Source organism: Salvia miltiorrhiza, chromosome 2 (genome assembly GCF_028751815.1).
Source record: "Salvia miltiorrhiza cultivar Shanhuang (shh) chromosome 2, IMPLAD_Smil_shh, whole genome shotgun sequence".
Taxonomy (NCBI): domain Eukaryota; kingdom Viridiplantae; phylum Streptophyta; class Magnoliopsida; order Lamiales; family Lamiaceae; genus Salvia; species Salvia miltiorrhiza.
The window spans coordinates 13,594,246-13,651,494 of NC_080388.1; the positions used below are offsets into that span (position 1 = coordinate 13,594,246).

Consider the following 57,249-nt stretch of genomic DNA (forward strand, 5'->3'; position numbering starts at 1 on the left):
CCATAGATTTAGCATTTGGACTGTAGTCTACATATTTATTAGTACTACTTTCTCAAAAAATAAAATATAATATCAATTTTTTATTTTGGTTAGATACCTAACAACTAAGTTCATCGTTTCTGCTTTCACAGAATAAAATATGAGTAGCCGTATGGTTTGAGGTTTGCACCCATAGATTTAGCATGTGCTCTGTATTCTAAATATCTATTAAACTACTTTGGTGCTTAATTTGTGCAGTATAGTCAATAAATATGATTCAATTATCATATACCAACATTCTTGCACCGGCTACTGCCATAAACACTTGTTATTAAACTATAGTCCGAATTTTGGGTAGTTTTAGAGAGTGTCTTTCAGCTTTCTCCGATTTGATAAAGAGATTTCCCGTGGGATTCGACCTCACTCAGTCCAGCACGGATTGAAATAGGAGTCAGTTCAATAGAAAAAACAGTGCACCCAGGTAAATAAGGAACACAATGAATACATATGTTAAACGAGTATGTTCATTAGCGATTGGCTTCAGACCCAAATAACAGAGTAATCCGTTGATCTTGGATCGGAGATGCAAAGATCATAAATAATAGCAACCATTCCAACCATCCAATCATCCAACCTCCTCAATATTTAATTAATTTCTCTCTCTTTCACATCATCAATTTTCATCCAACCCAACCATATCAATTTTGAATGATTTATCCATGACCATCCAACCACCCTACCACAATGTTATTTATAATTATTTTTATTATAATTTTTAACTATTAATAATTATTTTTGTTAAAAATAATTATTAAAATTATGATTAAATAAAGAAATTGTAAAAATTTTAAAACTAAAAATTGAGCAATAACTATGAAATTAAAAGGCACTATTCAATTCGTGGTCCTAAGTTCGAATCTCAAAGGTAGCAAAAATTTATTTTTCACAATTCGTAACTATGTTGGATGAATTCATACGTGTTCTATATAAAATTCGTACATTGAAAAACGTTTTTATTTTTATTTTTATTTTAAGAAGTGTTTTCACAGTAGCCCTTCCCTATATACATATATGTATATATTTATATATGTATATAAATATCATACTCCTCTATTTAAATTAAAATTTATCACCAATAAAATGGTGACATGTGGACAAAAAAGTAAAGAGACCACAAGGTCTCCTCTCCATCTCCTACAGACCTGGGTCGGTCTCTTTCAAAAAGTAAACAAGATTTGTTCTTTTTTTTTAATTGCCAAAAGTCTAGTTGGCGGTCGACCACTACCCCTCCCGGTCACCGTTATTTGTGGTCTAAGAGTATCTCGAATACATTGGCTCTAAGACCAGCAACCACCCAAACACCCAACCATCCAATCATCTTCAATATTTAATTAATTTCTCTCTCTTCCACATCACTAATATTCATTTCAACCCAATCACCTCTATTTTTGTTGATTTATCAATGACCACCCCAACCATCCAACCACTCAACCACAACATAATTTTATAATTATTTTATTATTATTATTTTTAATCATAATAATTTTAGTAATATTAAATATAAATTAAAATATTGCAAAAAAAGTTAAAATGAAAAAAAATAACAAAATAATAAAAATTTAAATTACAAGATGTTTTATGTAGAGAGGGGAAATGGAAGAATTTGAAGGTGTGTTGAAATATAGCAAGAATGGTGTCTATTTATAGAGAATGAAAAAATATAAATTTTGATATTTTTAATATTTTATACTATAAAAGATATAATAATTTTATCTATTTATCTAAATAAAATCTTTCACACCAATACAATACAAACAAGTGTCAAAATATGATTGGTGCTAGAGTGGAAGAAAGAGAGAGACCATGCTGGTCTCTTTTTCTCGCTGGTCAACCAGGCTGATTCCAAGCCTTTTCATTTTTTTTAAGCCTATTAATCTACATGGCGGTCAACCACTTCATATATTTCCCACAGATAAAGATGGTATAAGAGAGGCTCTAAGAAGTTGGTCCCCAACTTATAGCCTCCACTTAGGGCTGTAAATATGAACAGAGCTATTCGCAAGCTATTCAAGATTCGGCTCGAAAAAAGCTCGTTCGGAGCTCGATTCGATAATAAACGAGCCAAGCTCGAGACTAATTTCGAGCTCGAAAATTTTATTGAGCCGAGCTCGAGCCTGACAGTGCTAGGCTCGTTGAGTTCGCGAACATGTTTGAATTTGATTGTTCGCGAGCCTGTTCATGAACCTCCAGTCGAGCCTTCAATCGAGTTAGTACACGAGCCTTAAACGAGTCAAACTCGAACTCGAGTAACATATTAATTAAGAAGATTTTCTTAAATTTATAACAAATTCGAGCTTGAACATCATATATACGAACATCTAACGAGCCGAGCTCGAGCTCGATTTCGAATTCGACATTATCGAGCATCGCCTGAGCCGAACTCGAACCGAGCTCGAACACCCGAATATTTAAACGAGCCGAGCTCGAGCCTGCTAATATTCGGCTCGGCTCGGCTCGTTTACAGCCCTACCTCCACTCATTAATGCAAAAGCTCTAAAAAAGGTTTTAATTTCTCCATTTCCCTTTATTCTATTTTAACTCTTCAATTTTCAAATCTAACATTTCATTAAAATTAAATTTGAACGTTACATTCATTAAGATAAAATAAAATACTTAAAATAAAATACAATAATTAAAATTAAAATTACAATAATTAAAATCGAGATTACATCAATCATCTACGCTTCTTCGAGCATATTGTTGTGGACTGCCAATTGTGCTTCTGACATCTTTGAAGTGTCCGCATTAGGAATTTTGGTGTATTTTTTTTTTTATTATTCAGAAATTTAGGTGTATTTATAGAGGGGGTATTGAATACAAAAATAATGAAAAGTGACAATTGGCTATGGACAGTTTTTTTTTTATTATTATTATTACTTTGAAAAATACTAATTAAAATTTGAAAATTTGGATAAACGCCAATTTTTGTTTGTTTTTTTTTTTTTTTTGTTTTTTATGTGGACACATGTATAACACGCGCTTCGTATATGACCCTCGCACCCAGCGCATTTCTTCACGCTCGCTTTGAACCGAGGGGGTGCGCCAACCTGGTGCGCCGACTCTAACCGTCCATTGCACCCCTCACTGGAGGTGCTCTAAGAGGACGAGAATCGAACTACGGGACCTCTTTACCGCCTCCTGTCAAGTATGCTTGAAAGAGTTCTTCTTTTCTTGCAGGAATAAAGGGTAGAGTGTGTCATGATATTTTTTAGCTCGGAGTTAAAATAATTATAAATATAATTTGTGCTTATATTCATTATTCACTTAATAATTTAAGTTAAAATTTTTGTTATAATATCAACTAATGCGTTGTGCCCAAAAATATTGGATCTAACAGAATATTAAAAGAACGAGAAGATAGTGCCAAAAAAAACGGGAATTTTGTAGTATTGACTTTCGGAAATTGGCTTTTGCGAGTAGAAAGTATGATAAGCGATGATCTTTAATTACAATGAGATTTTACATGTATTTACAGGTTAAAATACTAAGAATTCTAGTATGAATAAGACCCATTTGTACATATAATAGAGCTATAATTCTTCATGTTTATCTAAGCACTACAAGAATCTGGCCGATTACCGACGGAATTTTCCATCGCTAAATCCATAAATTCTGTCGATAAAGTCAGATACCGACGGATCACCGACGGTTGCCGTGTGTCACCGTAAAAGTGGTCGGTAAAAAATTTACCGATGGAATTTTTTTTCGTTGCTAAATACCGACGGAAAGGACGACGGACCATCCGTAGGCGAGCACGCGACGACGCCGACGTCGTCTGGAATCAGCGACAGAAATAGCGACAGAAATGGCCGTCGGTATTAGCGACGGAAAAAAATTTCGTCGCTAATTTCTTTTTTTTTACAAATATATATATATATATATATATATATATATATATATATATTATCAATCTAGCTTTATTTCCCACAAGTATTTTGGTATTTATAATGTATTTTGAACTTAATTGCATATGTTAAGACGAACTTCCTAGTGGGTCATGACTCAACCTAGAACACCTCTAGTTTGAGTCAAATTTTGGCGCCGTTGCCGGGGAAGGTTTTAGGCTTTTTAGTTGTGTCACTTTTCTTTCCGTTTTTACTTGCTTTATTTTTCTTTTTCTTGTTTTTGGTTACTGTCTCCCTCCGGTGCGTTTAATCCGTGTGTTAAGTGTTGTGTATGGCTCAGAACATGGAGTACATGGGAGATTTCACCCGGCCCGTCATCGGAGACACCAACACTTCGGCTATTGTGCTTCCACCCACCGTCAGAGATTACAATTTAAAGCCGAATGATTCAAGTCTTCTACCTCTGTTCCATGGGATGCCGAGTGAAGATGCCCTACAATTCATCCGTGAGTTTTGCACACAAGTTCAAACCATTCCATTGCTGAAGCTCACGGAGGACCAACTTAAGCTCAAGTGCTTCCCCTATGCACTTAAAGATCGGGCGAGAACATGGATGCTAACTCTGCCGCCCAACTCTATCACCACTTGGGGAGAAGCTTGTGAGAAATTCATGCTAAAATACTATCCCAGCCACAAGACTCAGGAGCTAAGGACGCAAATCATGGAATTCACCCAAGGAGTGGACAAGCCCCTACATGAAGCATGGGATAGATTCCAAGAACTCCTCCGCCAGTGCCCACAACATCAATTTCCCAACGTGATGTTGATGCAATTTTTCTACGATGGGTTAGTGCAAACTGCCCAATTTATGGTGGACAGCACTGCAGGAGGTAACATAGCTCGGAAAACTGCAGCAGAGCTAAAGGAGATATTCAAAACCTTAGCCGAGAGCTCCCAGCAGAAATCAGTCCGTGGAAAGAGAGTTGAGGCCAGCGCTGTGACGAACCAGTACGAGCTGCAAAAGCAATTAGCGTCAATCATGCGCGAAGTACAGCAGCTCAAGATGAGCCATATGGAAGCTGCACCTGTCCCTGCGCAGAGCATAAATTGTAATCAAAGCAATGGTGGATGGAGAGGTGTTTCTAGTTGAGTCAAATTTTGGCGCCGTTGCCGGGGAATTTCCAAAGGAGAGGTCAACACCAAAGGAATTTCCAGCCTGCTCAACAATTCCAGAATGCTCCACAACCGCCAATACCTCCGCAAAAACAGTCCCTGGAGGAGACTATGCAGGCTTTTATGGAGGTTAGTAAGCAAAACTTTGAGATGACCAAGCAAAGTATGGAGTCTCAAGCTGCCACTATCAAACGCCTCGAGACAACCGTAGGGCAACTGTCGGGTGCGCTGGACCAGCTACAGCAGCAGCAGAGCCAAACTCATCAAGCGCTAGCTCTGGCAAGGATGCCAGAACAGACTAGGCTGCCAGCTCTGGCTCGACAGCCAGAGCAGAGGAGAAGGATGACAGAGCAGAGGAGAGCGCCGGAGTTGGTAAGGCCAGAGCAGAAACTTCACAAATCAAGTACGCCATATCAACCACCGAAGCCCAGCCCGCCTCTGCCACCATCAATTGTTGATCCAACCCAACTATTGCCAAAGAAAGAAGATCCAGGGAGTTTCATTATTGGTATTGGTTTGGGTCGAGCTGGAGAATTCACAGGCATGTTAGACTTGGGGGCGGCAGTCAATTTGATGCCGTATGCTATTTTTCAGAAATTGGGCAGGAAGGATGAGGAGCTTAAAAGCACGAAAATAAGACTTCAACTAGCTGATGGGGCATATTGTAGCACTCGTGGTATTTTAAAAGATGTTGAAGTCATGGTGAGAGGAATCACGGTGCTAGCCGATTTCGTGGTGCTTGAGGCAGGGCATGGCATTATAGGAAAGAATGGGCAACTTGTTCTACTTGGTCGGCCTTTTATGGCTACTACCCAGACGCGCATTGATGTGGGTTCTGGAACTTTGAGCATGGCCGGGTCTGGTAGATCGGTAACATTCTCCGTTTTTAATAAAAAACCTATTATTTCTAACTCTTCAATGCATATTTGTTCTCTTGTGGAGATTGCTGACCAGGAGGAAGAAGTAGAAATTTTCAGAGCTAACTGTCTTTCGCCAGCTCTGCCAAGCGCTCCAGCCCTGACTCTTTTGCCAGCTCTGAAGTTGGATGCCAGAGTAGAAATTCTTCCGCCAGCTCTGAAGTCGGACGCCAGAGTAGAAATTCCTCCGCCAGCGCTGACTACTCCAGCTATGACTATTCCGCCAGCTCTGCAGAGTACTTGCCAGAATGTTGCTAAGGAGAAACTGATGTGCACCAGCCCGGAAGAAGACAAAATTATACAAAATTTTCTTGATAATTTGCAGGATGAGGAGGCCATTGAAGATCAATTTTTGGCCAAGCTTCCACTCGACGTCAATGCCGTTCATAAGGTACCAACTACCGTGAAAGAGGATGCAACCGTTGAGGAAGAACGGGCTGATGTGCTGCCGTGCAAGGATGATAACGTGCTACGAGTGCAGAGTGCACCACTCTTGGAGGAGAAGAAAGAGGAGAGATCTCGACATAGCTCTTGGTTCGAGAGAATGATGAATGCAATGAGCTCTGCTTGCTCATTAAGAGGACCCACAGCTGAACTGAAGGATGATGTGCTTTCACAAGGACTAATTCAGCTGACGTTTCATAGCGATTTTGGTTAAGGGATCCTCTACGTCGGGTTGGCGACTTTAAAACTAGCACTTGGTGGGAGGCAACCCACCGTGGTTGGGTTTTTGTTTTCGTTTTTCTTGTTCTTTGTTTTCCGTTTTTGTTTTTGTGTTTTCCTAAGCTTTTGGTTGCTTTGCGGATACTATGATGCTTGGTGTGCATGTCTTGTTTTCAGCGCTGCAATTCTCAATATGCCGCCAGTGCTGCTGCCACCACCGCTGCTACTCTGCCAGCGCTATACTTCTCCGCGCTGCACTTCTCCGCGCTGCTCCGCCAGCGCTGACCGGATTCAGCGTAGCCACTCTTCAGTCTGCCACAGACAGCGAATTCCCCTCTTCACCACCTCGCACGATGCTTCAATTTCTCCATGCCGATAATCAGGGACGTTTTTCTCAACTCTTCTTATTTCTTTTATACCCTGAGGGCATGGCATGCTTTAAGTGTGGGGGGTGTCTTATTGTGCTTATGCTTTCAAATTGGGCGAGATTAATCTTTCTATGCTTAGTTTTTAGTCTCGAATCTTGCGAGTTCTTATGAATTTGTGGAAGAGTACATGGTTTTCGATGCGAATTTCGGGTTTGTGAATGAATGATGGTTATTCTTGTTTTATTCTTGATATATGTTTCTTGTTTATGCAAAGAATTTGAGTTTTGTTGCAACATGATTGTAAGTTAGTAAAACGTGATTTGTCCGGTAGATGCTAGAAGGAGTGTTGTCAGTGTGATTGCCTACGATCGTATCTTATCTGTGAAAAAAAAAATGCTGAAAATCAGCTCTAAAATTGCCAGCTCTGAAACATCTGGCCTGTTCTGAAACGTGACAGCTCTGAGTCTCTGCTCCTCTAGTCTAACTATGAGCATGGGAAACCACGTGAAAAGACTTTGGATTACATCCAAATGGTTTTATTTCATGAATTATGGCCCAACTATCGAAAATCTTAAGCACAAAAAGTGTGGAAAAATGGTGATATTGATTATAAAGGCGATCACATTAGGGAATTCACTTCTAGCGGAGAATTGGGTCTGATCGAATTACTTGCATTACTCTTTTGTTGCTTCTCAAACTTTGAGTTACTTGCATGATCGAGAGATGTGTGTTGATTGTAAAATTTTGAATTGACTTTGTGAATGTTTAGATGGAAATTAGCATTGTTGAAATCAATCTCTTCCTAGGATTCATATGGATTTTGCTTGAGGACAAGCAAAAGGCTAAGTGTGGGGGGGGTTGATTTATGCCTAATTGTTCTAATTTTAGGGGTTTGCATGTGCTTAGTTTAAGTTAAATCTTCTGGAAATTGGTGCGTTTTATGGTCTATTTTATGCTTTGCAGAAGATTTAGGTTTTCGAGATGAAGAGTGCAAATCTTGGAGAATTTGGGCTAAGAATCGTGTGTTTGTGCACACTCTAGCATGGAAGAGAGGCAAAGCCCCGTGCCAGAACCGAGAAGGCCGCGCCAGAGCTAAAACCCCGCGCGGAAGTCAGGCCAGAGGAAAAGAAATGCCAGAGGAGTCACCAGCCAGAGGAGTCACCATCCAGAGGAGTCACCAGCCAGAGGAGTCACTAGTCAGAGAAGTCACTAGTCAGAGAAGTCACTAGTCAGAGAAGTCAAAAGTCAGAGGAATCGAGAAGCCAGAGCAGAAGAACCACCTATTCCTCTGCCGAGAAGCGCCAGCATCAGAGAAGTTAAGTCCAGCGCTCGATAGCAGAGAACTCACCGTTCCTCTGGCGAATGCCAGAGCGGAAGCCATTCCGCTGGCGAGAGCCCCGAATTCGGCCGGAGTAGGAGTGTTCCCAGAGCGCGCATTGCAGCTGGAAGTTGCCTTATTTTGCATGATTCTATTGCCTTTAGAATTCTTCTTTGCATGGCAACTTCCATGGTGATCCATAAGAATTTGAAGTCTATAAATAGGGCCATACTTTTCATTGTAATAATCAATCCCTTGCCCTAGTTTTAGACGCCACCTTGCGATTTGTTGGCATCCGAAGCTTAGGAATTTACTTGCTTTCATAGTTTTTCTTAGATCGAGTTTTTATTGCTTTAAGTTAGATTTCAATTTAGTTCTTAGTTTAGTTTCTTGGATTGTGATTGAGTGACACAATTACACGTTCAAGACATTTACGGTATTTCGTATTTTAATTCAATTTACTTTCGTTTAATCATGTTTATGCTTTTCGTTTATGTTTATGCTTTCTTTTCCATTATGCAATTTAAATTATGCACTTTAATTTACGCCTAGATTAGAAGTCTTTAAATTTACAAGTATTTAATTTCATAAGTAGGTTTAATTTAAGTTCTTTAAAATCTTGCCTAGGGTTTAATAGTTCAATTCGCCTAGCTTAGTTTTACAATTCAGTTTTTAATTAAGTTTTTAATTTCAAGTTTTAGTTTAATAATCAAAACCTTTACTGCTTTCTTTTACTGTTTTTCCTGCGATACAATTAAAAGCCCTTTAAGACTTTCCTTGAGAGATGACACTGGGTCAACTTACCATCACTAGGATGTCCTTGTCCTATTGCAAGTCAATCTAGAGGTGTTTCTAGTTGAGTCAAATTTTAGACGCCACCTTGCGATTTGTTGCATGTGATCGGTGCCAGAGAGTAGGGAATATTGGCCGCAGGAATGAGTCAAATTTTGGCGCCCTTGCCGGGGAAAGTTTTAGGCGTTTTAGTTGTGTCGTTTTTACTTGCTTTATTTAAATTTCTGTTTTTCTCGTTTTTGTTACCTTTCTCTCCCTCCGGTGCGTTTACTCCGTGTGTTAAGTGTTGTGTATGCAGGGACGCCGTAGTCTGAAAAGAAAACTTACTCCCCCGCTAGATAACACTCGCACACATACCAGAGTAGCCGTGTTATACTCTGACTCTGATTCTGAGGCACACTCTGAAGCCAGCTCTGAATCTGACCAGCCAGAGCAAACTACAGCCACGGCAGAACACACTAAGGAGGAAGAGGCCAGCTCCGCCAATTTCATTCCTAAGCAGAATTTCAACGAGGAAGAGAAGGAGATGGCCCAAAACGTGGAATACATGGGAGACTTCACCAGGCCGGTGATTGGCGATACCAACACGTCGGCAATTGTGCTCCCCACTGCTGTGAGAAACTACAATCTCAAGCCGAATGACTCGAATTTACTGCCGGTGTTCCACGGGATGCAAGGTGAAGATGCCCTGCAATTCATTAGGGATTTCTGCACCCAAGTGCAAACGATTCCTCTGCTTACTCTCATGGAGGACCAACTCAAGCTCAAGTGCTTCCCCTACGCACTTAAGGATCGGGCGAGGACGTGGATGCTCTCTCTGCCGCCCAACTCTATCACTACATGGGGAGATGCTTGTGAAAAATTCATGCTGAAGTACTACCCAAGTCACAAGACACAGGAGCTGAGAACAAAAATAATGGAGTTCACCCAATGAGCGGATGAGCCTTTGCATGAAGCTTGGGAGAGATATGAAGAACTCCTCCGTCAATGTCCACAACATCAATTTCCCAACGTGATGTTAATGCAGTTTTTCTACGATGGGTTAGTAGAAACTGCCCAATTCATGGTGGACAGCACTGCAGGAGGTAACATAGCTAGGAAGACTGCAGCAGAGCTGAAGGAGATATTCAAGACCTTAGCCAAGAGCTCACAACAGAAATCGGTCCGTGGGAAAAGAGTTGAGGCCAGCTCTGTGACGCAACAGTTTGAGCTGCAGAAGCAAGTAGCTGATCTTGTGAGACAAGTGGAGCATCTTAAGATGGGTAAGATGGACACACCTCCCGTCCCGGTGCAGAATTCAGCTATGCAGCATGCAGCGCTGCCAAATGTTGAGCCTTGTGGAATATGTGGAGATTTCAGCCATGGAGCTAATGAGTGTCACAGAATGGGCGAGTTCACTCCGGAGGGTCAAGCTGAAGTCTATGCGGCACAAGGATTTCAAGGCTACAATCAAGGGCCAAGCAGACCTGGCTTCGTGCAAAACTACAATCAAGGGCAGAGCAGACCACAGAATTATAATCAAGGGCAGAACGGCAATAATGGATGGAGAGGACAGCAGCCCTATGCACCGCAGCAAAATTTTTCCCAACAATATCCACCGAGGTATCAACAGCAAGGGAATTTTCAGCCTGCGCAGCAACACGCTCAGCCCCAGAAGTCATCACTTGAAGATACGTTGCAAGCTTTCATGGAGATTAGCAAGCAAAATATGGAGATGACTAAGCAGACTATGGAGTCTCAAGCTTCCACCATAAAAAGACTTGAGACCACCGTAGGGCAACTGTCGGGCACCCTGAACCAATTGCAGCAGCAGCAGCAGCCGGGAAAATTTCATGGTCAACCTCTGCAAACTCACCAAGCTTTAGCTATCACTGCTCTCGAAGAGCAGACTTGGATACCGGAACAAGCATGGATTCCAGAGAAGACCAGGATACCAGAGCTGACGTGGATGCCTGAACCAACCACGGTACTAGAGCAGAAGAAGGTAACCGCGCTGCCCAGCCCAGCCTTACCGAGTGCCGCGCTGCCCAGCCCAGCTTTGTCGAATGCAGCACTGCAGAGTCCAATGCAGCCGAGCTCTCCTCTGCCAGAGTCAGAGCAGCCGAGATCCCCTCTGCCAGAGTCAGAGCAGCCGAGCTCTCCTCTGCCAGAGTCAGAGCAACCTTCAGCACTGCAGAATCTAACACTTCAGAATCCAGCTATGCAGGAGCCAGCTATACCAAGTCTAGCTCTGCAGCATCCTGCCATGCGTAGTTCAGCTATGCAAAATCCGGCCCCGCAGAGTGCAGCCTTGCCAAGGGCAGCATTGCAATGGTCAGTCATGCCAAATCCAGTTCTGCAAAACTATGGCATGAGAAAGGCACCTAAGCTGATAAGGACGCCAGAGCTAAGCAGAGCACAGGAGCTGAGACGAGCGCCAGAGTTGATAAGGCGGCCAGAGCTAACTCTCCACAAGTCCACTACGCCGTATCGACCACCGAAAGTTGTCCAACGTTCCAGCCCACCTCTGCCACCACCAATTGTTGATCCAACCCAACCATTACCGAAGCAAGGAGATCCTGGCAGCTTTATTCTTAGTATTGGTTTGGGTAGAGCTGGAGAGTTCTCGGGAATGTTAGACTTAGGTGCAGCAATCAATGTCCTGCCGTTTGCTATTTTTCAGAAATTGGGCAGGAAGGAAGATGAGATTAAAAGCACGAGAACAAGACTTCAACTAGCTGATGGAGCATATTGTAGCACTCGTGATCTTTTAAAAGATGTTGAGGTCAAGGTGAGAGGAATCACGGTGCTAGCCGATTTCGTGGTGCTTGATGAAGGGCAGGGCGTTATAGGAAAGAATGGACACCTTGTTCTACTCGGACGGCCTTTTATGGCTACTACCCAGACTCGCATTGATGTGGGATCTGGAACTGTGAGTATGGCGGGATCCGGTAGATCGGTAACGTTCTCGGTTTTCGATAAGAAGCCTGTTATTCATACCTCTTTAATGTATTTCTGTTCTTTTGTTGAGATTTCTGACCATGTGGAAGAAGTGGGAAATTTCAGCGCTAACAGTCTTCTGCCAGCTCTATCCAGCACTCCAGCTCTGACGAGCCCAGCTCTGACTACTCCGCCAACTATGACGAAGGACACTAGCGCTGCACATCTTTTGCCAGTTCTGACGAGCCCAGCGCTGCCCATCCAGCCTGCTGTGATGAGCACTGGTCCGGACGAAGAAAAGGAGACGCCGATTCTCAGATCGGTAGCGCTGTCCCAGAATAAAGAAGGTGTGTTGCCAAAGGACGTGTTTGACCCTGGTGTCGCCAGTCTAAGGAGAATTTCAGAGGAGAGGGTCATCGCATGAAACCCGATTATGGGCAGTTGAGTACTCCGATGGTGGTGGAGTCTCACACTCTGCATGATCCTCACTAAGGGTCAGATCTGAAGTCGGGCTGGCGACTCTAACTCTAGCGCTTGGTGGGAGGCAACCCACCGTTGGTTTGTTTTTGTTTTTCTTGTTCTTTTCTTGTTTTTCGTTGTTTGTTTTGTGTTTTTCTTAAGCTTCGGTTGCTTTGCGGATCCTATGATGCTTGGTGTGCATGCCCTTTTCCGAGCTGCACTTCTCCCAACGTGGCAACTCTCTGCTCTGCACAGACCGTAAATCCCCCTATTCACCACCTCGCACGATGCTTCAGTTTCTCAATGCCGATAATCAGGGACGTTTTCTCAACTCTATTCTTATTTCTTTTGTGCCCTGAGGACATGGCATGCTTTAAGTGTGGGGGGGTGTTTTATTGTGTTTATATTGTCAATTGGGCAAAATTGATTTTTCTATGCTTAGTTTTTGGTCTCGAATCTTGCTAATTTATATGAATTTGTGGAAGAGTAGATGGTTTTCGATGCGAGTTTCGGGTTTGTGAATGAATGGTGGTTATTCTTGTTTTACTCTTGATATATGTTTCTTGATTGTGCAAAGAATTTGAGTTTTGTTGCAACATGATTGTAAGTAAGTAAAACGTGATTTGTCCGGTAGATGCTAGAAGGAGTGTTGTCATTGTGATTGCCTACGATCGTATCTTATCTGTGAAATGTGAAAAATGTTGGACGAATTGCCAACCTCAAAATTGCCAGCTCTGAAACATCTGGCCTGTTCTAAAACGTGACAGCTCTGAGTCTCTGCTCCTCTAGTCTAACTATGAGCATGGGAAACCACGTGAAAAGATTTTGGATTACATCCAAATGGTTTTTATTTCGCGAATTATGGCTCAACTGTCGAAAATCTCAAGCACACAAAGTGTGAAAAATGGTGATATTGATTATAAAGGCGATCACATTAGGGAATTCACTTCTAGCGGAGAATTGGGTCTGATCGAATTGCTTACATTACTGTTTTGTTGCTTCTTAAACTTTGAGTTAATTGCATGATCGAGAGAGGTGTATTGATTGTAAAATTTTGAATTGACTTTGAGAATGATTGGATGGAAATTAGCATTGTTGAAATCAATCTCTTCCTAGGATTCATATGGATTTTGCTTGAGGACAAGCAAAAGGCTAAGTGTGGGGGGGTTGATTTATGCTTAATTGTTCTAATTTTAGGGGTTTGAATGTGCTCATTGTAAGTTAAATCTTCTGGAAATTGGTGCGTTTTATGGTGTATTTGATGCTTTTCAGGAGATTTAGGTTTTAATGGTGGAAGAGTATAATTTTGGGGATTTTTGGCTAAAAATGGCGTTTTTACGCCAGACCAGACCAGAGCAGAGAAATCACTGGCCAGAGCAGAGAAATCGCTGGCCAGAGCAGAGAAATGCACCAAGTCAGAGAAGTGGTCTAGGCCAGAGGAATCATAGGCCAGAGAAATCAACCGCCAGAGAAATCACCCGTCAGAGAACTCGCTAAGCCAAAAAAGTCACGCCAGAGAACTCGCTAAGCCAAAGAAGTCGCGACAGAGAAGTCGCGCCAGAGAACTCGCTAAGTCAGAGAACTCGCTAAGCCAGAGAAGATAGCCAGAGCAGATAAATCAACCATTCCTCTGCAGAGAAGCGCCAGCATCAGAGAAGTCAGCACCAGAGAAATCATCCATTTCTCTGGCGTGACCCATTCCCCTGGCGATAGCCATTTCTCTGGCGAGAGCCGCGATTTCCGCCAGAGTGGAGATTACTTGCTGCGCGCGTCACAGCTGGAAGTTACCTTTTCATACACGATTCTATTTCCTTTTAGAGTCCGGTTTTGCATGGCAACTTCCATGGTGATCCTGGAGGATTTGAAGTCTATAAATAGGGCCTTACTTTTCATTGTAAGATATCATCATCATCATCATTCTTGTCCTAGTTTTAGATGCCATCTTTGCGATCTGTTGGCATCCGAAGCTTAGGATTTACTTGCTTTCATAGTTTTTCATAGTTTTCGAATTCATTGTTTTAAGTTAGATTTCAATTCAGTTTTTTAGTTTATTCTTGGATTGTGATTGAGTGACACAATTACACGTTCAAGACGTTTATGGTATTTCGTATTTCAATTCAATTTATTTTGTTTAATCATGTTTACGTTTTTCGTTTATGATCATGCTTTCATTTTAATTATGCAATTTAAATTATGCACTTTAGTTTCATGCTTAGATTAGAAGTCTTTAAATTTACAAGTATTTAATTTCATAAGTAGGTTTAATTTAAGTTCTTTAAAATCTTGCCTAGGGTTTAATAGTTCAATTTGCCTAGTTAATTTTAAGTTCAGTTTTTAATTAAGTTTTTAATTTCAAGTTTTAGTTTAATAATCAAAACCTTTACTGCTTTCTTTTACTGTTTTTCCTGCGATACAATTAAAAGCCCTTTAAGACTTTCCTTGAGAGATGACACTGGGTCAACTTACCATCACTAGGATGTCCTTGTCCTATTGCAAGTCAATCTAGAGGTGTTTCTAGTTGAGTCAAATTTCTACTCTTTGGTCGTTGTAGTATAGTGGTAAGTATTCCCGCCTGTCACGCGGGTGACCCGGGTTCGATCCCCGGCAACGGCGCCAAAATTTGACTCAACTAGAAACACCTCTAGATTGACTTGCAATAGGACAAGGACATCCTAGTGATGGTAAGTTGACCCAGTGTCATCTCTCAAGGAAAGTCTTAAAGGGCTTTTAATTGTATCGCAGGAAAAACAGTAAAAGAAAGCAGTAAAGGTTTTGATTATTAAACTAAAACTTGAAATTAAAAACTTAATTAAAAACTGAATTGTAAAACTAAGCTAGGCGAATTGAACTATTAAACCCTAGGCAAGATTTTAAAGAACTTAAATTAAACCTACTTATGAAATTAAATACTTGTAAATTTAAAGACTTCTAATCTAGGCGTAAATTAAAGTGCATAATTTAAATTGCATAATGGAAAAGAAAGCATAAACATAAACGAAAAGCATAAACATGATTAAACGAAAGTAAATTGAATTAAAATATGAAATACCGTAAATGTCTTGAACGTGTAATTGTGTCACTCAATCACAATCCAAGAAACTAAACTAAGAACTAAATTGAAATCTAACTTAAAGCAATAAAAACTCGATCTAAGAAAAACTATGAAAGCAAGTAAATTCCTAAGCTTCGGATGCCAACAAATCGCAAGGTGGCGTCTAAAACTAGGGCAAGGGATTGATTATTACAATGAAAAGTATGGCCCTATTTATAGACTTCAAATTCTTATGGATCACCATGGAAGTTGCCATGCAAAGAAGAATTCTAAAGGCAATAGAATCATGCAAAATAAGGCAACTTCCAGCTGCAATGCGCGCTCTGGGAACACTCCTACTCCGGCCGAATTCGGGGCTCTCGCCAGCGGAATGGCTTCCGCTCTGGCATTCGCCAGAGGAACGGTGAGTTCTCTGCTATCGAGCGCTGGACTTAACTTCTCTGATGCTGGCGCTTCTCGGCAGAGGAATAGGTGGTTCTTCTGCTCTGGCTTCTCGATTCCTCTGACTTTTGACTTCTCTGACTAGTGACTTCTCTGACTAGTGACTTCTCTGACTAGTGACTCCTCTGGCTGGTGACTCCTCTGGATGGTGACTCCTCTGGCTGGTGACTCCTCTGGCATTTCTTTTCCTCTGGCCTGACTTCCGCGCGGGGTTTTAGCTCTGGCGCGGCCTTCTCGGTTCTGGCACGGGGCTTTGCCTCTCTTCCATGCTAGAGTGTGCACAAACACACGATTCTTAGCCCAAATTCTCCAAGATTTGCACTCTTCATCTCGAAAACCTAAATCTTCTGCAAAGCATAAAATAGACCATAAAACGCACCAATTTCCAGAAGATTTAACTTAAACTAAGCACATGCAAACCCCTAAAATTAGAACAATTAGGCATAAATCAGGTCACTCATCTTAGTCGCGCTCTAGGTCAAGCACGCTTAACCTTGAAGTTCCTTTCGAGTGGTCACCAGTACAGAACACGCGTATTATTGATATAACTAGCACTTAGAGCATCCGCATTGGGGTTACATAATAGCTTACTTTATGAGGGGGGGACCACATGGTGTAAAGATGCTGCATTGGGGTTACATGATAGCTTACATGATAGCATTAGTTTTGATTTTTTCCATTTTTCATTTAAGTTTAATTTCATAAATTTAAATTACACAATTTACTTCAAATTTAAATTGCATTAATTTTGAAATCCTAAAAATTACATAAAATTTAATAAAATAAAAACAAATCCTACAAATAACTATTCCGGCCCTATAGGTCCGAAACGTGCCCAAACATGCTCCATCAAATCATATTGGAGCGCGGCGTGCAACTGCCTATCTCGAAGAAGGGCATCTCTTTAGACATATTCCTCGAATGAAACTGGGGTTGCTCGACCACTCTCCGTCGAGTCACTGCTAGACGCCCCATGTCCCGCGTCGTCATCTCTCCAATTGGTTGCTCCTTCACCTTCGTGTTCCACAATCATGTTGTGGAGAATGATGCAACACAGCATGATGTTCTTGAGGTGCTCCAAGTACCAATTCCGCGCGGGACTGCGAATGATTCCCCACCGAGCTTGAATGACTCCAAAGGCACGTTCGACATCCTTTCATGCCGATTCTTGCATCTTCTTGAACCTCGCCTCCTTCTGATTTGTCGCCATCGGTGGAATCTTGACGAAGCAACGCCACTCCGGATATATGTCATCGCACAAGTAGTAGCCCATCTGGTAGTAGCGATGGTTCGCCTGAAAGAGCACAAGCGGGGCAGTTCCATCCAACACGTCGGCGAAGAGAGGCGACTGGTTGAGAACGTTGATGTCGTTGTTCAAACCAGCGACACCGAAAAAGGCATGCCAAATCCACAGATCGTGGGATGCAACGGCCTCTAAGATCAAGGTTGGCTTCCCTTGATCACCGCGTGTATATGCGCCGTGCCACGCCTTAGGGCAATTCTTCCACCCCCAATGCATACAATCAAGACTCCCGAGAAATCCGTGTCGCGCCTCGTGCATCTGGGTAAGGCGTGTGATGTCCTCCGGCGTTGGACGGCGCAGATAATGGGCTCCAAAAGCCCGAATGACCGCCTTGCAGAACTTCTTGAGTCATACACGCCCGGTGGAGTTGGCGACTTTGAGATACTCATCAAAAGTATCTGCACTTACGCCGGTGGCTAACTGGCGGATAGCTGACGTGCATTTCTGCAACGGGGAAAGAGAGTCCCGACCTATTGCATCAGTGGTCATCTGGAAGTAAGTATCTTCACCTTGAACAGCCTCGACGATGCGCAAGAATAGCTCCTTCTGCATTCAAAAACGCCGTCGGAAAAATGTAGGTCCGTACGTCGGATTGTCGCTGAAGTAGTCTTGCATAAGACGTAGATGGGCTTCCTCTCTATCACCGTGGACGTAAGACCGGGGACATTTCGCACGTCCCGCCTCCGGCGCCGGCTGGGCGTAGATGTGAGCAAGCAGTTGTTTCTGCAACTATATCTCCTCCATGATCGCATGAGTTACACCGTCGGATGAATCAGACGAAGAACCATGGTCGGATTCCGCCATTGTCGGAAGAAAGAAGATGAAAACGCTTGAAGGAGGAAAAAGAATGAATGAAAGTGAAAGAAGAAGGAGAATTGTGGAGTGAAAGTGAGGAACAAGAAGGAGGAAGATGAATTTATAAAGAGAAGAAAAATTTAAAAAAATAAATAAAATTCGAATGGTCAAATGTGGCACGGAAACCGAGGAGTCAAAGCTGCCAATATAATTCAAAATTCGAATTTTTTTTTATAGAACACGCGCCTTAATTCAACCGTTGTGAGGGCTCGTGTAAATGTTTGCTGCATCGGTTACACGATAGCAGCCTTACACGAGTAGGCTGCTATCGTGTAAGCGTTGCAGATGCTTTTATTAATTCATTTAAACTCTATTTCAATATACAATATCATTTATTCATAACCTTAGAATATGTCGAGATGATATCTAAGACTTGTGGTGCCGACGAAAAAATGATGGAAAATATACGATCGAATTTAAAATAAAAAAAAATATTATCATTAATTAAAAAAAGAAAATATTATTGTTAAAAATAACAATAAATTTTACAATATTCTCAATAATTTAAAAATAAGAATAAAATAGAATATTAATTAAAAAATAAAATAAATATTTTTTAAATAAAAATAACAAAAAAATTAATAATATTTACCGACGGATTACCGACGGATTAATTAACAAAATTAAAAAAATTAAAAAATAAAAAATAATATTTAACGACGGATTATGTTCTGTCGCTATTCGGTCGGTAAGACTAAAAAAATAAAATAAAATAATTTTTTTTAACGACGGATTATTGTCCGTTGCTAATAATACAGTCGCTATTCGGTCGGTAAAATTAAAAAATAAACTAAAAATAAAAAATAATATTTAACGACGGAATATTTTCCGTCGCTAATAATTATGTCGGTAAACTTTTAAAAACATTTTCGTCGGAATTTCGCCATTGTTCCGTCAGTAATCACCGAAGGATTATTTTCCGTCGGTAATTCCGTAGGTGTCCGGTAAGTTTTTTTGTAGTGATATCTTCGAGATAACTTTGTCTTTGTGAAATGAATTTTGGTGTTTAGGAACAAATCCCGTAAAAACAGGGTTGCAGGCTTATTGACACCGCTGTTACTGGTGAATTAGGACTAATCTTTCTTTGATCTTCCGATCTTTAAAAGATGCATATTTTTATCCTCGTCATAACGTGCCTTCAAAACTATGAATCAAAATTAATAATATGCTTACAAATAATCAGAAATACTTTTTTTAAATATAAAAAAAATGAACAAAAATTGTCTCTAATTGCATGAAAATTATGACTCGTACCATTAAGTGAAGTGAATAATAGAGACAAATACAAATAATATTTATGATACTTTTAATATCAAGCTAAAAAAAGTTACCGTAACAGTAGAGTTGAAGCCATTTGTCACAGCCCGGTTGAGCAAATTATAATTAGCTTGATCGATTTGGACCGTGAACTATGATTAGGATCGACGAGGAATAACAATTAACTATTTTTACTACAAGATACAAATGATTTACAAACTAGAATAGAAATGAAGATGGATATTCTCAAGAACTCGAGCTAAGGTAACATGGGAATATATTACAACATCGATGAGGGATTAAGCTTGAAGATAGATATCACACAATTTAAGTAGATTAATTTACATCTCATGGGCACTAGCGGAAACAAGACTAAAAATACAACTATTCTCCCAAAATATATTTGGGTTTAATTGCTAAGCAAAACATAATAAGTTTATAGCCCAAAGAACGTGCGACGGACATGTTCAACAAAAGAGGTACATATATGAGGCCTTTTACATATTTTATAGCATTTGTAGAATCTGGCAAAAAGAAAACTCCGCTGCACAACACACCTGCTTTCCATTCCCTCTCAACCTGCACATTTAGAAATATATGCAGGGCTGAGTACAAATACTCAGTGAACATGTGCCGAAAGATACAATATATGTAAGACTTTAACATTATCATGCCATGAACTAGCAGCACACAGGGATTTTATTGTAAAGAACCTGTGCCTACCAAAATAATATATCGTTAAAATGCCTGCAGACAATTCACAAGAGTATGTACCATCACATCCACAATAACCTCAGCCAAGTGACGGGGAGTAGGCCTCCTCCCAATGTCACCACGACCGGCCGACCCGAAGGACGGCTCCCAGTCAAACAACCTTGAGCGCCCGTCCCTTACTAGCATAATCGTCTAGCATAGAGACCGATATCGATTTATACAGGGTGATCAGCCCCTAATAGCTCAGTACCATACTCAAAATCATAAAGTATTTTGGCATGATATGTTTGCATCGTAACTTTACTGAAATGCTTTATCGAAACAGAATATGATTTTCACTATTATCAAAGTAAATAAATGCCCACCTGTGATATGCTTACTCAATCACTAGTATACTTCCTCTTCCTCACAATGGTGTCGTCAAAGATTCGTCGGACCTTCATTATATAGGGTTAACAAATGAGTCGCAAAGTTCATAAGACCTAGTTGCATAAACAAAACATCTCTTACTATCCTTAGGGTTTGCATCCAACTTTCCATACTAGACTAAATTCTAACTCTCACCGAGTTCTCATAAGAACAAAAAGCTTGAGTCTATAAACGATGGTCTTCCATAGCTAACAAAATAGAAAGCACCACATATATAGAGGTCCATACCACAGAAGCGTGCTCTTCCCCAAACAATTCATTCAAAAATGTCCGGGAGGCAGAAGCCCGAACTCTTCTCACATAAAAGCATATGATTCAAGATATTACTTAGGCATCTCTTTAACAAAAATTCCTAATTAAAACATATAAACTTGAGATAACTCATAATTACATACAAATCATTTTAATGTAACACCATATTTCAACCTTTCTGCACTGCAACAACTTTCAATAATAAACTGTTTTGATCCAGAGCTCTTCAAGATACTATTTTTATATGTACAGAAACCTCTATGAGTCTAGTTTACTTTTAAAAAAGTACGTTGAAAAACTCCAAGTGGTTTAAGAGATATGGCCATTTTCCTACTGCCTACCAGATTCTGGCAGTTTCTGGCAACGAAATGTTTGAATTTTTGAAATATAGGAAATGTTTCTTAAATGATCTCAAAATTTTCAAGTGGGTCCTTAACACTTTCAACTTCACAAAAAAAAAAAAAAAATTCGGAGGTATTTGTCAACAGGAAACTACTGAAATGGATGGCTCAAGTCTCTGTCATACAGAACATTTTGACAGAGATTGCCAATAAAAGTTTTTGATTTTAAAAGAGCAGTAAACATTATCCAAAAGACTCAAAAATTTGTGTGTAAGTTCAAAACACTCCAATATATACACCATAAAATTTTCAAGACATTTGAACAACAAGGGCCTGTCGAAAAAGACTGGAAATTCTATTTTCCCAAATTTATCTAGCAGTCCAACAAATGAAAACACAAATATACTCATATATATATACAAACAATACATATAACCTGAATTTGGTGAAACAAAACAAAATTCCTTACCTTAATCAAGCTAGGGTTTTTCCGAAATTGGGGTTAGTATGTATCTCCTTGATCTCTACTCCAAAAACTATTTCATAATACTCCAGTAGCTAGAACAAGAAAGATATGAAGTTAAAAAGGCATATATACACATAGGTATATATGTATATTTTTAGAGAGAGATTTTGTAGTTTCATTACTAATTAAAAACTGATTTGGATGTTTGAAAATGATAGAAGCTCATGTAATACCTGTTAATCGGAGGAAAAACTAGAGATTCAACCCATGGCTTGAAGATTTTTGTCCAAAATGGAGGATTTTTCTTTTACAATCTTCACTCTCTCTCTACGAAAGGGTTTGGGTAAAAAGAAAAAGTTTGAGTGAGGTAGATGATGGGTCACCCCTTCTTTTCAATATAAAGAAAATGTCTTCCAAATTAAAAAAAAAAAGGATTGTTTTAAAAATAAAATTACTTAAAAGCACTATTATATTATTACATAAACATATGCAATGTACACAACTAAATATACTAATCAAACCATAAGTCCTAAATTAATAGCTAAAAATTACACGAAAGAAATTAAGAACATAAATCAGTTTGGAAAGTTAGAGGATAAATACTAATGTTGACCATAATAATTCTTATTCGCATATAAAGCACATAATTAACAACAATTACTCATTTAGAAATTTTATCACAATATATATATATATATATATATATATATATATAGGGTGCGGTTATAGTGAGAACCACAATTATCGTGAGAACATAAGAACCAATAAAATTACTGCATCTGCTATACAAATTAATGCATCCGCTATTAAATTTAATGCATCAAAAAAAAATAATTTTTTTGCTTCCTTCAGGATTCGAACCCAGCATCTGCATCCATCCACCAAGATGATGCATCCACCGTAGATCTTGATGATCGAATGACTTAAAATGGTTCTCTGTTCTTATTTTATTAGTGGTTCTTATTTGAACCTCTCCCTATATATATATATATATATATATATATATATTTGTGTGTGTGTGTGTAAATAATTTATTGGCTTATCAGGAATTAAAACTCCAATAAACCCAAAAAAATCTAATTTGAAAATTACTCGAATTCCAAAACTCTATAAATTATATCCTATGGATGTCAAAACCATGATTAGCAAGTACTAATAAATTAATAACAATTTCTAAATTGCTATCAAAAATTTGAGGATTTTACATCCTCCCCCCCTTGGGAAAAATTTCGTCCTCGAAATTTGTCATACCTTTGAGTAAATAACTCGGGATATTTCTCTCGCATCTTTTCTTCAAGTTCCCAGGTAGCCTCTTCTTGTCCGTGATTTTTCCATAGCACTTTAACTGATACAATGGATTTGTTTCTCAGTTGTTGTGTTTTACGATCAAGAATTGCTTCCGGTCGTTCCTCATAAGAAAGATCATGACTGAGGTTCATCTCTCCTTGATGAATCACATGTTTTGGGTCAAATACGTACTTTCTCAACTGTGACACGTGGAAGACATTGTGAACATGCCCCAATTTTGGTGGTAGAGCCAATCTATAAGCTACCGGGCCTATTTTCTCAAGAATTTCATAAGGTCCGATGAATCTGGGTTTTAGTTTACCCTTGACTCCAAATCTTGATACGCCTTTGGAAGGTGAGACCTTCAAGAAAACTTTATCACCAAGAACAAAATGTAATTCCGTCCGACGCTTGTCCGCATATGCTTTCTGTCGGTCTTGAGCTTCTTTCATTCTTTGTCTAATTAGTCTGACGATCTCAATCATCTCATTTACAGCATCAGGTCCTAACATCTTTCTCTCGCCCACTTCATCCCAATAAAGTGGAGACCGACACTTCCGACCATATAAGGCTTCATATGGTGCCATTCCTATTGTGGCTTGAAAGCTGTTGTTGTAGGCAAATTCGACCAATGGTAAGACTCTTTCCCAATTCATGCCTTGATCTAGAACAATGGTTCTAAGCATATCTTCTAATGTTTGAATTGTCCTCTCAGATTGCCCATCTGACTGCGGATGAAAGGCGGTGCTAAAGTTGAGTCTTGTGCCCAATTCTCTCTGTAGACTGGTCCAAAATCTCGAAGTGAACTTAGCATCCCTGTCCGAAGTGATGGATATAGGTACTCCATGCAGTCGTACTATTTCCTTTACATAAAGCTGAGCTAGCTTTTCCGATCCATATGTGATGGGTATAGGTAGAAAATGTGCGCTCTTAGTAAGACGGTCAACAATAACCCAAATAGCAGTATTATTTCTCATAGTCTTAGGTAGACCAATCACAAAATCCATTGTTACAAGCTCCCATTTCCATTCAGGAATTTCGAGTGGCTGCAATTTCCCATAAGGTCGTTGATGTAATGCCTTTACTTGTTGACATGCCAGGCAACGTTCAACGAATGAGGCTATGTCATTTTTCATTCCTTCCCACCAAAACATCTGCTTCAAATCTTGATACATCTTTGTACTTCCAGGATGAGCAGTGTAAGGTGTATTATGAGCTTCACTCATGATTTCTTTCCTAAGTTCTTCATCTCTAGGAATGCACAGTCTTCCTCTATACATAAAAGCACCATCTGTAGCTTTATCATAGTCTACTGACTTGTGTGTTCTGGCCCTCACTCGGATCTTTTCTAAATCATCGTCTTTCTTTTGCGCAATGATGATCCTTTCTCTTAAGTCTGGCTTCACTATCATTGTAGCCATGATAGCTTGAACCGTTTCAGGCAATTTAATCACCTCTAACTTCATGTTAGCAAACTTCTTTATGAGATGTTCCTCTTGGGTAAGCAGATATCCCAGTTGAGGTTTAGTTTTACGACTCAATGCATCAGCTACAACATTAGCCTTTCCAGGGTGGTAATGAATCCCACAATCATAGTCCTTTACTAATTCGAGCCATCTTCTTTGTCTCATATTCAGGTCTTTTTGCTCGAAAAAGTATTTCAGACTCTTGTGGTCTGTGTATATTTCGCACCTCACTCCATAGAGGTGGTGTCTCCAGATTTTTAGTGCATGAATTACTGCTGCAAGTTCAAGATCATGAGTAGGATAATGCAATTCGTGTGGCCTTAGTTGTCGTGAGGCGTAGGCTATAACTCTACCTTATTGCATTAACACACAACCTAGCCCTTGTTTAGATGCATCAGTATAAATCTAAAAAATTTTATAAGAGTCCGGAATTGCCAGAACTGGTGTTGTTGTTAACTTCTCCTTGAGTTTTTGAAAACTCGCCTCACATTCGCTTGTCCATATAAATTTGGTTTCTTTTCTTAACAGTTGTGTCATGGGCCTCGCTATCTTTGAAAATCCTTCAATGAATCTTCGGTAGTACCCTGCCAAACCTAAGAAACTTCGAATTTCCGTAGGCGTAGTAGGTGTTTTCCACTCTTGCACTGCTTGTAGTTTTGCAGGATCCACTTTAATTCCTTCAACCGACACTATATGTCCAATAAATGTTATTTCCTTGAGCCAAAATTCACATTTACTGAACTTTGCATAGAACTTCCCGTTCCTCAAAGTGGTCAAAACAATTCTCAAATGTTCTTGATGCTCATCTACACTTTTCGAATAAATGAGAATATCATCAATAAAAATCAAAACAAACCTATCAAGGTAAGGATGAAAAACCCTATTCATGAGATCCATGAACACTGCCGGTGCGTTTGTCAATCCGAAAGGCATAACTACGAACTCGTAGTGACCATATCTCGTTCTAAAGGCAGTTTTGGGTATATTCTCTTGGCGGATTTTTAATTGATGATATCCAGACCTCAGGTCTATCTTGGAGAAAACTCCAGCTCCCTTAAGCTGATCAAAAAGATCATCAATCCTTGGTAAAGGATATTTATTCTTAAGCGTCAACTTGTTAAGTTCACGGTAATCGATGCACATTCTCAACGAGCCATCCTTTTTTTTAACGAAAAGGACCGGTGCTCTCCAAGGTGAGACACTAGGTCTAATGAAACCTAGGTCTAACAATTCTTGTAGTTGAATTTTCAACTCTTGTAACTCCTTGGGGGCCATCCGGTAAGGTGCCTTTGACACGGGAGCTGCCCCAGGTTCCAAGTCAATGGTAAATTCTATTTGCCTATCAGCTGGCAGGCTAGGTAATTCATCGGGAAAAACATCTTGAAACTCTCTCGCAACGGGCACGTCTTCTATATTAATCTCACTCTTGTCATCTCCATTTAGGTACACCAGATATGCTTGACTTTCCTTCTTTTTCATCAATTTCATCGCTTGTAATGCAGAGATAATCGGTACCTCTTTCCTCATTCCAATGCCGTAAAATTCAGTAGGCATCTCTCCTGGTCTTTTAAAAGATATTTTCCTTTCATTGCAAAGGATGGTAGCATAATTTTCAGCTAACCAGTCCATTCCAAGAATGATATCCACATCCCACATCAGCATTAAATTCAGATTATTCGCCTTGGCTTTCAAAGATCCTAGTTCAAATTCTAGGTTAGGGCAAATATGTGTGGTTCTCGTTAGTCCTCCAGTCGGTGTAGTTACTTTCATAACATTCTTAGCCCGTTCTACTTTGATTTCTAAGGTATCAATACATGGGCTAGAAATGAAAGAGTGTGAAGCACCAGTATCAAACAGAATTATAATTGGCACGTCTAATAACTTGCCCATACCTGCCAGATTGCCCTAGTTTTTCTCAGGCTGATCTTGTTGTATGGCAAATGCCCTCGGATTCTGGGGTTGTTGTTGTTGTTGTTGTAGTTGGGGTGGAGGTCGCCTTTGTCGTTGTCGTCGCTGAGGCTGAAACTGATGTTGTGGGTATCCTTGAATAGCTCTTAAAGGTCGAGCTTGATTTGTTTGATTTGGTCTGAATCCAACCCTCTGTTGTTTCATAGGGCAATGTGAGGAGTAGTGTCCAGGCTGTCCACAAGTATAGCATGTATTACCTCCACTCCTTCCAGCTTTGCAGACACCAGGATGAACCCGATTACACTTAGAACAAGGTTGGAATATAGGTTGCCAAGGCCTCTGAATCCCTGGATTAGGGGCTCCTGGTCTCATTTGTCCAAATTGCCCTGATTGATTTTGCCCAGATTGTGCATTTCCCTGCCAAGGTCGTTTGTCATACTTGACGGTTATCATTTATATTATTATCCCATTTCCTCTTGCCTTTAAAAGACTGATTCTGGTTTTGAGCCGGCATTGGTGGTGTTGTTGTAACTATTAAAGTTCTTTCCACTGGCATAGCTGCTTCAACATCCAAAGCTCTACTCAATGCTTCGGCGTAAGATAGTCTACCATGGCTAGCTAATGCCATTCGTATCTCCGGCCTTAAACCACCAATAAACTTCTCAGATGTCTTCTCATCAGTGTCAACCTGATCTGGTCCATACCTCGACATATCACAAAATTCCCTATCGTACTCAGTAACTGTCTTCTTACCTTGCTTTAGATTATAAAATTCTGCCGCTTTCTTCTTTCGATAACTTTTGGGAATAAACTTTTCATATAATTGTGCTTTAAATTCCTCCCAAGAAATATTCTGAAGTTGTTGCGGAGTAAAAGTCCTTCTACAAGTTTCCCACCAATGGTCCGTTGTCCCTAATAACTTAAATGTAACACAAGAAAGTCTATCTCTGTCTGTGCATCTTAGGAAATCAAAAATACGCTCTAAAGCGCGTATCCAAGCTTCAGCTTCTTCAGGTTCACCTTTTCCATCAAAAGTTGGAGGATTTTGTCGAAGAAATAATTCTTCAATTCTCCTTTCAGGTAGGGGTGGTGGGGGTGGGGTAGCTTCCCTATCATCCTCATTCTGTGGGGCTCTTCGTCCCCTTCCATGAGGCTCCCTTCGTGGCGGCATTCTGAAAATAAAACAAAAATTCTCCAAAGTCCTATTTACACCGCATTCTTAATAAATATCGATATCAATTAAAACAAAAATAAATAAATAAAAAAATAGTCGTATAATGTTCCTGAATACCAACTAATACAGAATAATTCAAGAATTCAATAACATCACAAAGCACAATAACTCAAAGTAAACTTAATCACAAGAACAAATTTCTACAATCACTACTAGAAAGACCTCTCTGGTCGTCATATTTATATATATATGAAAATTGCCTCCTTGAGGACTTTTACAAAATAGGCATCTTCTACAAAAATATCCTAGCACATGTATGATGCTTACTATATACATTGGCATCAACTATGTACTAGGTCACGGTACGGTCTAATATGTAGCACCGTCCGTTTAATCACTTGTCATATCATCACTATACATAAGTCAAAAGATCGATCATCTAATAGTCACACCTAGTAGTCAAAGGAGCACGTACGTATCATAAACACATGCATATGTACATAGCATCACAAAATATCATCTACCACGACATCTGCCTCCATGTCTAAGTGCCACTCTCGCCCTCATCTGATCCTAACTCTGGGCTATCCTCAGGTTCTTCCTCGGGTTCTTCCTCATCAGAAAAATCCATTGGTACATCCTCAGTCAAGATAGGACTCCTCACCTGACTGCTAGCTAAGTACACTCGGATAATATCATCAGAAGAATCAGGCGAGTGAGTAGTGTCATATGGTTTAGTATTGAAAGTGCAAATTGGGGGTAGCTGCATTGCAGGCAAAGGTTGAAGTGTAGATGTTCCCACAGTGACGTATTGGTGCTCATCATCGTCATCTACCTGACCTGGCTGTCGAGAGGTGCCCGCCTCATACTCATCTCTGGTACGTCTCCCTAACATGGTAGCCGCTGAAGAGCTGCCTGGCTCGAAGATCGGTCCAACAGTCGAATGAAGTCTGCAACGGCTCAAGAGCAATTACGGGTGGCTCAGTAGAAGTTCGAGATTGTTCCACATCAGCTGCTGGGATAGGAGTGAGCTCAGCAGCGACAACAGGAGAAGGTTGAGGCAATGGATAACCTATTTGGCGGAAATGAGTCCCGTAAGGCAAATACGGGCCTCGAGGTGCGGCTCCAAACATGTAGAAGTAGTAGCTAATCCATGTGATAAACCCCAAGAAATCCCCACGTAAATCGTATGAAGGGTAGACCGTGTAGAAGTAGTCATCTGAGATTTCCCGTGCCCAGCCTTGCCAGGTCGGAGGGCAACATCTCCGTCAGCCTGATAATTCCATCATATCCAGTAATTCCATAAGGTACTGCTGCCTGCCAGAATCGATGAAACATAGCTAAGGTCTGTCCTAGTGTATCACCAGGATGCCTCTGATATGTGTAGTAGCGATCAAGTATCTGCTCCGGTGTAAGCTCCACGTCATCAGGGCGATCGGGATCCATCCTATCAGAATGATGAATAACCCAATAAGTAACTTAGATAAACATAACTTAAATAACATATCTTAGGCCAAACTTAACTTTAAAAAAAAAATCTTAAATATAGACTTGAACACACCATCTACAAATTATGAGTTCGCTACAGCCCATAAATCTCAAGTTCACAAAGGAACAAAACCAATAAATATCAAAAATAATAATAATAATAATAATAATAATAATAATAATAATAATAATAATAATAATAATAATAATAATAATAATGATAATAATAATAATAATAATAATAATAATAATAATAATAATAATAATAATAATCATAGTAGGGTTAAAGTACATATTCACCCCTGAAGTCGACACCCCTAGAGCATTGGGCTCCCCAGACTCGATCGTGGCGCGTTGACCTCCCTGAACTCTCGGAAAAAGGGTGCAAATACACCCCTCCGTTATTTAACGGAGGGGTTTATTTGCACCCTTTTTCCGAGAGTTCAGAGGTGTATTTGCACCCTTTTTCCGAGAGTTCAGGGAGGTCAACGCGCCACGACCGAGTCTGGGGAGCCCAATGCTCTAGGGGTGTCGACTTCAGGGGTGAATATGTACTTTAACCCATCATAGTAACACCAATGTATCAACTATACAATAGGTACTTCACATAAATAGGTTCTAGAGTTTCTATGTTAAGAACCATTTCAGCAACTAACTCGATGGCTACCCAAATCCCAAACTAACCATGAGCTTTCAGGAAACAATTTGAGCTATGCCGTACTTAAGGAATTTAGCGCAATTACAAGATCCGGAATTCCGTCACGAATGAATTCCCGATTTATAGCGATTTGCGCCCCTAATACTAAACTTGAGAGTGAGAATCGCCTTCAACTCATCACATCTTCAGTCCATTGATTTCCTCATCTCCAAGTTTCTTTTTGTCATCAATTTGTTGCTACAAAATAGAAAACAAGTGATCCACTAAATTATAATCTAGTACTTAATATATATATATATATATATATATATATATATATATATATATATATAGCGATCAGTGCTCCTTAAAAGCAATCAATGTCCCCATTGAAAATCTTACTAGCTATATCACAGTCATATTACTACTCTAATAAATCATACAGTACAATATGCAACAATAATAGTCCATAAACAATTTCCAAACCTCCTGAATATCAAAACTTGTATAAACTTTCAATCACTAATTTAATCAACCACTTTCATAGTAACTTTGTACTTTTGCAACCCGATTCCTTAAAAAAATCGATTTAGATCTCTTTGTAAATGAACATACCTTTCCTCGTTGAGTGGAATGAGCAGGTGTGTTGAGCTTTGCCACAGACTCATTTGTCTAATGACACTAACTAGGGAAGAATCAGAAGAAAATATAGTTTCAAAGCGAATAAGATAGGCTCTGATACCACTTTATGTCACAGCCCGGTTGAGCAAATTATAATTAGCTTGATCGATTTGGACCGTGAACTATGATTAGGATCGACGAGGAATAACAATTAACTATTTTTACTACATGATACAAATGATTTACAAACTAGAATAGAAATGAAGATGGATATTCTCAAGAACTCGAGCTAAGGTAACATGGGAATATATTACAACATCGATGAGGGATTAAGCTTGAAGATAGATATCACACAATTTAAGTAGATTAATTTACATCCCATGGGCACTAGCGGAAACAAGACTAAAATACAACTATTCTCCCAAAATATATTTGGGTTTAGTTGCTAAGCAAAACATAATAAGTTTATAGCCCAAAAGACGTGCGACGGACATGTTCAACAAAAGAGGTACATATATGAGGCCTTTTACATATTTTATAGCATTTGTAGAATCTGGCAAAAAGAAAACTCCGATGCACAACACACCTGCTTTCCATTCCCTCTCAACCTGCACATTTAGAAATATATGCAGGGCTGAGTACAAATACTCAGTGAACATGTGCCGAAAGATACAATATATGTAAGACTTTAACATTATCATGCCATGAACTAGCAGCACACAGGGATTTTATTGTAAAGAACTTGTGCCTACCAAAATATTTTAATACAATATATCGTTAAAATGCCTGCAGACAATTCACAAGAGTATGTACCATCACATCAACAATAACCTCAGCCAAGTGACGGGGAGTAGGCCTCCTCCCACTGTCACCACGACCGGCCGACCCGAAGGACGGCTCCCAGTCAAACAACCTTGAGCGCCCGTCCCTTACTAGCATAATTGTCTAGCATAGAGACCGATATCGATTTATACAGGGTGATCAGCCCCTAATAGCTCGGTACCATACTCAAAATCATAAAGTATTTTGGCATGATATGTTTGCATCGTCACTTTACTGAAATGCTTTATCGAAACAGAATATGATTTTCACTATTATCAAAGTAAATAAATGCCCACCTGTGATATGCTTACTCAATCACTAGTATACTTCCTCTTCCTCACAATGGTGTCGTCAAAGATTCGTCGGACCTTCATTATATAGGGTTAACAAATGAGTCGTAAAGTTCATAAGACCTAGTTTCATAAACAAAACATCTCTTACTATCCTTAGGGTTTGCATCCAACTTTCCATACTAGACTAAATTCTAACTCTCACCGAGTTCTCACAAGAACAAAAAGCTTGAGTCTATAAACGATGGTCTTCCATAGCTAACAAAATAGAAAACACCACATATATAGAGGTCCATAATACAGAAGCGTGCTCTTCCCCAAACAATTCATTCAAAAATGTCCGGGAGGCAGAAGCCCGAACTCTTCTCACATAAAAGCAGATGATTCAAGATATTACTTAGGCATCTCTTTAACAAAAATTCCTAATTAAAACATATAAACTTGAGATAACTCATAATTACATATTACAAATCATTTTAATGTAACACCATATTTCAACCTTTCTACACTGCATCAACTTTCAATAATAAACTGTTTTGATACAGAGCTCTTCAAAATTCTATTTTTATAAGCACAGAAACCTCCATGAGTCTAGTTTACTTTAAAAAAAATTACGTTGAAAAACTCCAAGTGGTTTAAGAGATATGGCCATTTTCCTACTGCCTACCAGATTCTGGCGGTTTCTGGCAACGAAATGTTTGAATTTTTGAAATATAGGAAATGTTTCTTAAATGATCTCAAAATTTTCAAGTGGGTCCTTAACACTTTCAACTTCACACAAAAAAATTTTCGGAGGTATTTGTCAACAGGAAACTACTGAAATAGATGGCTCAAGTCTCTGTCATACAGAACATTTTGACAGAGATTGCCAGTAAAAGTTTTTGATTTTAAAAGAGCAGTAAACATTGTCCAAAAGACTCAAAAATTTGTGTGTGAGTTCAAAACACTCCAATATATACACCATAAAATTTTCAAGACATTTAAACAACAAGGGCCTGTCGAAAAAGACTATGGAAATTCTATTCTTCCCAAATTTATCTAGCAGTCCAACAAATGACAACACAAATATACTCACATATATACAAACAATACATATAACCTGAATTTGGTGAAATAAAACAAAATTCCTTACCTTAATCAAGCTAGGGTTTTTTCGAAATTGGGGTTAGTATGTATCTCCTTGATCTCTCTACTCCAAAAACTATTTCATAATACTCCAGTAGCTAGAACAAGAAAGATATGAAGTTAAAAAGGCATATATACACATACGTATATATGTATATTTTTTAGAGAGAGATTTTGTAGTTTCATTACTAATTAAAAACTGATTTGGATGTTTGAAAATGATAGAAGCTCATGTAATACCTGTTAATCGGAGGAAAAACTAGAGATTCAACCCATGGCTTGAAGATTTTTGTCCAAAATGGAGGATTTTTCTTTTACAATCTTCACTCTCTCTCTCTACGAAAGGGTTTGGGTAAAAAGAAAAAGTTTGAGTGAGGTAGATGATCACCCCTTTTTTTCAATATAAAGAAATGTCTTCCAAATTAAAAAAAAAAAGGATTGTTTTAAAAATAAAAATACTTAAAAGCACTATTATATTTACATAAACATATGCAATGTACACAACTAAATATTCTAATCAAACCATAAGTCCTAAATTAATAGCTAAAAATTACACGAAAGAAATTAAGAACATAAATCAGTTTGGAAAGTTAGAGGATAATTACTAATGTTGACCATAATATTTCTTATTCGCATATAATGCACATAATTAACAACAATTACTCATTTAGAATTTTTATCACAATATATATATATATATATATATATATATATATATATATATATATTTGTGTGTGTGTATGTAAATAATTTATTGGCTTATCAGGAATTAAAACTCCAATAAACCCAAAAAAAATCTAATTTGAAAATTACTCGAATTCCAAAACTCTATAAATTATATCCTATGGATGCCAAAACCATGATTAGCAAGTGCTAATAAATTAATAACAATTTCTAAATTGCTATCAAAAATTTGAGGATTTTACACTTCCAGTGTCATCCGATCATAGTCGCCACCACGTATCCCTTAAAGGCCCATACTCCATAAGCCGAAGCTATCCGGTCGACTGACAATGTGGGCAGTGGAGTTGAGTGAATACGACATCACATTCAAGCCACGGACCGCGCTTAAATCTCAGGTATTAGCCAATTTTGTTGTTGATTTTGCGCCTAACCTTGCTATACAGGCCGATAAAGAGTTATGCTGTCTAACGGAAGAACCTGATCAAACTGGAATTTGGAAACTATATGTTGATGGATCCAGCAACATGCGGGAAGTGGACTTAGAGTCGTCCTTTCATCACCACGAGGAGACATCATTGAGCGATCAATCCGATGTGAATTCAATGCAACCAACAACGAGGCTGAGTACGAAGCCATGCTAGCTGGACTCGGACTAGCTAAGGAAATTGGGGTAAAAAGGATTAACGTATTTAGTGACTCTCAACTTGTAGTTAACCAGATGCAGGGTACATTTCAAGCCAAAGATACTAAGATGGCTTATCTGGGCAAGACGAAAGAGCTCCAATCTTGCTTTGAAGAATTCACCATCAACCAAGTGCCGAGGGGGGAAAATGGCCATGCTGACGCTTTGGCCAACCTTGGGTCAGCGATTCAAACCGCACAACCTAAAACTATAATAATCACTTGTCTTCAATATCCAGCAATACAAAAAGATGAGGCTGAGGAACACATGACCGAAGTATTAGTCGGACAAACATGGATTACCCCCATAATGGAATATCTCGAGAGAGATATACTCCCGAATGACAGGAATGAAGCACATCGACTTAAAGCTCAAGCAGCGCAATTCTGAACCATTCGAGGTAAACTGTATAAATGTTCATTTACCGGTCCATATTTGAAATGCATTAACCCTACAGAAGCAAGATACGTCTTATCCGAGTTACACGAAGGTGAATGTGGCAATCACTCAGGAGGAAGAAGCCTCGCACACCGCGCATCAACCAGCGGTTACTATTGGCCCACCATGAAAGCTGACGCAGCTGATTATGCTAGAAAGTGCGATAAATGTCAACGATTCGCCCAAATATCACATCTGCCCTTGGAGCCCATGACTGCTATCACTTCACCATGGCCAATCATGAAATGGAGGATGGATATTGTAGGCAAATTGCCCACTGCACTCGGACAGAAGGTATATATGTTGGCAGTGACTGATTATTTTAGCAAATGGATAGAAGCAGAGTCATTCCACCAAGTTCGTGACAAAGAAGTTAAAGGATTCATGTGGAAGAACGTGATCTGCCGGTACGGGGTACCCAAAGAGATTGTCACAGATAACGGATCACAATTCATCAGCACAGACTTCCAGGACTTCTGTAAGTTCTGGAATATAAAGCTTAGCTTCTCGACGCCAAGGTATCCTCAAGCAAACGGACAAGCGGAGTCTTCCAACAAAACCATCATGAACACCTTGAAGAAACGACTAGAAAAGGCCAAGGAAAAATGGGCGGACGAGTTACCTGGCATACTATGGTCTTATAGAACAACCACAAGAACATCAACAGGGGAAACACTATTCTCCCTTGCTTATGGAATGGAGCCAGTAATCCCAACAGAAAGTGAAGTACCCACCGCTAGATATGAACTCACGACTGACGACGAGAATCAAGAGGCTATGTGCCACGAATTAGATCTCCTCGATGAGAAACGGACAAAGCAAATATCTGATTAGCCTCGTATCAACAAAGCATCGCCAAACACTACAACAAATATATTCGTACCCGCACATTCAAGCCGAATGACTGGGTGTTACGAAAGGTGTTCCAGAACACCAAGGAAACAGGTGCAGGTAAATTAGCCCCGAATTGGAAGGGACCATATATGATCACCAAAGTGGTTGGACATGGAGCATACAAATTGCAATCGACAGACGGACGTGACATCAACAACAGTTGGAACGCCATTTATCTCAAATAGTATCACGCTTGAACTCTACGCTTCTACTTTATTTCATAAGGTCTTCCGAGACCAACTCAATCTACTACACGTTTACTGACCTTTGCATGCAGGTCAGAACTACATTCGGGCTTGATCCCTTAATTGGGTATGTATGCAGCTCTAAGGAGCGCAGCCCCCTTTCCCATCAACACCCGTCTGATTATGACAAATTGAGAGAGTTGCACCATATCTTTAGTTTTAGTTTAAACAACTAAGTGTAAATGGGGGGAAAATTTTCATGTCAAAGGCGCAAGCCCGTCTTACCACGAATATCATAAATTTAGCCTTAGTTTAACAACTAAGTCTAAATGGGGGGGAAATTTTCATGTAAAAGACGCAAGCCCGTCTTACCCCGAATATCATAAACTTAGTTTTAGTTTTAACAACTAAGTCTAAATGGGGGGAAAAAATTTCATGTCAAAGGCGCAAGCCCGTCTTACCCCGAATATCATAAATTTAGCCTTAGTTTAACAACTAAGTCTAAATGGGGGGAAAAATTTTCATGTAAAAGGCGCAAACCCGTCTTACCCCGAATATCATAAATTTAACCTTAGTTTAACAACTAAGTCTAAATGGGGGAAAAATTTTCATGTAAAAGGCGCAAACCCGTCTTACCCCGAATATCATAAATTTAGCCTTAGTTTAACAACTAAGTCTAAATAGAGGGAAATTTTTCATGTAAAAGGCGCAAGCCCGTCTTACCCCGAATATCATAAATTTAGCCTTAGTTTAATAACTAAGTTGGGTTGAAAATTTTTCATGTCAAAGGCGCAGAGCCCGGCCAACCTGCATATCATAAGTTTAGTTTTTTTTTTAATTAAAACTTAGACTAGGGAATAAATGTACAAACACGCAGATATAAAATAGTCTCATATAGCCGATCCAGGGGATGAACCCCCCGGCGATCCGGACCCGCCGAAAAACTAATAGTTAGGAGTACAATAAAAAGTTTAAGTCTAGCCCAATGGCGTAGACCTAAACTAGGGGAGTCCAAGGGTACATACACCGGATGCAAAAATAAATAGTCTGAAGGCACGAATGCCTGATTACACATAAAATATCAAGGGCACACACGCCCCGCCAAACACTATTATAGAAAAATGATATCAATCGTCGTCAGCAACACCATCGTCGCTCGAAAGCTGAGTCGTCTGCCCTTGGATATCTTCCCACAACTTGAGAGTCGCAGCAGTGTTCCAATCTTGACAAGACCCGTCCAAATACTGTTGAGTCATCTCGGCTCGGGCCCGGGCGTCCGTCTCCAAACAAGCTACCTTAAGCTCATTTTGTCGAGACACTTTCATCTCAGCCAACTCAACCTTCAGATGGCTGATCTCCCTATCCTTCGTGGCCAACTGAGCCTGAAGGTGTTCCCTCAAGTCTGCTAGCTGCTTATGACCAGCCTCAACATCTCTCTTAGCAAGTTGGAGCTCCTTCCTCAAATCAACCCTTCCAGCGTGAAGAGACTCCAACTCCTTCTCGCGCTCAACCATAAGTTGTTTTAGATAAACAACATGTTGGTAGCCCTGCACACACGAAAGTAAGAAAAAGTTAATCAATGACAGCAATATCCAAAGATAAAAAAAATAGACAAATATTAGTACCGCAAAGACCGTAGAATCGGTCATGTCAAAGGCTTTGGGAATTCCATAGTCAACCATGACAGCCCTATCCTCCTCAAGCAACAGCTTCTCAAGCTGCCCGGATAGTTGGTTATACCCAGTTAAGGCTGAAGCACCAGGGAGTAAAGTCACAATAATAGAGTCGTCGGTCAAGAAAGCTTCGTCAACCTCGGCAACCCTCTTGCCCCTAGAACGACTTGAAGGAATTTCGACGGGGTGATCAGTCGCGATAGAATGACTACCTGGTTCACCCGATCCTTCACCCTGCTTCTTTTTCTTTTTCTTTTGTTTCATTTCCAAATAGGCATCACGATTCATCTTTGATGGGTCGTAGCGAAACTTAAGCTCCGCCATCCAATTGTCTGCATACACTCGTTGCTCTGGGGTCAGTCTATTCATGTGATGCCCCGCTCTTTTAAATACATATTAGATTAAATATATGCATTAGTTATAAAATTCTTTTAATTATTTATGGTGATTATTTTGTTCAGATAATATTATTTCAGCAAAAGTCTGTATAAGAGATACAGAGCTGCGATTTAATATTCAGTCATGAATGCAACCAATAATTAAATTTATTGGTTTAACTATACGTTTGAGACTTTGTTTTACCAGTTTATTGATTTAATCAATATTATTAGAAAATTTAGATTTATAACCGATTTTATAAATCGTGTTATTTAAATCAAATTGCTAGAATTATAACTTGAGATCATATGCATAATAATTTTATTATTTCGCGTTATATGTGTTAAGGTATTAAGTCGCGAATTAATTCCGACTTTCACGTATTAAATCTCAAGATTGAGGATTTAATTTATATAAATACGACGAGTATTTATTAAACGAGAATTGGAGAATTATTACAGGAACTAGGAGAAACTAGATCACGGCACTACACGTATGTCTCGATTTTTCATCCAACACATCAATTCCTACACTATTTCCTACACTATTCCCTACACTATTCCACCTTCCCCTCCAACACCTCATTACTGCAAATTTTTTTTAAAAGTTGCATTATCTTCATGCATGTGTAATTGCTCCATTTTACTACATTTTCTTCCATCTTAAACTCTTCTGCAAAAAGTTCAGTTTATCACCAACTCTCTCCTACAACTATCTCGCTACATATATGTAGGGAAAATGTTTTGACACCTCTAAAACTATACACCATTTATCCAAAATGCCCCATACTATTAATAATAGCCAAACAATATGTGAACTATCAAATGTTTAATCATATCTAACATCTTTCATAATGTTGATTGGGCATTAGTTCAGCAGATGTGTCAATACATCATGAGGTGGAATACAACTACAAAAGAGATAACAATCATGCACAATTTCTTGACAGTAACCATCTCTCTCTCTCAGTATACGGGGAAAATGTTTTGACGTCTAAAACTATACAACATTTATCCAAAATGTACAATACTATCACTAATAGCTTAACAATCAATTTTCAAAAGCTTCAGCACGCCGAGAAAGAAATTTCACGGCAAGATCACAATTGTCAAAGGATGCAAATTTCAACGATCAAATCTTCAAAAGTTGCAACTCCCGGTACCAAAATTTCCACCATTTTGATTCTGTTGTCTGCAGAAACTCCTCTATAAATTGAGGAGAGTTCTGCAGAAGGAAGAAGTGCAGCAAGAGGTGTGAGGCAAGAGAGAGTTTAGGAGATTTTTTTTTACTTGCAAGAGCTCAAGTGAGCTCCCTTCGCCGGGCCATTTCTTCGTCGACCGGCCACTAGGCTCTGAACCGAGAACGTGTACTCGTTCCTCCATCTTTAGGCTACCAAACCCAACAATCGAAAGGCCAAAACCTTCTCTATATTTTCCCGACCAAAGGCCACAATATCCTTCGGAGGCCAACGTCGAATTCCCGACTTAGCCACCGGCCAACTTACGGCCTTCGTTTCTCACTATCCTTACGACGAAAAAGGATCGAGAAACCACCGTTGTGTAGCCTGATCTATCTCGCACGAGGAAAACTAAGTCGTAGACCTTCGCGGCTAAACCCCATCGCGGAACGACGACCAGAAAAACCCCCGGCGAACAACTTCCATTAGTGCTCACTTGGACAAGGGTAAGTTGACGCCCTTATTTCGATGCATTCCCGTTTCTATTATATTATGAGAAATTTCTGGGGTATAGATGGGAGTGTGGTAAATATTCGTACAAAGTTTCATATCATTTGAACTTCGTTTACTACCCTTTTAAAATTCGAGAAGTCTACTGCCCGTATCTGCTAAAACTGTCGTCAGGCAGATGATTAGGTTAATTATTTCAGTAACCATATGTTGATATTTAGCTCTCAAATTTTTATTCTATGAAGATATATGTGTTAGCTATCTACATATAAAATTTGAGCTCATTCAGGTAACGTTTGCTATTTTTCAAAAATCTGGACTTTCAGTTGGCAGAAACTGCCGAATCTGGTAGGCGATGGGAAAATCGCTATATCTCTTAAACTACTTGGAGTTTTTCAACATACTTTTTTTTTAATTAAACTAGACTCAAAGAGGTTTCGATTGATATAAAATTAGACTCCATACGAGTTCGGAGTAAAAGCAGTTTATTAGTTGAAGTTGAATATATACAGTTTTGTTGAGATGGAAATGATTCAAAATAATTCCTACTAAGGATTTTAAAGTTTTATTGTTGATAAAATATCACTTTTAGTTTATAAATGAGCTATTGAGATATATAAATATTTTGGAGAAAGATTTCATGAGAACTTGTTGGTAAAATTATATTAGATGGAATAGTTGATAAATGAAATATTAAAGATTTATTAATTAAATGGTTAAAATATTAAAATTATTAGATCTTCTCGAAAATTTCTTTTTATAGTTAACTCCTTTTATTATTTTAAAATATTTTTACAAATGTTCCTAAAATCTCACAATGAAATTTTCATCAGGAATTAATGTTTAGAATTTATTAATGACTTATTAGTTCTTTTAATAGTAGCAATATATATATATTGATTGGCATTATTAAATGGGGAAAAGGAAAATATTTTATAAATTATTCTTTATTTATAATGGATAAATAAAGGAATAATATAAAATGGGCTTTCCTACATCCTCAAAGGTACATGAAGTATTTCGATAAAAGAAGAACGATTGTATATGAGTTAGATACAGTCGTTTAAGGAAATATGGGTAGTTAGAGAAATGAGTGAATAGTGATTCACTGCATTTGTTGTTATCTTTTCTATTATTCACTCGAACACATGTTTCGTGTTATCAAAGGTTCAAATAAACAAAAGCGCCTGAGTAACCTATCGCGCTAAGGAAAGAGAATCATTGTCTTAAGTAGCAAAACACTGCAATCAGGTAGGCATTACTTTCATATATATCAAATGAGTTTAACTGTTACGTTCAAGCAAGTTATTTCATGACAAAATCTTTGAATTGAAGTTATTTCAAGTATTGTCTTGCCATAAAATGTTTTAATTTCAGTATGATATCTATCTGATATGGCTTTGCCAGTTATCATGTAATCGAATTCGGGTCTTGAGCAGTTGATAACTATCCTGCCTTGGCTAGTGTACACCAGTGACCGTGAGTCATCTAGCGGGTTGGCCGGTCAAGTGACCGTGAGAGGTGGCCACCTCTCCGGCACACAGATTCAGATATGATAGATTACAAAAGAACTTAGTCTGATCAGACGAACTTTAGAATCACAAATGAATTTAGTATGCTTAGGGCCTTTTTAAGTAAAAAAAAAACCCTTGGTTATACTATTGAAATGGCATGACAATTTACATTTATTATGTATGTATATGATTTTCGGCATATGTCTACTGAGTACTTTGTACTCAGCCCTGCATGTATTTCTAAATGTGCAGGTTGAGCAGTGATGAGTGATGATGGGGTGTCGTGCGGAGCTTTGTCATATTTACTAAATAAACTCTTGGCGATACATGTCTTCATACATGTATCACGTTCTATTTCCGCTGCGAACACTCAGTTATGATGCATATCATCCTATTATGTTGGATTGTCAAATCAAGTTATTGTATAAACACTTAAATCGGATACTCTTGACCGATTACTCGCTCTTATCTATTTATGTGTGTTTTTTTCTCATATGATGTCTCAATCTTAGTTCAATTCCTTTATTATTATTTATCACCCCTTTTCTGTCCCCTCTCCTAATTTCCCTTCCCTAGTCACGGTTTCCCGGCTTACCTATCCTTAGTTAAGACCGGTCGTGACAATTCAAAGTGATAGTATATGATTCTCCCCCCAAGATTTCTAAAGCTCTAAGTCCTAACACAACACTAGATGCAGTAGGAGATTTAGGGATATAGGTACATTGCGGGCGAGCGGGTACTTCAGCCCAAATAGATGTTTGCTTGATGTGCCTCTCGTCCAAAAGAAACTCCCAATCTCGATACCCTGGATGAATACTCAAGAACCTGTTGTTCCTTCCAACAAGATCCAACTGGACCAGAATGGTCTTCAAACGACCTGCACAACATACATGTTAGAAAGTATAAATATAAGAAATGAATGATAAAAGTACAATCAATCCTAACACTCACAAGCGTTAGACCAAGCAGAAGGAACTTGTTTTCCATCCGGAACACCCAGAGCATCGTATTATATATAAAAAATTTATTCTTTCATTTTCTCTCACCATCTCTTATATTGGTAATTAAAGGTTCTACATTTCTCTTCCTGGGGAGCATGTAGCGACCTTTCTCCTTCGGGACATTCAACAAGTCATAATTGCTTTTTATATCAGCAATAGAAATGTCAATCTTATAGAACTCACTGAGAACCTGCAGAGTCAGTAAAACCCGCCAAGCATTTGGTACAAGCTGGCCCGGTGAAATACCATGATAATGGCAAAACTCCACGATCAAATGAGGCAGCGGAAGTCGTTGCCCCTGATCAAAAGGAGCTTGATACATGCATACCCAACCCAGGGCATAAAAGTTGGCCCTCAAATGACTTCCCGGGCGTGAAGAGCGAAACGATTAGGTATGTTATACGCTTTCCGAATATCCCACATTTGCCTCGAATCTAGAAGAGTAGACTTGGGATTAAGATGCTCCGTTAGCATCCCTGGTATAGGCGCAGCTTCTTGAATCGATCCGAAGCTGTGAACCCCAAAACTCTAGGAACAACTGTGACAATCGTCACTCCCTTGCCGCATTTCCATTTCATACCCCGCCACACCCGTAAGACCATCAACACAACTATCTTCGTTCTCATCACGTAAGCACATAGCCTTACTTGATGAATTGATAGAACCACCCCAGTTGCCCGACATAGTGAGAAAATCTCCTAAGAAATGAAGAGTACTAAGTTCAATCAAGCAAGTCACCCCGGCCACCCAACCACATGGTAACAAGATATAAAGAAAGACATAAATTTAACAAATTGATGAAGGAATATTAAATTGAATTAACGTTCCGTTTGCCCGATGATCGTTTCTTGGATTATTATTAATTTATCATACAACGATTAATCTTAAACATGCTCCTATGAATTTAACAGCTGCACGTAGGTGTTAGGAATACTTACTTGTAAAGTGGATGCAGAGGTCGTTGATGATCGTATCGAAAGACTCCAGTTCTGATCTTCTCGACTGTATCCCGCTCAGCTTTCACCGTTGGATGGACAACGAGCTATGAAAGTCCCAAGCTGGAAAAAACTACACGTTTCCTGCGCCTACCAGCTCTCTCAAAAACTCTAATTTTATCAGTGTGTATTTCCTGAGAGCTGACAGCTGTATTTAAATAGAAAATACAGAGGGAGGGGGCGCAGGTTTAGGGCTAGGGACGATTTCCAGCTCTTTCTGGGCTAGGAGACTTTGGGCCAGTCCAGGGACCAGATACAAGGAATAAAGATGAGCCTCAAATAAATTAATTTATCTATGGTCAGCCCAGACCATAATTAATTTATAAATATCAGTTCATTCCACTAGAGAACCGATACTGACTTACCCCTTTATTGCCGGTGATGAGTCGGGGCTTGTATTTAGACTTATTAAATCCTCGTATTTAAAATATCTGACATCCATTAATTAATTATAGCTCTGACAGCCTTAATTAATTAATCTCTTTGTAATCCTTAAGCAGTACCACTCAAAATTTATTATTGCGCCTGAACTTAATCAACCTGCAGGGTTTAACGCAATAAAAATTATTGAGCTCCTTAAGGGGATGTCATTATCCTATACGGATACGAGTACTAATACAGATAATCAAATATCATATATTAACCGCTATCACCCAAGATACAGAGTACTCAAGTTACTATATAACTCTCGCTCATAGTAAATCAAAGTGATAAACGAATCAATATATATATCTGAAATCTTATTAGTATTAAGATCATATAAGTTACCGAGATCTTGATTCTTCACTTAAGTCAGATAGAAGAATACATCTCACTGTGGTCCTATCAATACGTTATGACGTACCAGTATAGATAAGTAATCAAGACAAACTACTTCCATCTATACCGCAGCCTAAACCAATAACTTGTCCTAGAGTTATTTCGACTGTGATTATATTATATCTCTTAAGGTTATTCCAATTATACGGTCTTCTGTGATCTACAACACACCATATAATCTACTTATATAGAGATAAAGAACATACATATACAATCATGAACCCAATCAGATAGGAGATTAAATAGTGAACACATGAATCATTGTATACAAGCATAAAACGTTCTTGCTTTCAGTATACAAATCCAACAATTGATACCCCGATCACAAGTTACCCATTTAGCTATGTGCATACCGGAGCAATATATGTAAAGAGCGACACTCGTAACACCACGAAGATACAAAGGAATTGCATAAATATTCAAGGGAGAGCCATCTACACACTAAGCATTCAACCGTATCAACCCGAAGCACCCGCATTAGCAAGATTTACACTATCATTAATACTTAGAAAAAAAATCTCTACATGCTTCAACAAACAAGTAAAATGCATAAAATTAAGGGGAAATTGCACCTAAATACACAAACTTTGCCAAAAATCCATATTTGACGCGAAGTTAGGATTTTACATTTTAATACACCAACTTTCGGTGTTGTCCAAATTTGACACAACTTAATTCTTAAAAATTCAAAAAATAACCCATTTTTGTAAATAATTATACAAAGACCCACTTATGTTATAATTTGGGACATTTAAACCAAAACAAGATACTCCTTATGATGTTTTCTTTTAAACCATTTTAGGCGCGGATCAAAGATTAAAAGAAAAACATCATAAGGAAATATCTTGTTTTGGTTTAAATGTCCCAAATAATAACATAAGTGGGTCTTTGTATAATTATTTACAAAAAGGGGTTGTTTTTTGAATTTTTAAGAATTAAGTCGTGTCAAATTTGGACAACAACGAAAGTTGGTGTATTAAAATGTAAAATCCTAACTTCGCGTCAAATATGCATTTTTGGCAAAGTTTGTGTATTTTCACGCAATTATCCCTAAAATTAAAGTAGTCATGAATCAAACACTACTTCTACAAACGAAGAATCAAAGCTATACAAGAGCACAATATGACAAAAACTAGAACTATTCATGCTTAGGATATTCAAAGAACACTTGAAGAACCTTGGAACAAAATGGAGAGAAAAAACCAACCTCTAAAGCTCTCCCAAAATCTTCTCTCTACTCCTTCTTCTCCAAGCTCCAAATGCTCCAAATTTTTGTGTAGGGAATGAGGAGACAAGCTCCCCATTTTATAGAAAAAGGGAACGGACTCCAAAAGACAATATAATGTTGAGGTACAACATAATCAGAAAACCTCAAATCCGCCACAATTTGATATGAGAAGCTCACTTCCCATATTCTTTTTCGTACAAGCAGAGTGGTTCCCAAAAAGACACCCTAAATATCCTGCTCTTCCTTCACGCAAGGGAAAAGTAAATTAATAAATACTAAGAGCATCCGCAGCGGTGGGTGCGATGGCCGGATCGAACCCGGCCTATCGCACCCACCACCGTTGCCGCACCCGGGTGTGAAGGAGGGGGGCGTTGCTTCGCACTCGTGAATAGTGGGAGCGAAGGAGGGGGCGTGTAAACACGCGCCCCTTTTCGGCCCAAAAAAAAAATTAAAAATAGCCATTTTTGATCGTTTTTTTTTTTTCCCGTTGCCGATTTTTTTTTTTTTTTAATTTCTATACCCCCTCTATATATACATATACAACCTCATTCTCTTCTTCATCCTCTATCATTCATCCATTCTCCTCATTCATCAATTCTCTTCATCTTCTAAATTATTTCAACAAATAGCAATGGAAGGCGATTGGAGCAACTATTGGCGTGAACATCCTCAAAATCCATCCCCCGGCGAATCAAATGCTTCCCGGCAAGGATTCTCGCCGTTCACGCAAGAATCGAATGCCTTTCAAGCGGCGGCCACCAATTTGAACCCCCGCTTTGCCGCCGTTGCCGAGCCCGAGCCCGACGAGGAGGAGATTGCTTCTATGCCGGCGGCCACCAAACGTAGCAACTATTATCCGGTAGAAACGGTGCTAATTTGCCGTTTGTATTGCGAGCACACCCACGACTCTGTGGTGGGTGTCGACCAAAAAGGGGCGAAGTTTTGGGGCTCCCTCTGCACCGAATACAACGCTAAAAGGCCCCAAGGATCTATTTCACGCGACGTCACGCAAATCAAATCTCACTTTCAACGGGTGTCGAAGGATGCGAAGAGGTTTGAGGCCATGCACAAAAAATGCCACGATCAATGGAAATCAGGCATGAGTGATATTCAAATCCTGGAGCAAGCAGAGGCAATGTGGCTAGCCGAGTACAAAGTTCCGTTCCGGTATCCGCATGCATGGAAGATCTTGCGCGAGTCCAAGAAATTTGCAAGTCTCGGCGAGGATGTTCACTCCGATGTCCATTCGGACAAACGATCAAAGGGGTCCGACGGTCTTCCCACAACGACTTCTAGTGACGCGAGTATCTCCACCCGGCCCCAAGGCCAAAAGGCGGCCAAGAGAGACAAGCGGAAAGGCAAGAAAAAGGCCGAAGAGACGTCGGAGGATAACCAAAAAGCTCTCGGGTACATGGCGAATATGGTGAATGCAATGGAAACGTTCTCCCAAGTTCAACGTGACCTCGCCGATAGCATGTTGATGAGCCGGGACACCTCTCAAATGAATCCTGACGAATTGGCGTTTCACATGTGCAAGGTGGCGGAGATCAAAAAACGACACAACATCCCGTAGATTTTTAGGATTTTTTATTTTATGTTTGTTTTAATTTAAGTAATTTAGAATTTTAATTTCTTGTATTTCTTTTATTTCTAACAATGTAGGATTTGAATTTTAATTCAATGAAATTTTAATTTCTTAATTATTGTAAAATGGAAACTAGAATAAAACTAATTCAAAAATAAAATAAAATCTATTGCACCCAAGTGGGTGCAAGACTGGGTGCAATAGAAGTGGGACTCATTCTATTGCACCCACTATGGGTGCAAGCACTGTGGATGCTCTAATGGACGCGGCTCAATTAATCTCGGCAAAAAGACCAAGTCCCAAAACAACCTGCACACCCTACACCATCGTCCTTAAAGTGTTTAAAAAGTTGTTTACCTTTTTTTTAGAGGGACCCACCAATTTCTCTCTTTCTGAAAGAAAACAACGACACGCTGCAGAGCCGAGCACCCTGCACATCGGGAGCATACCCATTCCCATGAAGTCATATATATATAAATAGATATATCTACATACAACTAATGAAAAAGTAAGAAGAGTCGCATCTTCCTACGCCATGCACGCTATGCACGCTCTTCACTCCAGCCATGTACGTTGCACCCCTACATCATCCTTTTATAGTGGCCCCCACAAAAAGAAAATGAAGGCCCGCAAATACGAAGGCACCGAACGTCCCGAACACCCTGTAGTCTCATTTTTATCTCCCGAATTCTCACGATTTGACCTTTTGAGCCAAACATATTAAACAGGCTAAGTTCCTAACGAACCCAACACGTTATCCGAAGAGTTGATTATGCTTAATTATGTGGACTTACATGACTTTATCATGTCCACTTCAAATAATGCACTTAAAAGGTAGTAACATATATATATATATATAGAGTGGGGCTATAATAAAAACACATCTTTTTGTAAAAACTAAAAACGACTGAATTCTATGTAGAATACGTATGAATTAGCTGTGTAACTGTATGAATTGCGAAAGGTCCTGAGTTCGACTGAATTCTATGTAGAACACGTATGAATTTCGCAATTCATACAGTTACACAGCTAATTCATACGTGTTCTACATAGAATTCATACATTTTAGCCGTTTTTAGTTTTTACAAAAAGATGTGTTTTCACCCTAGCCCAACCCTATATATATATATATATATATATATATGTTTGTATTATCTTTATTTACGGATTCATTATATACAAATAACACAATTTGTATATGCAATTATGTATTTAAAGATTACATGAAAATCTACAGTAAAGTTTTGATCACAACAACTCTACGGCCCAACGCAGCCCCAGAGCAGATCATCTTGGAGGCCATAGCAGAGCAGCTCGGAGGCCAGAGCAGAACAACTCCGAGGCCAAAGCAGCTCGGAGGCCAGAGCGTCAGTGCAGCCCGGAGGCACGCACGTCAGTGCAGCCCGGAGGCTCGCGCAATAGCACAGCTCTGCCCGGAAGCGCTCGACTGTCCCGCGCAGCCCTGCCTCAGCAGCGCTCGACTGCCCAGTGCAGCCCTGACCGGCAACGCTCGACTGCCCAGCGCAGCCTTGACCGGCAACAATTGACTGTCCAGCGCAGCCCTGCCCGACAGCACTTGATTGCCCAGCGCAGCCCTGACCGGCAGCGCTCGACTGCGCAGCGCAACCCTGAGGCACGCGCAACAGCGCAGCCCTGCGGTGCATGCCACCTGTCATTGTAATGGTAAAATTCGTATAAGCCGAAACTATACAGCCCAACAGGCCAGCCCGGTAAAGCGATCCATACCACATTCATAGCATAAGGTCCAAAGTAGGCCCATTTGCGGGAAATACGTGAACCCACTAGGAAATACCCTAAACTCAACAGTTGCTTGGTGACTAGGTCAAACGAGAGTCACGGAAGATCGTTTCCTAAGAATTCGGAACCGTTAGGGTTTCAAGGGGCATTCCAGCAAACCCTAACCCTAATCGCCTCCCTGCAGGCCCGTAACCTATATATACTAAATCACTAACGCAATCATGGTATCCACAATCACTCGTATCCACTCTTGCACTCGCACACGATCTCTCACTCTTGTTATCTCCCGCTCTTCTGTTCCGCCTCCACGCTCACAACTCTCAAGGGTTTCGATCGCCCGACTAGTCCCGCTAGCCCGGACGTCAGTCGCCTCTTATTCATACATCGCTCATTAGCTTTGACTCCGACTACCGGGACACCCCGATCATCTGGAGAATTCCCTTATTACTATCTTTTCTCTGTCTCCTCTCCATCATTTATTTATTTCATTACGTTAGTTACATCTCTTTTTTATATTAATTCACTAACTTGAGCGTCGGAGGCCCTTCCATCAACACCCCCATCGGTGCTCTTCGGAGGGCTCTAACGTTGCTTGTAGTTTCAGGTTGCTAGTGTCCGTCGATCCATACGTGACTGACGTCACTTCCGTAATTGTCGGATTCACTCCCAACAATTATATAAGATTATTTCTATAAAAAAAATACTCCCTATAAACAAATTTAAAGACCGCTGGAAACTTATTTTTCTCCACTATCAATACACTTTACCCCCGGTGCCGTCCCCAAAGAGGAACTTATTTTGGGGACGGAGGGAGTAGTATTTTTGTACTCATATTCTTATTATTATTGATAAATTAACCAATATTAAATAAAGAAATTTAAAGACCATACGTGACTGACGTCACTTCCGTAATTGTCGGATTCACCCCCAACAATTATATAAGATTATTTCTATAAAAAAAATACTCCCTATAAACAAATTTAAAGACCGCTGGAAACTTATTTTTCTCCACTATCAATACACTTTACCCCCGGTGCCGTCCCCAAAGAGGAAACTTATTTTTCTCCACTATCAATACACTTTACCCCCGGTGCCGTCCCCAAAGAGGAACTTATTTTGGGGACGGAGGGAGTAGTATTTTTGTACTCATATTCTTATTTAATTATTATTATTATTATTGATAAATTAAACAATATTAAATAAAGAAATTTAAAGACCGCGCCACAAGAGATTCGAACCCAAGACCTTGGGTCTTAGACATTAAGGTCTTACCGCTTGGCCAACACACGCACATTATTAATTATTTGATATATACTCTAATATACTCCTAGTTATATTAAAAAATTTATTTATGTATTTTTATTTTCTAATAACTTTTCTTAATCTTTATAAAAATCTCAATGAATCTGTATATATGGGATGAAGGGAATAAATAAGTTGGATTTACTAAAATTATTCAACCGCATCAAACACGAGGCAAATCATCAAATTTTCAATCTTGATACAATTCCTAGAATATACTACTCTGCGTCAGCATCTCCAATCCACCAACTTCATCATCAACCAAATAATAGTAATTATTACTCGCCCAATTTGATTGGGAAGACTTAATTTATCAGGACTTACCTCAATCGATTCCATGGCGGACTTAATCCCTCCATTTCTATTGCTCCTTTTGTTCACATTTTCCTATAATTGTGTTGAATCCATTGAGCAAGGGCATATCAACGCCGAAATATCGAACAGAGGGCTTGATTTCCTAAAGGAATTGCTGATTGAGAAGGCAGAGTTCGAATTAGTTCCGCTCGAGCTCCCCGAGATTGTGAAGTCCGTGAAAATTCCTATTATAGGTACTGTTCAGATGGCTGCTACCGGTATTACGATCGAAACAATCCACGTGACATCGTCCACGCTGAAGTCTGGAGATAGCGGGATGGTGATCGATGTTTCCGGCGCCACCGCCAATTTGAGCATGAATTGGCAGTATTCGTACAGTACTTGGTTGCTTCCGATTTCGGTCTCTGATAAGGGGAATGCTACCGTTCAGGTACTTTTAGGTATTGATGCTTGACGGTGATGTTGTGGAAGTTTTTGGTAGCGTAGCTAATGTGTAAGTTTTAGCCAGGAATTGATAATCTCTGGCTTCTTCTGGTCGAAACAATCAAGCTATTCTTCGAATATTTGGTTATGCATTGGAAGCTTTATTACAGAAGTTAATAGTTAATTCTTGCATGATTGGGATCATGATGTTGAAGTTATTTTGCCAGTTGGGTCAATTAGGTAGCTCGGCATTCATAGTTCTCAACATATTGCTGAGCTCTATGAATGATCTACATGTTAAAGGAAAATGCTTCTTTTGGCAATAATATTTGCATGCTAATATTACTGAATGTCCAAAATAGAAAGGGGAGGATCACTGATTTGTCTGTAAACTTTTCTGCAATGGCAGACCGTAGATTTTTATTGAGCTTGACCCTTGTATCAGAACTCCTTTTCTTGTATATCTTCAGTGTTGACTTTTTTGGCAACTTCATTCATCAGGGAAGCCCTGTTACTCTTTGACCAAAAGCTTTAATTTTATTTTCATTGTTAAGTCATATGTTTGGTCCAAGTGTAACTGGTAAGCTTATGCTTCTTTGAAGGTTGAAGGACTGGAAGTTGGCCTTACACTCAGTCTAGAGACTGTAGAAGGATCTCTAAAAGTGTCACTCTTGGAATGTGGGTGCTATGTGAATGGTATCTCTATAAAATTAAACGGAGGAGCATCGTGGCTCTATCAAGGGTATGTTTCCTCATTCAGTTCTTTTTCTGGTTTTCATGAACCGTCATCTATTTGTTTGATAATTGGTCTTCAAGTTATCTGCTAAATTCTAGTTTGTTCAATAATACTTTTGGTTGGATGGTCGTAGGAAATTAATACTTCTGACCTGTAATAATTTGTGGCAGATTGTTTCTCTTTAAGCATAAGATGTCAAAATCCGAGACCCTCAGCTTCTTGTAGGTGCCTTCAATCATGGTTTAATCTTAGTGTGGCTTTTTTCTAGAGTATAATATTATGTGAGAGGGTCTACCGTCTATTGTGTAGATGAAAAAGCACATTTTTCCATCATGTAGTCAATTACCTAGATGTACATTTGACGAAGATGACCATAATAATAATAATAACAATCATAATAATAATAATAATAATTACAATTGGGCCTTTCCGGCAGGGGCCCTTGTCGTGGCACCATCTCAACCTTCCCAGGGCTGCCCCTGCCTCGGACTATCTGTGGACCATTTTGTTTTCTCTTGTAACCATGGGATGCGCTTCCTTGAGTACAAGTCCTTGAGATTCTAAGATGCCAATGGTACTCTTTGCTTTTAAAAGTTTTCTTCTTTTCCTGTTGTGAATCATCTCTCTTTGTGTTTTTAACTTATGGTATAACTCATACTGTCAATGGAATGATCTACAAACTAGCGTGTAGAAACGCGTCTTAATTTGTTAATATGAGCATTTAGTTTTGTTCGTCGTGAACACTAGAGTGAATTTTTTATTCCCCTACTGGCCTAAGTCTTTTCTGCCTCCTTGTTGAATGGTTCATTGAATCCATATCGTGTCCTTCAGCTGTGGCATATATAGTTTTTCTTTAAATCTGACAACCAATTTAACTTTTTTGTCTCAGGTTGGTGGATGCTTTTGAGGATAAAATTAGTTCTGCTGTAGAAGATGCTATTCCGAAGAAAATAAAGGATGCAATAGTGAAGCTTGACAATTCACTTCAATCTTTTCCTAAAGAAGTATCAGTAACTAGTATTGCTGCACTGAATGTTACACTTGTTGGTGATCCAGCTTTGAATGAATCGTCGCTTGACCTTAAAATTGATGGGTTATTCTCAGCCAAGGATGAAGCTGGACTTTCCAGCCTCTATCACAGAATAGCACAAGAATCAGCTTCCTGCAAGGAAGCTGATAAGATGGTCAAGATCTCATTGCATGAAGATGTGCTCAGGTCAGCATCATCAGTTTACTATGAGGTGAGTTCAATTTCTTTACTTAATGTCAGAAAGAGATGGGGTAATAAAGTTTCTTCAGTGGTCAAATCTGGAGTCGCTTTATAGATAAAGTTAACCCTGACTTCATCTGCCAACTCTGGGAAATCTGTTCAATTTGAGCGTTGATTGTGTTTTTGTCTTTCTGAAATTGCAGCGCCGAATTATCTCATCTTATAGTTGAATTACATTTGATCTTTCTATTAGGCAATGAAGATGCACTGGATTGTCGACAAAGTGCCAGATCAATCTCTGTTGAACACAGCTGGTTGGAGGTTCATCATTCCCCAGTTGTATAAGATGTATCCAAATGATGACATGAATCTGAATCTCACTGTGTCTTCTCCACCAACCATACAAGTTGAAAAGCGGCAGATTAACGCAAAAATCCCCTTAGATGTAGTCATTGATGTTTTGGATGGGGGGAAAGTTGTACCAGTTGTGTGCATTTCTGTGGTAAGCTCAGTCAGACTACTATGATTCTTTGCCTAGGTTTATATGAGATCCATGCACTTTATGTTTCGTTTTCTACTGCTCTACTACTTCATCCCTTAAATACATGATTTTCTGAAATATTTTGTGCCTTCGCTTGTTCGAACAAATACTGAAACCAGTCCCTAAAGATAACTCATTTGGTGCATTCCCTTAGAACTTGGATCATTTAAACTGATTGATTGCATGCATTTGCTGGAACGAGGAGAAAGCAAAAAGAATGGAAAGCCTACCATGGTATAACATTGTCTAAACGTCTTAATGATGTTTGATGATTCATAGTGAAGGGCAGTACTTTTATGTAGGTCCCTTTTGTTTGACTACCAACGTAATCATCCTCATACCTATATCAAGAAAATCGATTATCTAGCCTTCTCCATCAGTTTGAGCCTTTCAAAACTACATTCTCTGTCTCACTCTCTCTACACATCTGGATGAAAGTAACGTTTGTTTTACTGCAGGTAATCGATGCTTCTGTGTCTCCTGAGATTCTGGGAAATACTTTAGTTGGAGTCGCAAAATTAAATGAATTCACTATGTTACTTAACTGGAGTAAGATTGGTGACCTGCACATGCATCTAATCCAGGTACCTCTTTCAATCATTCTGGACTCCAGGGAGATCTTTGTCTGAGACCTAGCTGCATGGCTTTGAGAACTCATTTATAATGTATTAAGGAAGCTGGAAAGAATAGTTTGGCGACCCCACTTCCAGCCCTCTTCTCCACTACCAACCCCCCAAGTCCCAAGAGGTGGGGGGATAGCAGGAAAAAGAAAAAGAAGAATTCGAGGGGAGGAAAATGAAAAAAATAAAATAAGAATCAGCATAATAGTGAAATCTGGAGAATTTATAAGCTGTAAGACCATTTGAGATAAAAGAAAATTTGTGGTAATTAAATCGTTTCCCTATTTATTTTATAATGGTGGGATTTGTATTATAAATACAAATAACAACATTTATTTACAAATATATTATCTAGTTATAAAATTTGAATAGATAACGGGTGGGCTCAGTCAGGTGTTTAATGATTGGGAATGTTGTTAAAACACAGGGGTGTTTATGTTGGATGATAAATTAAATGGATAATTGTATGTAAATACACCAAGTTTGGCCAAAATCCATTTTTGATGTGTACTTAAAAAAGTTCAATAAAATACACGAACTTTATTAGTTGTCCAATTTTGACTCACATTTCATTTTCCCCAAGTTAAAAATGATATGGCTTCTAAATGGCTCACTGAAAATGACATGGCACCTGCATGACGTCTATGTGGCATCTACGTGGCATCTACCTATGTGGCTCATTGAAGTCAAAATTGAACAACTAATAAAGTTCGTGCATTTTATTGAACTTTTCTAACTAAACGTCGAAATGGATTATGACCAAAGTTGATGTATTTGCATGCAATTAACCCTAAATTAAATTTGTCGTACATGGGATTGAGTATGTGAAATGATCCAACTAGCTGAATATTATCCAAACTATCACTCAAAGTAAACCCCCCATAAAGTCTTACGTGTGTCTTACAAGTTGTGGAAACTTACATTACAAGTAGAGCTCTGGATAGCCTAACTACATAAATAATGTCAAGGGTGACAATGAGTTTGAATGAAGTATAAAATGGAAGAAGCCATTTATCATTTTATCTGATGTGGGCTCTTGCAGTTGAATTCACATGGGTCATAGCTCTTAGTACCATTCATTTCTCATGAATGTTACTGTATACACATCTTTTATGTTGATCATAGAACATGCTGCATGTGCAGACACTAGTTTCTGCCACTCTGAGGACTGTGGTGTTGCCGTATGTCAACTTAAAACTCACCACCGGATTTCAGATGCCACCCTTCCACGGCTACGAGCTTCAATATGCCCAAATCCTATGTGCAGATGCTTGGATTGTGATATGCAGTGATGTTGCGCCTATAAAACAGTTCAATCTCATTTAGTTGCTTGCTGTCTAGTGAAGATATCTGGTCTTTCGTTGTGTGCATTTAAACTGTATCAACTACCAGATGCAAGTTTTCCAGAGACTCTGTTGATCAAATGTGCTCATCGCCTTGCTGTTTTAGTCGTGATCGGAATACTGTATATATATTTGGGACCAACATTTAGCTCGGTATGTGAGAGGTGAGCCAGCCACCATGGCGCAGAGGCAGGGATGGAGCTGCTTTTGGTAGAATCACCCCTACGCCTGGAAGGGGGTTTCGTGTTGACCACATTTCCTGTAGCATTAGCAGTTTAGCACTCACAATCATTTAAGTTGTGTAATATTAGTTAGATTATGCTGTCTATGTATATATTCAACAATTTGGTTATATGCAAGTGAATAATTTACAGTTTACCTTTTACATGGGATAATCCTTGTCTTTTGTTGCTGCTCTAGATAAATAATACTATAGCAGCTTGATGTAATTGTCCATTGTTGTATCAGTGGTTTTTTGCAGTCCAAAATTAGGATAGTGTTTACGTTGTGTATTCTAAAATTCTAATTCATATACTTTGAAAATGTTGGCTTTACAAACAATAAGGTTAATTATTATTTATAGTATGATTTTTTGTGGCGCTCGGAACAGAAGTAAGGAGTATTTATCGGTACACGAGGCACGGATAAAGAGCGGCTCCTACTAATATTTCGAAGTGAAGGGGTGCATGAATAAATTTGAAACACACTAGAAAGAAAGGAATTAAAAAAATACGCAAGTATGAGACTGCATATTCGATGAGAGTTTAAATAATTTGATAGATGCGAGTGATGTCAAAAGACTTGTATATTAATGAGTGAAAAGTTTCTCAGTAAGCATGTGATAATGATAAAATATGCTAGAAAGAACTTATGTTGATCTGTGGATGTAGACGTCAAATGTGGAGCCGGGTCGTTATATTTTTGCTCGTTTAGTGATTTTATGGTTTTAACTTCTAAAATAAGGAAATTTAGTCCAACCTATGGTCTATTATTATAAGTATATATCAATTATTTAACGGTGTCGAAGACTAGTTGACGTAAAGTAATTGAGGATAACTAGTAGCACGTCGGAAATCGATGGAAATTCACTTCACATTATAAATTATAAATATGAATTTTTAGAATATAAATCAACAATTTATAGAATTATAAATATAAACTTAAAAAATAAATCAACAATTTATTTCTATGTAGTAGCATTTGATAATTTATTGAAGAAATTTTTAAAGATAATTAAAATTATAATAGAAAAAAAATGTTAAAGAGCATTTTTTTTTTTTAATCTTATATGTTTAAAAAGTCTATATACGTGTAACTGTTACATACTCAATTGACATGATTTTTCTACGCGTGCTAATCTCAAACTCATATAACAAAATCTACTAAATATTTGAATTGGTTTAAATTTATAATTTTTTTTATATAATTATTGGTTATGCGTCTCAAAAAAAATGTGAACATTAAGCACACGCTAGGAATAAATACTATAAATCACAATTTTTTTTTATCATGGGCATGCTGATTAATATTAAAATTGATTAAGTTATATACCTTTACATGTCACAAATAAAATTAAAAAATTATTTTTACTACTAGTACCCGTCTCAAACCCATGTATTTATTATACTCACTATTTTCCCAAACACACACATACAAAAACTCATTTTATTTAGGTTTTCAGTAGATAAAGTCTCATGAAAATTGATATGCAATTGCAAATTTGAAATGCAATTTGAAAAAAAGAAAGAAAGAAAGTGAATTGAAAATAATTAAAAAAAAATATCATACTCTTTAATGAAGGAAATTTTATGAATATAAATAAATAAAAATTAGAATATATGAATTAAGAATTTTCAAAATGAGTATTGCAAGAGAAGCCATGAATAAAATAATGCCTCTAATATGCAATCGTCTTAAATATAATGCACATATTCGCTCTCATGTCAAATTTGATAAAAGAGTGAGTTTACTGCCATTTCCATAGTAATATTCGTTACTTACTCGAACACGTTTAATTCATATATATATAGAGAGAAAGGGGAGCGCTCCAATGAGACCTCTTATTTTTAGTGAGACATTAGACACGATCTCGTGCATTTATTTTATCAATCCAATCGCTGATATTATACCTAGAGGGCGAATATTTTTCTCAGTGTTCGAATTCTGGAGGGAGCGAAATATTTTAAATTTCGTTATTCATCAGTATATACTGCATTGTTCATCAATATATACTTCCTTGTTCATCAGTATATATGTCTTATTCATTATCAATTTTTCAAATTTCGTTATTCATCAGTATATACTGTCTTGTTCATTAGTATATATGTCTTATTCATTGTACTCAGTGTCTCATGAAAAATAGGAGTCTCATTGGAGCGCACCCATATATATATATATATATATATATATATATATATATATATATAGGGAGAAGATCAAATGAGAATGAATAAATGTCGTGCGAATGGAGAATGATTGCATAAGCTAATATATATGTTGCATAAAATACTTGTAATTTTTTATAAACTGCTTATAATGACTGCATGTAATAACCCAATATTACCAAACTTGATTAACTGCACTATTATTTATTAAATACGATTTTGCATTATATATTGAATAATAATTATCTCTCATTTTATCAACGCAAGTCAAATTGAGAATTTGATATCTATTAAGAGCATCCACAGCGGCCATGTCGAGGGAGGTGTCGACCCGGGGCGAAGGAGGTGGCCGCGCGCTGGAGGGGCGCCCAGATGCGAGGCGGGGTCGAGGCTACGGCACGAGGCGAGAGAGGACGCGCCTAATTTAAAAAAA

At 38.9% G+C, this 57,249-nt stretch overlaps 2 protein-coding genes, 2 long non-coding RNA genes and 1 other non-coding gene across 5 annotated transcripts; 3 read left to right on the forward strand and 2 right to left on the reverse strand.

The window, feature by feature from the left end:
- The first annotated feature begins 10,152 nt into the window (after positions 1-10,152).
- LOC131008021 (uncharacterized) lies at positions 10,153-12,458 on the forward strand. The gene is made up of 4 exons (XM_057934925.1): positions 10,153-10,156; positions 10,198-10,796; positions 10,923-11,597; positions 12,126-12,458. Exons 1-4 carry the CDS (start codon positions 10,153-10,155, stop codon positions 12,456-12,458), a joined length of 1,611 nt encoding a protein of 536 aa, XP_057790908.1.
- Positions 12,459-15,034: 2,576 nt separating this feature from the next.
- Positions 15,035-15,106, forward strand: TRNAD-GUC (transfer RNA aspartic acid (anticodon GUC)). Its single transcript has one exon. It is a non-coding gene; the product is annotated as a tRNA-Asp (tRNA).
- A 4,592-nt stretch (positions 15,107-19,698) lies between these two features.
- LOC131011280 (uncharacterized) lies at positions 19,699-21,996 on the reverse strand. The gene is made up of 4 exons (XR_009096834.1): positions 21,837-21,996; positions 21,607-21,695; positions 20,481-20,552; positions 19,699-19,980 (listed from the first exon to the last, which is right to left on the reverse strand). It is a non-coding gene; the product is annotated as an uncharacterized LOC131011280 (long non-coding RNA).
- Positions 21,997-30,425: 8,429 nt separating this feature from the next.
- On the reverse strand, positions 30,426-32,789 carry LOC131011281 (uncharacterized). Its single transcript, XR_009096835.1, has 4 exons — positions 32,662-32,789; positions 32,429-32,519; positions 31,303-31,374; positions 30,426-30,792 (listed from the first exon to the last, which is right to left on the reverse strand). It is a non-coding gene; the product is annotated as an uncharacterized LOC131011281 (long non-coding RNA).
- Positions 32,790-49,386: 16,597 nt separating this feature from the next.
- Positions 49,387-54,817, forward strand: LOC131011282 (putative BPI/LBP family protein At1g04970). The gene is made up of 6 exons (XM_057939069.1): positions 49,387-49,989; positions 50,585-50,724; positions 51,608-51,959; positions 52,182-52,430; positions 52,928-53,053; positions 54,233-54,817. Exons 1-6 carry the CDS (start codon positions 49,582-49,584, stop codon positions 54,413-54,415), a joined length of 1,458 nt encoding a protein of 485 aa, XP_057795052.1. The 5' UTR covers positions 49,387-49,581; the 3' UTR covers positions 54,416-54,817.
- The last annotated feature ends 2,432 nt before the right edge of the window (positions 54,818-57,249 follow it).

Excerpts from the sequence above, each read along its gene's own strand:
- LOC131008021 (XM_057934925.1), top strand. Across the intron at positions 10,797-10,922 it reads CACTTGAAGATACGTTGCAA|CAGCAGCAGCAGCCGGGAAA; the intron begins GCTTTCATGGAG and ends AACCAATTGCAG. Across the intron at positions 11,598-12,125 it reads CGCCGTATCGACCACCGAAA|ATTTCTGACCATGTGGAAGA; the intron begins GTTGTCCAACGT and ends TCTTTTGTTGAG.
- LOC131011282 (XM_057939069.1), top strand. The coding sequence starts at position 49,582 with ATGGCGGACTTAATCCCTCCATTTCTATTGCTCCTTTTGTTCACATTT. Across the intron at positions 51,960-52,181 it reads CATCATCAGTTTACTATGAG|GCAATGAAGATGCACTGGAT; the intron begins GTGAGTTCAATT and ends TCTTTCTATTAG. Across the intron at positions 53,054-54,232 it reads TGCACATGCATCTAATCCAG|ACACTAGTTTCTGCCACTCT; the intron begins GTACCTCTTTCA and ends CTGCATGTGCAG.